This window comes from Sphaerodactylus townsendi, linkage group LG06 (genome assembly GCF_021028975.2).
Source record: "Sphaerodactylus townsendi isolate TG3544 linkage group LG06, MPM_Stown_v2.3, whole genome shotgun sequence".
Taxonomy (NCBI): Eukaryota; Metazoa; Chordata; class Lepidosauria; order Squamata; family Sphaerodactylidae; genus Sphaerodactylus; species Sphaerodactylus townsendi.
Window position 1 is genome coordinate 71,861,142 of NC_059430.1, and position 72,089 is coordinate 71,933,230.

The 72,089-nt window shown below is 42.4% G+C and overlaps 1 protein-coding gene across 1 annotated transcript; it reads left to right on the plus strand.

Annotated features, from left to right (window-relative positions):
• The first annotated feature begins 8,370 nt into the window (after positions 1-8,370).
• Positions 8,371-47,642, plus strand: TES (testin LIM domain protein). Its single transcript, XM_048500767.1, has 7 exons — positions 8,371-8,816; positions 21,443-21,528; positions 31,314-31,566; positions 32,722-33,057; positions 35,325-35,540; positions 40,211-40,369; positions 45,668-47,642. The coding sequence occupies exons 1-7, from the start codon at positions 8,790-8,792 to the stop codon at positions 45,857-45,859; spliced, it is 1,269 nt and encodes a 422-aa protein (XP_048356724.1). The 5' UTR covers positions 8,371-8,789; the 3' UTR covers positions 45,860-47,642.
• Positions 47,643-72,089: the final 24,447 nt, after the last annotated feature.

The following is a 72,089-nucleotide window of genomic DNA, read 5'->3' on the forward strand; positions in this document are numbered from 1 at the left end:
AGTCCATCGGACTTTTTTATGGCACAAGACCATTCAGAAGCAGAAAAAAGCAGGAACATTTTTAAAATAAAATTAATTATCTACAAGAATTTCAGCATATATTATTCATCCTAATATACCTCACAGTTTAAGGATTACCTAATATACCTCACAGTTTCTACATTATATTTTGTATTTTGATTGTGTAGGACAGAAACATAACCACAATACAGCAGCTCTTGGGTCATCTCCTGGCAATAAGATTTTGAGCATCTCATGGTCAGAAAACAGTTTTAAAAAATCAGCCAACGCATATGTCAATATAGCCAAGCTTGCCTGTACACAGAATCTGTAATTTGAAAAAAAAAAAGTGAATCAATGTTTCAATTAGGTTAACAGAGCAAGGACAATATCTACAATCGCATGGAATGTTTTTGTATCTTCTTGTCAGGGATGCAGATGGTAGCACATTAGCCAACATAAATGCATGACAATATCTTGGAACAGTTAATATAGACAGATCATGTGCTTATTGATGTGGGATCATTGGAGCTAAATTGAAAAGTGGGAAAGGACACACACCACAGGCTTTAGCCAATGTTTTGTAGAAATTAATATCCTTTATATGGTCATTGATCATTAAACTAGTTTTACTGCCTCATGTAAAAAGGAGAGGAAAGCACAAATGTGGTCAATTTCTCATTCAGCGGGTTAAGCTAAATTGGAATATAAGGACCAGTCATTAGGTTACAAAGAAAATTCCTCTGATCACCAATTAACAAAATTAAGATTCGAATTGGTAGCACGATTTTTACTGGAGGTGATGCACAATCAATAATTTATATTCCATCTTAAACCTTGTATTTGTGTACCTTTTATCTCAGGTTTTTTATTGTGTTATGATTATTGCTGTGCCAAATAAAGGATTATTATTATTATTATAAATTAAGATTCTGAATCTACAGACTGCTAGGCAGCCCTAATTTGTATGTGATGTAAGACCAATTTCTAATCTGAGAATCTGAACTGAATTAATTCTACAGGAGTAGAGAGACAGTCACTACATAGCTTTAAAAGGAGATTATCATTGAGATTAGGATGATCAAATGGAACTTCCACATTCAGAGGCAATACACCTCTGAATACTTTGTCAGAGAAGGAAAGACAGTTTGCCCTTGTTTGTTTGTAGGCATCTGGTAACCATTGTGGAAAACAGGCGACTGGACCAGATGACCTTCTGGTCTGATCCAGCAAGATTCTTATGTTCTTAAGTGTTACATTTCCTGTAATGCCACAATGTAAGACCTCTTCTGGACTCACCAAGGTATTTGACTGTACCCCCACTTCACATTTCCACCCACTTTTGCATGGACAAAGGGGATATTTATTATACTTTTTAATAAATAAATTCATAATTCTTTTTTTGCAGAGCATTTTAGTTAAATCCCTTAAAACTATTGTTCTTGACAGACTTCTTTAGATTAGGCAATCCATGTGTAAGCAAACTGTCTGCACTTCTGAGTAAAAGTATTTTAGAATCACATTTTCAGTCTGCTATCCAGCCTGAATGGGAAGATCAGAAGCACTACAGAATAAGCATTAGGAAATATATATATATTGCAGAAATGCATCTGGCATGCCTACCCATACTTCTCCTTGTTCATTTTGTGTCACTGGACCATGTAGAAACCAGATGTTCTCAGCTGCCCTAAACAGAAATGGTCCAGAAAAGGAAGTATCTGATCCATTGCAAACAACCATTGGCCTCCCCTGTGATCCTCTGTAGAGGGCCAAGCAGCTTTCCACTGAACCATTTCTGTTCAGGGTAACCCCAAGGGAAGAAGGCTTGAATGTCCCTGTGTACTACACCATGGCCTGATGCAGAATGGAAACAATGCCTGGGAGAACAGAGAACAATGCAGAAATCATGTGTGAGGTTGCGATAGAGTTCCCACATTCAGAGGCAGTACACCCAATGAACATATTCAGTACCAAAGGTGTTTTGGTAGCTGGTTGCTAAATACTATCTAAGAGCAAGAACATGGGAAAGTAGAATCATGCTAACAGTGGAAGACTAGCAGAAGCAGCAACAAAAAGCAGTTGTACAAATATTAGTGTTAATGTCCATCACCAAGTTGAATTTCTCACAAGATGGTGCTTTGCTCTGCCTTGTCAAGGAAAATATCTTGACATCTTATTGTGCAAATGAGTTTTCCCCAACAGACTCAAGAAATATATCTGACCTTATTTGGTATTTTTCTAACGATTCACTTGCCTTGGCACATTTGCCCAAATTATAATGCATTTAAGACCTTGATTTTTGTAGGAAATGTTACATATATCAATGTATTGATTTTGCTCCTGGGCTCAAACTGGAATCTAAAGAAGGTGATTAAAGAGCCTAGTAATGAGGTCTCATTCTGCTTTCAGGGATCTCGTTCCAATTGTGGTACTAAAACAAAATGCAACCCTTTGGGGTCTGAACTGGCTTTTCAAAGCCCTGAAAATACTTCTAATCTCCTCAGTCCAGTGAAGTAAAGCAGACTTCTGTATTTATATTGCACTTAAGATTACTCTCTTCTTTAAAAAAAATCCTAACGACAGTGTTGTGCTTTTAAACCATAACATATGAAACTATAGGTAAACAATATAACCAAGGGAACTGAGTTCTAAATTCACAGAACACTTAATGTACCCAAATTCAACATTTGGCTTAAGAATAAATATCACTTTAGCTAGAAAGAATGTTCAACTTTCCCATATCTTATGACCTCATCTTGTCTGAGTCTCTTAGCAGAATTCATATGTACCTTTATCTTAACTCCCCATCACAGCAATGCATCTTTCTGTCAGCTTATTTAATAAGATATTCATCACTGTGGCATCAGAGTTCAAATGCCATCAAAACAAAATTTAAGTATTTCATGTGCTTCGCATGGGAAAGCAGCAAAACCTGTAACATGTTAACATTCTTTCATTTGCATTCTTCAGCTTACACCAGTGCTAGGAAGGAGCACACATTTAAGTGGTAATTCAAAAATTGTGCTTACTTTACTGTACTAGGTTGTGTGAGTGGAAGGAGTGGTAGGTGTTTCTCACATCACAGAGCAAATGTGGAAAGGGTGTTTTACTTTTACTTCTATTTGCATTCAGAAGGGAATTCTCAAAGCCCTCAGCCACCTTAGGAACTTTTGTGATCAGTTCATAAGGTCTTCAAAATTAGTTGGTAAAGCTTTTCCTAGACAATTATTTCAGGTTACAGTTAGGGAGTTGAATATTTTATTTTCTCATGAATAAACCTCTTGATACATGAAAATTTATATGGAAGGAGTAAAGGTTCAAATTAGCCTGCATGCAGAGGCGTAGCTGGGTCAAACTGGGGAGGGGCCAGGGGCAGTTTTCCACCTCCAGGTGTGCACCCGGTGCACGACTCACCCTCCTATCCCCTTGTTGCTCCACAACTGCCTTCATGGCAGTTTAAAAATATGATCAAAGCACAAACAAACATGGAAATTAGGGTCACAGATATTTGGGAGGTTTAGGGATGGTACCTGAGGATGGCTGAGTATGATGATTGGCAGGAACTCAGCATAGAGTTCATTCCCTGAAGGGAACTGTAATCTAGAGATCAGTTGTAAAAAAACTCAAGGCCCCACATGAGTTTGGCAATCCTAAAAGAAGCACTCCACATTAGAACACCAGAAGGAGGAGGGGGAGGAGGATTTATAGCCCCCCTTTCTCTCCTGCAGGAGACTCAAAGGGGCTTACAAACTCCTTGCCCTCCCCCCTTCACAACAAACACCCTGTGAGGTGGGTGGGGCTGAGAGAGCTCTGAAAAGCTGTGACTAGCCCAAGGTCACCCAGCTGGTGTGTGTGGGAGTGCACAGGCTAATCTGAATTCCCCAGATAAGCCTCCATAGCTCAAGTGGCGGAACGGGGAATCAAACATGGTTCCTCCAGATTAGAATGCACCTGCTCTTAACCACTACGCCACTGCTGCTCCTGTCCACACTTTGTTGAAAACAACAAAGCAGCAACAGCTATATTCAACTCCAATAGCACATGGTTTTCAGCAACAGATTCAGCACAGAATTTAAGACCAGGCTGGAATCTGCACAGAAGGCATTACAGGATTTTCTTCAACTCACAGAGATACTGAGGAAAATATGCAGGGACTCTCCAGTGAACAAATCTATTTAACAAGGGCTCCTAGAAGACAGAAGATTTGAGAACTTCACCAACAGAGATTATTTTTTAAATAAAATTACTAAATAACCATGGGTTGGAGCCAAAGATTCCTCCTTCTCATGGCAGATTAATTTTGAATTCAACTGGAATATATTCAGGTGAACTTGGGCCCCAATAGCAGAGCACAGGACAAGAAGTACAGTCCTAAAAAGCACTTTCCTGAGAGGAAGAACTACTACACAGATTTGAGTAGGACTCTGAGTAGGATACCTCTGCAAATAGCTCATGTATTTTCAGAATTAGACTAGCAACTATATTCCCAATCATTGGATATGATTGAAGTTATGTGGTGTTTTTGCAGTGTTTTATCCTACTGTGGCCGAATTCCCACTGAAAATTTAATCTAGATACAACCACGTTTCAAAAGAATCAGCACCTTTTCATCCAGGTTCCAACATCCTCACTGCAGCATGTTTCTAGTGAAGATGTCTAGGCCTGCCCCTTGGGGGGGTGCCTTGATGTCCATGCCGATGGTGAAACCCTGACTTTTCCAGAGTACTTTGGAGGCAATAGTGTCTTACTGTTGTTTTGCTTCCGTATTGCTTGTTGTTCATGACACAGGGTCACCAGCAGAAAGTTAAAGTTATCTCTTAAAGCAATAACAAAAAACATGGAGCATGTAATTGTCAGAGAGAAGTAGTGTCCTGTGAATTGTAAAACTTTAGATGGCGGCCAGGTGTGGGGAAGGGGGTGTGCTCCCCAACTGTAGGTGTCCTCCCCAACTCCCCAGCTGTAACCCTGAGTGGTCTTCAGTGTCCACACCTATTGTCTTGGTTTCTAACAAGGAGTGACTGTTTTGAGGTTTAGGGCTGCAGAGGACAGGAATGAGCAGAGACAGAGAATGGTTTCCTTAGGAAGGACAGAGGGGAGCAATACCCTGGGCACCACTTGCATGTGTCACATGGGGAGCATGCATTCGGCTGCACACTCCCCCCTTCCTCCCAGTAGCACAGAGCTGCATTGGGCTGCCATGCCGGTGCTGCTTTCTCTTCCTATACCCCACCCACCTGTCTGTGCCTCCACTGCCCACCACCTGGTGCTTCTGCCTGCCTCCGCCACCTGCTACCACCAATCTGCCCACCCACCTCTGCTGGCCACTGCCAGCAACCTGCCTGCCTGCCTCTTCCCCATCCACCAGTCTGAGCCTCTGCTGCCCACTGCCTCATGCTTCTGCTATCCACCTCTGCTGCCCCCCCCCCGCCCGCCTCTTCCCTGAGTTCAGAGGCATCCCATGCCCTCATCCATCTGTTAAGGTCCACATCAGCAGCAGCCCAGTCCAGCTTGCTGCTGCACCCCAGCCTCACCTGTGCACTCAGCCTCTAAGCTCAGGAGAGAGGCCAGCAGATAGGCAGCAGAAGCTTGAGCAAGGCTTGCTGCTGCGTCCTGCTGCGTCCCATGTTTCCAGGCCCAGTAGGTTGAGTGGTAAGGTGGGTGGGCTTGGTTCCTCTCTAAAATGCTCTGGGCATGTGCAGGGTGACAGGAGGCAATGAGAGGAACAGTATGAGCTGGGAGAGGAGGCTGGATGGATGGCCAGCTTTCCCACCCCCTTGCACTGCCATCCACATCTTGATCTGATGGTCTGTTCAGGGTGACCAAACATAAAAAGCTTAAGGATTCATGTAGATCAGTGTTTTGGGAATATGTTTTTATACAATGGCAATGCCACCAAGTGTTCAATGTGTGATTTTTATGTTGCCAGCTTTTGCTATGGACAATGGGACAACTCTTTTTGCTATGTTGCTGTGGACAACTTTTGTTATAGACTCCCAGACAGTGGGAGAGAAACTTGCAGGCTGGTGAAAGGGGTGGGAGAGAAGCCTGCCGGCTTCTCTTCCCATCCGTCTTGCACCGATGGTGCAGGGAAGCGAGCAGGTTTCTCTCCCCCGTCCCTTGCACCCATGGCGTGAGTTTCTCTCCCGCCGCTGGTACAGGGACGGAGAGAGAAGCCTGCTGGCTTCTCTTCCCATCCCTCTTGAGCCCGTGGTACAAGGAAGCCAGCAGGCTTCTCTCCCCTGTCCCTTGCACCCATGGCGCGAGTTTCTGTCCCGCCGCTGGTAGGGACGTTGTGGGTGCAAGGGACGGAAAGAGAAGCCTGCCAGAGTGCCAGCTTCTCTTCCTGTCCCTGCATCAGCGGCATGGACGTAGGTAAGGGGGGGGGGTTCTCAGGTTTGAAACCCACCCATTCAGGTCCGAAGCTCCGCCCACCCGTTTGTGGGTTTTTAAAACCTTTTAGTGCTTTTTCGGTTATTGGCCTGCAGGGGGCGTATTGTTTGGGCTAGCAGCACCAAATTTTCAGGGATTGTTTGGGGGACTCTCCTGATGATATTACCCGGGTTTGGTGAGGTTTGATTCAGGGGGTCCAAAGTTATGGACTCCCAAAGGGGGTGGGCCATCCTCCATTGTTTCCAATGGGAGCTAATAGAAGATGGGGGCTACATCTTTGAGGGTCCATAACTTTGGACCCCCTGAACCAAACTTCACCAAACCTGGGATGTATTATCAGAAGGGTCTCTTATTGATCACCCAGGTTTTGTAAAGTTTGGTCCAGGGGGTCCAAAGCTATGGACTCCCAAAGGGGGTGCCCCATCCCCCATTGTTTCCAATGGGAGCTAATAGAAGATGGGGGCTACACCTTTGAGGGTCCATAACTTTGGACCCCCTGAACCAAACTTCACCAAATCTGGGTGGTATCATTAGGTGAGACTCCTAAAGATACCCTGAAAGTTTGGTTCTTCTAGCTTAACCATTGCACCCCTGACAGCAGGCACCCCCCAAATTCCCCCAGATTCTCCTTTTAAATCCACCCCCTTCGACATGGATTCAAAGGGAGAATCTGAGGTCTTCAGTTTAGAAGAAGAAGAGTTTAGATTTATATCCCCCCTTTCTCTCCTGTAGGAGACTCAAAGGGGCTTACAATCTCCTTGCCCTCGCTCCCTCACAACAAACACCCTGAGAGAGCGCCGAAAAGCTGTGACTAGCCCAAGGTCAACCAGCTGGCGTGTGTGGGAGTGCACAGGCTAATCTGAATTCCCCAGATAAGCCTCCACAGCTCAAGTGGCAGAGCAGGGAATCAAACCCGGTTCCTCCAGATTAGAATGCACCTGCTCTTAACCACTACGCCACATTGAAAGTGATGCTGTTTCAAGGTGGGGGATAGTCCACCCCAAAACAGCATCACTTTCAATGTTGTTTAACTAGGGACCCCAGATTCTCCCTTTGAGGTGGATTTAAAAGGAGAATTTGGGTTCTCTAATTTAAACACCATTGAAAGTGATGCTGTTTGGGGGTGGATTCCAGCATCACAGCGGCTGCCTGGGGGTGTGTGTGCAAAACTCAGATTTTGCACCAGGCTCCATTTTCCCTCTATGCCTCTGCCATCCCCGACCTCAGAGAGCTGCTTTTATAAGCACTAGGCCAGGGGCGGGGCTTGGGGAGGCGTGGTCATGCCCTAGGGGCGGGTGGGGGTGAGGCCCCACCCCCGAACCCCCCCATAAAAAATCTATACCTACATCCCTGATCAGCAGCACGAGAAAAACACGCGCCACGGGCACTGCTGGGCAGGGAAGAGGGGCTGCCCTTGGCACAGCCTTCTTCTCCCCTGCCTGGTGGCCCCAGCAGAGGGAATCCCCCGCCTGCTGGCTCAGGTAAGTTGCGTGTGTGGGGTTCTGGTGAAGGGGTGTAGGCAGGGCTCCACACCAGACGCCATACTGTGCCACACGGAGGGGGGGGGGTGTGCCTCGAGGGTTTTTTGTCCCCGGGCGCCAAATGGCCTCTGGACGCCTCTGGTGAGTATCCCAGGTTATTTTGACAGTAGGGAATCGCCCCAGGATAAACAATCTGTTCATGTACAAGGGCAGAGAATGCGAAAGCAGGGAGCTGAATTCCTTTTCCCACATGCTCAATGAATCAATAAACACGCAGGAGGACTTTGCTCAAGGTAGGAATTATCCTCAGCAAGCTCCTAATCGTAATAAATGTCTCTCCTCTTAAATAGAAAGAAATAATTTAGCCAGATGGGGAGGAATTGGCTGTGCTGCGTCAGCAAATACTTTTTCCATGACCTTATGGCCCGCCTCATTGTCTGAATGACTCAAAGCCTTGCCAAAAAGGTGGGGGGGGGAGGGAGCCACGCCTTCGGGCCGACGTCGCTTGCACCAGGAGAGGCATCTCTTGAAGGGGCCATGTCAGAGCCATTCCCTGGGCAAAAGGCTGCCTCCACCGGGAATCCGCGTTGCCTCCCCTGCCTGCAGGGCACTTACGAGAGCCGCAGGCTGAGCAAAGGTATATTCAGAGGGCGTTACGATTGGCTCCCAGACCTGCAAGTTGCTGAGCCCTGATTGGCTGCAGGGGGCTCCTTTGTTCCTTTCCAGGCTGCCGCAGAGAGAGCGGAAGTTCGATTCCGCTGTGCAGTCGCTGGACCTTGCAAAGGGCAGGTCGCCACCCAAGGCAGCGCCCCAAAACCCGTTTCCTTTGCTGATCACATCCGACAGGGGAGGAAGAGAAAAAGCCACGGCTGTCTGATTCGTCCCAGCCTATCGCTTGTGTCTCAGGTGGTCTTCAGCATGGATTTGGAGAGCAAAGTGAAGAAGGTAAGAAAAAAGGCTGCCACTAACTCCTGACCAGCTTCTCGGAAGTTACCTGGCCGGGACGGCCACCGCCTTGGTTCTGTGGGCACAGCATTGTTCTTTTCCTCCATCTGTAGGAAACTCAAACCGGCACCCCCATCAGTTGCAGACAGTTGCACATGTGCTGAGAAGATCTCTGGTGGGGAAAGGGACTCTTACGGAAGTGGCTCTGTGTTCTGCTCCTTTCCAGGTTTCATTGGATTTGCGATTGGGGTTCTTATAGCCTAAATTGGGAGGGGGCGGGTGCCTTTTTAGCCATTTGAAACTCAGCTGTAAGAGTTCTGAGTAGAGTTACTCCTATCTACACCTAATGAAATGAATGGGTTTCAGCTGGAGTGACTGTAGGATCGTACCGTGTGTTTTGCATATTCGAATTTTATTTCTTTCATTTTAAGACTTGCTCAAGGAAGTCCAAGGTATTGAGCCAGCTGTCTCCAAAGATGGGACCTGGAGTGGTGTTTGTATGCTGCTAGGAAGCTAAATCAAGTTAACCGGAAACTATATAGTTGTAGTTTTCTTCATAGTGTCTTCCTGTCCCAGAATAAGGCAGAAGGTGGTGAAATCCTGTTCCAGACCTCCCTTAATCTTAATAATACACATTAATCGATTATTTTATGGTGTGTGGGGAGAGTGGCACATTTGGAATAAGTAACATTTAATGAGTTCATTCTATGAAACAAAAACATTGGGAGAAAGGCAGGCTTTTGATCAGACTCTTTGCTAAACTCCATGTGGGAATATCAGATTATTGCCAAAGGGCTGTTTTTAAACTACATTTAAACTGCTGAGCAGCATTGCTGTTTATCTCATTCTGCATACATTTAAAGAAGTATCTAAAGAAGACTTGGATTAGGACCAAGATGAGATGTGTTCCAGCCTCCAGTCTGCCCACAAAAGGTCACTTGGTGTCTTAGGATACTTTGTCTTAGCTCAGCCTACCTTACAAGATTGTTGAGAGGATAAAATTAGAGGATACAGAACTTTTGAGTTCCTTTTGGAAGAAAGCTGGAATAAAAATTTCACTTTCAAAAATTTGCTTTCAGATAACTTTCACAAGAAAATCCATCAGTGATGAATTAGGGCTTGTGTCTTTGTAATATTCTGACTACTAATTATTAAAGTTACAGATGTATTTTTCATTCTGCATTAACTATGATGCATCTGTAACAAATTAGGAAGAAGGATTTCTCTTTACCCGTGTGACTGTGTTTTTAGAATTGCCTAGGAAATAATGAAGACTTCAATTGAGACTGTGGTAATGATCCTGCATCTGTCACTTTAGTAAATATGCTGAAAACATTAACATTCTCTCTGGTGGGTATCTTGAAGTTTGCCTACAGGATACATAGAGGAATGTATCTTGGCGTAGGGAGCAGGGGGAAGGGCTTGCCACAAATAGAAATTTATGAATGATACCTTCACTGTTTTTAATACATCAATCCAAATGGCCTTTGTATAGAAATACATGGAAATAAATATTTATAGTAGGGTTTAAAAGGTCCAGTTCTAGGAGAATATAAAATTCAATTAAGATAAACAATATGCCATCATGAGCATAAACAGTACTTGAAACAGCCTGACCCCTCCTACTAAGGGTTGCCATGAAGGCACAGGGGCCAAAGTTTGGCTTAGGAGCAAGACTTCCCATAAAACTGTTGCCTCTCAGAGAGTTTTGGGGTTTATCTTACATGCAAAGCCTGGGAAGGAAGGCAGTTGGCCACTTAATTTTCCTCCTGACCTTAAAGCAGGGGTGTTAAACATGCAGTCCAGGGGCAGATCTGGTCCCTGGAGAGGGCTTATCAGGTCCGCAAGCCAGTTGAGGTAATCCCCCCCCCCCCAATCTGGCAGTCCAGGCACCCACCCCATTCCAATCTTGCCTGGCAAAGCAGCCCATCCTCTGTGCTAATCTGAGCTGGCGAGCCTGCTGCAGGGTTACCAGCTGAGGCAGCCAATCCCCCCCCGTCCTGACTTTGACTGGTGAGCCTGCTGTGGGATCACTTGCTGGAGCAGCCACCTCCCCTAGCACCAATCTGGACTGGTGAGCCTGTTGTAGGCAGCCACCGCCCGCCCCCAGTGCCAGCCAAATCCCCCAGTGCCATTATGCAGGCTTGCCAGTGCAGATGGCCACCCCTTGTACCCAGTCTGACCAAGCAAGCCACCTTCCCCCCCTCCCCCCAGTGCCAATCTGGGTGGTGAGCCCACTGCAGGCTCACCAACTAAAACAGCCACCCCTGCCCCCACCAGTGCCAACCACCTTCCTCCATGCTAATCTGGGTTGGTCAGCCCACTGCATGTTTGCCAGCTGATACAGTCACCCCCTTAAGTACTGATCTAATTTGAGGGGGCCTGCGGCAGGCTACGCAGCTGAGGCAGCCAATCTCCCCCTCCCCCTCCAGTGCCAATCTGGGCTGGTGAGTCTGCTGCAGGTTTATAAGCCAAAGCAACCCCCAACCCAGCCTGACCAAGTCACATTTATGTCATATCTGGCCCTTGCAGCAAATCAGTTCTACGCCCCTAGTACAGGGAGACTGATAGCCTTGCTCAGTCGCAAGTGCAGGCACACCCAGATGTGACCAAGCCTTTCTTTATCTAATTAGTCATCTCAGAATGAAATATGGGAGCCATGCTCTCCCAGCAGCAGTCCAGTTCTCAGAAAGTAGTTGCATGCCCTTCCAGGAACTTAGGCACTGTGGAAGCCAAGTTCAGCCCATTTGAAAAAATCTGTGTGGTCCTCGTTCAGAGTTTCCTCACTGGGAATTTATTATTGGAGGTGCTTAGTTTATAGTCCAAACTTCCCATGCTCCCCTTAAGTACATCTTCTCAGGAAAGATTCAGAATGGGCAGTCCTCGGTGTTAGCAGGGGACTGGATGATATGTTGATGATTCATTCTTGGAACAGATGACCAAACTTGCACAAAGAAGAGAAGTAGTAATAATGGGAGATTTCAATTATCTGGATATTTCCTGGGAGACAAACTCTTCCATGACAATTAGGTCAGACAAATTTCTCACTTGCCTTGCAGACAATTCATGGTCCAGAAGGTGGAAGAAGCAACAAGGGTATTTTAGATCTGCTCCTAACCAATAATGATGACCTGATTAGTGGAGTGGAACTGGTAGGATCCTTAGGTGGGGAGTGATCATGCTTTCCTGCAGTTTGGTATTCAGTGGAAAGGGGATGCTAAAGAACTTTCAGTTGAGCTAAGATTTTAAAAGGACAGGTACAAGCAATGGAAAAGGGGGGAAATCACCAAAGAAGAATTCAAACAAATAACCAGGATGTGTAGGGAGAAGGTCAGACAAACTAAAGCTCACAGTGAGCTGAGGCTTGCTAGAGAGGTGAATGTCCATAGCAAAAGGAAGAAAAATGATAGGATAGAGTCACTGAATGGAGGAGATGGCAAAATACTAACAGGAGATGGAGAGAAGACAGAACTACTCAACCTTCTTTGCCTCAGTATTTTCCCAAAAAGGAAACGTTGCTCATCCAGGGGCCTTTCCCCACTTACGTTTTGCAGCGTGCTACACTGAGCACGAGCAATTTCCGCCCTGGGGTCATGTTCCCCACTGCCCCGCGCTCTGCACGGGGCAGTCAGAAGGTGCCGTTTCTTCAGTGTCAGAAATGACGCGCGCTGAAGGGACGTTAGAGCGCAGAGTCGGGGCGGCTGCGTTGTCGCTGCCCGGACTCGTGGGGAGCACCCCTGGACCACGCGCTATTTGGGGGCAGTAGCACGCAGCAAACGGTAGGTGGGGAAAGGGCCCAGGAGAAAATGAAACAGAAAATACAGTTGGAGAGTTTCAGCACAAAATAAATAAAGACGTAGTTCAGGTATACCTGGCTACTTTAAACGAATTCAAATCTCCAGGGCCTGATGAACCACATGCCAGGGTATTAAAAGAACTGGCAGAAGTAATCTCAGAACCACTTGCTAAAATCTTTGAGAACTCCTAGAGAACAGGAGAAGTCCCAGTGGACTGGAGGAGAGCTAATGTTATCCCCATCTACAAAAAGGGGAAAAAGGAGGACCCTAATAATTACCGTCCAGTCAGCCTGACATCAATACCAGGAAAGATTCTGGAGCAGATCATTAGACAGACAGTCTGCCAATACTCAGAAGGGAATACTGTGATCACCAAAAGTCAGCATGGGTTTCTGAAAAACAAGTTATGCCAGACCAATCTTATTTCTTTTTTTGATAGAATGACAAGCTTGGTAGATGAAAGGAATGTGGATGTAGCGTACCTTGATTTTAGTAAAACTTTGATAAGGTGCCCCATAATATTCTCGCAAGTACCATGTTTCCCCAAAAATAAGACCTACCCCAAAAATACATCCCTAAATCTAGACATTCTGCTCCTACTGATACAGTCCAAAATCACATTGGCTTTCTTGGCCGCCGTATCACACTGCTGACTCATATTTAGTTTATGGTCTACTAAGACTCCCAGATCCCTTTTGCATGTAGTGTTGTCAAGCCAGGTGTCACCCATCCTATACCTGTGCATTTCATTTTTTCTGTCTAAGTGTAGTATCTTACATTTATGTCTGTTGAAATTCATTTTGTTTGTTTTGGCCCAGTTCTCTAATCTGTCCTCTGGGGTATTAGTTACCCCTCCTAATTTGGTGTCATTTGCAAATGTGATTATCATGCCCTCTATTCCATCATCCAAGTAATTGATGCTGGCAGGGGCTGATGGGAATTGTAGTCCATGAACATCTGGAGTGCCATAGGTTCGCCACCACTCCGCCCTATCATGATTTTTCAGGATTTTTGGAGGATGCTTAAAATATAAGCCGTCCTCCAAAAATAAGCCTTTCCGGTAGTTACAGATCAGGATCCAGCAGGGTGGTCCCTGCCAATGAGGATTGCATCACACGTGTCAGGGAAGCAACGGAGCTGCCGAGAGCCCACCTTACTGAATTGTGAAGGTACCGTATTTCCCCTAAAATAAGCCCTACCCCGAAAATAAGCCCTAATGCATCTTTTGGTGCAAAAATTAATATAAGACCCTGTCTTATTTTTGGGTAAACACGGTAAACTAATAAAATGTGGACTACACAATGCTACTGCTAGATGGATTTGTAATTGGTTGACTGATCGAACTCAAAGGGTGCTAATTAATGGCTCATCTTCATCCTGGAAAGAAGTGACCAGTGGGGTGCCACAGGGTTCAGTGGGGTACCACAGTGTTCTGTCCTGGGCCCAGTGCTATTCAATATTTTTATCAATTACTTGGATGATGGAATACGGCGGCCAAGAAAGCCAATGTGATTTTGGACTGTATCAGTAGGAGCAGAATGTCTAGATTTAGGGACGTATTTATACCTCTGCATTCTGCATTGGTTAGACCTCACCTGGAATATTGTGTACAGTTCTGGGCACCGCAGTTCAAGAAGGATATTGACAAGCTGGAATGAGTCCAGAGGAGGGCAACCAAAATGGTAAAAGGTCTGGAGTCCATGCCCTATGAGGAGAGGCTTAGGGAGCTGGGGATGTTTAGTCTGGAGAAGCGCCAGTTAAGGGGGGACATGGTAGCTATGTTTAAATATTTGAAGGGATGCCATGTCGAAGAGAGAGCAAGCTTGTTTTCTGCTGCCTCAGAGACTAGAATACGGACTAATGGATTCAAGGTGCAGGAAAAGAGATTCCACCTAAACCAGGGGTAAGGAACCTTTAACACTCAAAGAGCCATTTGGACCCGTTTTCCACCGGAAAAGAAAACACTTGGAGCCGCAAATAATTTTTGACATTTAAAATAAAGATAACACAATATATATTGGTAAAGAGTTTTGGACCTTTTACTCCACTTTCATTCTGAGGAAGCGCATGAATAATGCGTCCGCCCTGCTGTGATGCAGGGCCGTAGGAGCAAGAATGAGATAGAGACAACCGGCTCGAAGCCTCACCGACGCCTATGTTGAAAGCGCCCACTCCACTCCAGCGAAGCGGAGCAAGAGGGAAAGCCTAGCGACGGCCCAGCCGACCCGCGAGGCAGTTGGTGCGCCCGCCCTGCTGCCTGCAGGAAGCGGAGTAGAGAGGACTGAGAACCAGCGGCTTGGCTCGTGGAACTTGCCCGCAGTGCACAGAGACAGAACGAAGCATGCGGCTCTCGAGCCGCAGGTTCCCTACCCCTGACCTAAACATTAAGAAGAACTTCCTGACTGTCAGGGATGTTCGATAGTGGAATTCACTGCCTTGGAAAGTTGTGGAGTCTCCTTCTTTGGAGGTTTTTAAATAGAGGCTGGATGAACATACGTTGGGAATGCTTTGATTGTGTATTCCTGCATTGCAGGGGATTGGACTTGATGGCCCTTATGTTTTCCAACTCTATGATTCTATGGATTTCAAAAATGAGCAGCAGAAGTACCTACAGATTCATAATTACAGGAGAAGGGTATGAATGCTCTCTTCCCCTAGTTCAGAGTCTAACTACCTTTACTACCAAAAGGTCTCCCCCTCCCCCACCAAGTAAAAAACTAACTGTAGCCTCAAAACATAATCTAAATTAGCCTAAAGATTACTGTTAGGTGTAATTGACCATTAATTAATATGTTTTTACCACATGTGGTTGTATATAGTGGACTATTTATGATTATTTGGTACCTTAACTTTGCATTTCCATTACAATACGACCATTTTTGTTGTGTTTATGAAAGGCCTGTGAACAATGACAGACCAGCAGTACAGTCAGAAGTGTTGGTAAATGACTTCTTTATATAGCACATAATAAATTCATCAGCGCAAGACACTGATTTTCGTCAACACATATTGCTTTAACAAGGAGTTAGACAAGATCATGGAGAGGTATGTTATTAACTGTGTCAGCTAAATAGAGCCTCCAGGTTCAGAAGGAGTATACCTTTGAGCATTAACTACCAGAGAAATGTGGGATTCTTACACATATATGAATCTTGATCCAATCCAGTTTGTAAGCCAATAAAGGCTTGTTGTTGTTGATCTGATCCAGTAAGGCTTTGCTGACATATTGCCAACACCATTTGCTTACATGTCTTGAAAAGGGCAAGGGGAAAGGTGATAAAAACTTTAGTGCTGTCCTCAAGCTTCTGCCCCTTTATACCTCAAGTCCAGCCCTTCCCCTACAGTTGCTGCCTCAATAAAATTATCAATCCATACAACTCCATGGAAGATCCCACATCTCACTGCCTATCAGATGCCTCCCCTTTCTCCTCTTTCGACAAAGCAGCTTCAGCAGCTGAGCTCTCTTTTTTCACCTGCTGACCAGTTCTTCTTCCATCTCCCTGGCCCTCTTTCCCTTGGCCCATTTGGCCCCATTTACTGTTCTGGCAAAGCTGTACACTCTCCAGGCAGCCTGGGATTACACTGGATTCGCCCAGAAGGGAGGGTCTGGTGGCTATGGGCACCAGGGGTGAAAGAGGAAACCCAATTGTGAGCATTCAAAATTTGGTAATTACTAATATTTAGTAAAATAAATTATGCAGAGTATTAATTGGCTAGGAATATCTTTAAAATTAGAAAATATTTCTTGCATACAAAGCTTTATATCCCCCAGGTCCCACAGTGTGGATAAGTAGCTAGAATTTCAATCTAGGATCTGGGAGTTGCAGGTTTGAATTCCCACTTGGTTGTTTGGAAGCTTGTAAGGTGACCTTGGGCCAGTCACTAAATCTCCGCCAAACTTACCTCACTGGATTGTTAGGATAAAATGGATTGAGCAGCGGAGAATGATATTGTTAAGTTGCTTTGGATTCCCATTGAGGAGAAAAATGGTGAATACATATATATATTTACCTTTTTTATACTTGTATTTCAGGAGTTTGTTAAAATCTGAGGCCCTGAGATAATACACGTAGCCTAACATACCATACGTTTTTGGCAGGGGCTATAATTTTTTCCCTAGTATCAATGTTTCCCATTCACTTCACCATGGAGATGAAGAGAGGCTCTACTATCTGTGCTTTATTAAACCCTATTAGTTAAGCTTTTGTTCTAAGATAGCATTAGCTTTGCCCTGCCTGTGACACTGGTGAACTCCATAAATGTGTCACTGGGTCACAGTCTTGCCTTGCTGTTGCGGGCTGTGATCTCATAAGTTGCTGGAGGCAAGGAGAGGCTGGCATTGAAGAATCTCATAGACAACTGTACAGAATTTGTGTCTGTAAAAACATTTACAGTAAAAACATTCTTCTGGTTTCTGAGAAAGGGAGGGGGAGACATAATTGGTGGGTCATGTTTTTAAAAGTAATTGTGAACATCTGTCTTAATATGACATTTAAATTCCCGTCTACAATTGTATAATGCAAGTAAGAAAAGGAAGTTCAGCAAGAGGCAGTCAGGTAAAAATTGTGCACTGTAAGTAATATTTAACATGCAGAAGCAAAGTTTCTCCTGTTCATTTCAAAATGCCGTTTGCATTTGTCTGTGCCAATGCCCTTCCTAATGCTTGGTGTTTTCTGGCTGCTGTCTTGGAAACCAGTTCAAAGAGAAAACTGTAGTCTGATCCCTGTTTTCATCAATTAATAATAGATTGAACTTCTTGGTTTTACAGGAAGGCTAAAAATGGAAAACTTCTGTTTGTAACCAGTGTCCAAATTCTTTACTACACAGGTCATTTTGTCGGAATAAGATTATAGTTAGCCTTGCTGATTAGTAATATAAACCTGCATTCCTTTGGGAAGGCAATTAAGGCTGCTCTAGGCAATTGTCATTACAATCTCAACCGGAATTCTACTTATCTAAGCCGTTTGACTTCAGTGGACTTAGAAGAGTGGTACTCTGCTAAGGATTGGTCTAGGTGTGATATTTCTGCATGGTGGTAGCTGTAGGGAGGAATAATTCCAGTAATCGGCTTAAATGGATTTTAAAAAAAAAGTGGGAACCCACAAAAACCCACAGGTGTCCTCTCACCTTCTATTCCCCCATTATTTCTTATTTCAGCCCAGAAAACCCACCACAACCAGTTGAATCCATCCGTGGAAGCCTTCGACATTCTGTCTACTTTGTAAAAAACCTAAATATTAGTTGATTTCAGTCAACAGCATATTTTGTAATAATCGTAATAACTTTTTTCAACTCTCCCAAAAGCATACATTGCAAACAGAGAAATAATCAAGCTGGACTTTTGTCAAATTCTGACTGAGTGGCAAACAATATGCTCAAAACTATAACAAATTGACCTGTGTTAAGTTTTTACAAGAGGATAGAATCAATTTCTCCATAAATGGTACTCTGGAAGAAAGCAAGATTCAGAGGTCATCTGGCATATTGCCAAAAGAGGTTTCTGTATGTCAGTTGTTAAAAATGCCTTTTTAAAAAAGACTGGTATTTCAAACATTCCTAGTTGATTTCAAGGCAGTCTGTGTACAGAGACATTACAAGTATATTGATTGAAGGCATCTGTTTCACAAAGCCTTCATGACTAAAATATTACTTCAGAGCCAAGTGTTTTCAATGGTTGGAGGCTAGTCTAACATTTGAAAAAGAAACATCATTTTCATCAACTTGGAATGCAAGCCCTCTAAGGCACTAGCAGCATGCTGCACTCCATTCTGTCCCCTCCCTCTTCAGTGTATTTGACTGAGTATCTTCGTTTTCTTTCTTCCTCTTTCGTTCGATGGCACAGCAACATCTTTGCAAGTATACACTATAGGGTGATTTTTAAAAAAATGGGCCCAAAAGCTTGTCTACTACTCTCAGATTTCAACAGCTGAAGTGGCATAGGTCATTCTCTCCAGTGAATTTGTATACAGTCTTCCCTGCAAAAAGTTGAGATCTGTGTATATGGTCCTCCATACCTAATTTTTTAACCTCACAAACAGTGATGTGCCTAGGGGAGGGATGAAGTGGGTTGCCTAGGTCACGCTGAGGGCACATTTGGCCCCCTGCCCCCTGTCTCTCCCCTCCCAACAGGCCAGGAAGGCAGTCTGAGGCATCACAGCCTGTGCCTCACTGTCTGCTGCCACCACCCGCCTGCTAAGTAGCATATCAGGCAACAAGTGCACTCCAGAACTGCTGGAGAGCAGTTGTTGCCCGATATGCTACTTAGCATGGGAGAATCTAACTAACTTCCTTAGCTCATCAGGCACTGATTTGGGCCCCTGCTCATATCATCTCTTTGCCATAAAGATGGCTTCCCAAACTTAGCAATTTGTGCCCCTGTATGCTGGAAACTATGGCTGCCTTACGCCTTGGACCTTTGCTCTGGATTGAGTGGCCTCTTTCCAACTGAAACAGCTGGAGTTTGTTCGATCTTGTTCTGAACCATTTCAGTTATTGTTTAGTGAGCCCATACTGGGAATAGGTTTCTTCGTTTTGTTCCTCACTGCTACTGTTCTCTTAGTTGTACTCTTGCACAATTTTAATAAATTTCCTTTTAATCATATTGGAAGATGTTTAGACGGCAGCTAGTTTCAGTCCAAATCTTGTTCTAGGCTTGTTTTGGCTACATACTACCAGGTTAACTATTTTATGGAAACTCACCCTGCAAATGGCCTATTTCATAGGGTTAACTTTAGAACAACTACACTGCTTGCTCAGGGATGTCCAAATATAAAAGACAATAAGAATTAATTGGCTTCTGTGATGTGATGTAGTGATGTAGTGATAAAGAGTGCTGGTCTAGGACCAAAAAGACCTGGATTCAAATCCCCACTTGAAATTTTACTGGGTGACCCTGAGCCGGTCATTCTGTAATAATGAACACTTAAATGTTTTTGAAAAATTGGTATTATACAACTGATCTCACAGTGTAGGGAGCCAGTGTGATGCCATGGTTATGAGTTGGATGAAGCCTGAGGCCACTTGGGTTAGTAGTCTTAGTCCAGCCCAGCCTACCTGCCTTGGTAGTTATATGGATTGAGTGAGGGGAGGGGGAGATAAAATATATACCATCCTGAAATCACTGGTGGATGCTGATTGCTCCCATTCCTCCCCCTCACAGTCTCCCCTGGCTGTCCATCTGAGTAAGGCAGGTAACTAGCTTTCCTGGCACAGAGGTACATTGGTAATTAAAATAATTGTATATTACCTTTTGTACCTGTTTGGGGCACTGCCCAAGGCATACAGTAGTCATGTGACTCCTTGGGTTGATGAACATTCACTGTGTGAATTTCTGCTTACGCTCATAGCTTCTCTGTTATATACTTCTGTACTCCTGCTAGACAGCTGTCACTCCTTGCTGCATCACTCCTTTTTTACTCCCTTAAAGGAAAAGAGGGCTGTATTCTTTAGTGGGGAACTTGATCTTGCTTGGTAATAGCTGTAGCTATTCAAAAGTACTCTGGTAATTTAAAGGGTTATATATATTATATATTGTTTGTGCATGATTGGGTGATGCACAGGGCATACAGTAGTCATGTGGCTCTTTGGGTTGATGGGAATTGCAACTGTGGCTCTCCATGATCTGCAGAGTGAGTATCACTGATTTAACTGAAAGCAAGGACCCTATTCCTAATAACGCAAGACAACGTTAAATCTCTTTACTGTACATACAGAAAAATGATTGCCATTTTGAAACACAACTTCTGATTAGTCTGACAGTGCTCCATGGATTTGGCTTCACCTTCCTCTTGCTCTCTCTTTTAAAACTTCAGTGCCTCTGGCCAGCTGTTAAATAATAAAACAAAGCATACTCAGTCTAATGCAAGCAGAGCCATACTGGGTATCCATCCTCATGTACCGCATCACAAAATTGGATAGAACAAAAATCAGGTTTATTCCATAAAGCAAACTTCTGGTAGAAAAGGACTGCAATTGACATGGTGAGGGGAGCTTAGTATTTTCACTATTGTCATTTTTTAAAAAAGAAGAAACTATGGCCTAGCTCCATGGATACTGGTGACTGATGGTTCCAACATGTCAAATTTGTAGGGGCTTTTAAAAAAAACTCCCTGTAAAATCCCAGGCAGTTAAATTCTTTAAGCATAATTCCACTTTAAGGAGCCAAGTAGCTTTTTAAACCAACTTGTAGCAATTTGCTCTACTGGGAATCTGAGCTGATGCTGCTCAAATGTCAAAGTGAAATTTGACTGCATTTGTTCTGATGTGACTTGAGTGTAAATTTTTGGACAGTAGCTCTTCCCTTTTCTTCCCTCTTTGCTGCTATTAGTACTGTTGTTAGATGGAAAGGCTGCCTACCACTATGGGGTTTCTCCCCTTTGCTGTGTTAAGACCTGGAATAATAATATGCTGGTCTGACACCAAACATCTTAAAAGGATAACTAAAATTCCACAGTATAGCCTAGGGGAGTGAGGGAGAAGATGAGCAAAACTTGCATTGAGCAACTTTCAAGGCTTGCCGAATCATGTGTTATAGCTTTTTATTTACTTTTAGGAGGTCTGCTGTAACAATGTATTGTCGAAGGCTTGGTTGTTGTGGGTTTTCCAGGCTGTGTGGCCGTGGTCTGGTAGATCTTGTTTCTAACGTGATATACCTCTGAAGATGCCAGCCACAGATGCAGGCAAAACATTAGGAACAAGATTTTCCAGACCATGCACACAGCCCGAAAAACCCACAACAATCTGCTGTAACACATTGCTGATGATTTGGGGGAGGGATGAGATCTGTTATAGGACTAATACTTTTTGTGGGGGTTGTTTTTGTCTTCACAGATGGGTTTAGGGCATGAAGAAGGATTTGGAGCCCCATGCTTGAAATGCAAAGATAAATGTGAAGGATTCGAGCTACATTTCTGGAGGTAAGCAGTAGTACTTTGTAGATTCTTTTGGCCATCTCTTTCAATTTTTTAAGTAGAATTTATTTTATTTTTAAAATTCATACCACACCTATATCCAAAATTTCTAAGCAGCTACAATATCAAAACATCTCCTTACATAAAATTATCTTAAAAACATTACAACATACAAAAGTTAACAGTTCTTGTGTGAGCTCTTGGTTTTTTGTAGGGGAAGTGTTTCTGCCATTTTTCATTTAGCTGCTGCTCCTCCTACTTCAGTTTTGTCAATGAACAACTCAGCAGTCGGCAGCTGCAAATACCTAATTTTTGTCATCCTGGCAAGTAACTAGTGTTTCCTGATGTCAAATCATCTTCAGATTATGTTGAACCAAGATCAGGTCCCTAGAATGTCCCAATAGAAACAACTGTTTGAACTGAAATATTTGATCAAATCAAGTGAAATTTGAATATTACATTTAAACAACCTCAAAGTTTTATGTGGAATGAAAGCTTCAAAGTTTTTACTGGAATAATTGTCAAAATTTACAGATTTTGTAATATATACTTTCCTTAGAGTATTTAAATTTTGGGGGAAAAACACTTACCGTATATACTCGAGTGTAAGCCGACCCAAATATAAACCGAGGCACCTGATTTTACCACAAAAAACTGGGAAACTTATTGACTCAATTATAAGCCTTCGAACTTGAGTCAGTAACAGCTAAAAACAGAAGATTTCGGAGCAAGATGAGATAGAGTTGCTTAACAGAGTTTTACGCGGCATTATGGATATGAGCTGCGCCACCCGCAACTTTGGTAACACAGTACCACTGTTTTCTCGGTAAATGTACCAGAATAATATCTGGCGATTCATAGCCATGATAGCCCAACCTTTGCTCCAAAGGAAGTCTTTGCCCCTTCAACAACATCAGTGTTGGCAGTAAACCTACTGTATGAAGAATCGTATTCAATTCCAAAATGCAATTCATAATAAACCTTAGGAGAGAAATGCCTCAGTTTCTTTAAACACATGCACACACACAACCGGTTGTAATTCTATACTGGCTGTCCATACAGCTTGTTTTTTCTTATGGCTCTCTGGTTTCGTATTAGAAAAAAAGCAGCATTATGCTTACCGGATCCCGGGCCAGCAGCCCCAGAATCCGATAGCCATCTTGGAATTACCATATATACTCGAGTATAAGTCGAGGGGGGCTTTTTCAGCATTAAAATGTGCTGAAAAATACTCGAGTATATACGGTAATCCCAAATATTTAATTCTAGCTTTCCCAAAGAATCGTGCTTCAGATCTGGTTGTCTAGTCATCTGTTTCAGCAGATTTTAATTCTTTTCCATGGAGGTCTGAGGCAAGAGAATTTGAGCATTGATTTTTATTTGAGCAGCATGGTGAAATCATAGATTGTTTAAAACAGTGTTGATTATTAGAAGTATCCATGGTTTTATCTTTTCATCCCTGATTTATAGATCAAGAAAATATGCATATATTCCCTGTCATAATTCCTAGGGATAATCACCTGAAATATATTAATTACAACTTTGAAATGTTGCCTAGTGGTGTATTGGCTATGACATCTATTCATTTTTATTAATTTAATGGAACAATTAATCTTTACCCTGAGGGAAAAAATCCATTTCTTAAGCTCTGGAAATCGTGGATGGGTTTCTGCTCCGTGTAACGAATACCCTTTCAATGCATTCAGTTTCCAGGGTGAGAGTCTGCCCTGAAGGGGTTAAGCCCTGGCCAGCCTTGATTGGCCAGAGAAAAATGGCAAGAATATAAATAGAGTCAGCCAGAGTGCTGAGGGTTCTTTTTGGCTTTTTGGTCGTTTGGTTCTGTGTGCCTTCGGGTATGTTTTGGCAGAGTGAGCAGATCAAGCAGAAATCTGTCACTGCTGTTGGTCTGGCAGGAGTCAGACAGTACACTCTGTAAGCTGAGGAAGCTTACCAGAGACATCAGGAAGGTGTTTTGACAGAAAACCTCTGTCTAGGCTAAAGTCTGTCCTAACAGAGTACAACACCAGTTCCGCACGCGCTGGCTACAAGCGCAAGAGGCCCAGTCCAGTGGCAGTGTGGCCAGTTTGGATGGTGGGAGAGGGAGGCTTGTGTGCCAGAATCCCACAGAGCAGAGGCTGGGGTGTGTTGTTTGGTGGTTAGGTACAATGGGGACTTCCGGTGGGGATGTGAAAGGAAGGTAAGCTACCGCGGTAGCAGCAGGAGCCCTCCAGGGAAATTTGCCCCCCACGACCCCCTAAAGTAACTCGACACACGGTTGAGAGGGTGGAGTGGTAGCCCGAAGGGTCGAGATCCTAGCACGTCCCCCGCAGCCGTGATACAAACCGTGGAGCGGGGCGGAGGCGAGCCGAAGGAACGACCGTCCGGCGATCCCATGGAACGGCCATAGCTTCAGTTTCCCCCCACCGCCGCTTCTAAATGTAAGCTAATTAAATACGACAGTAGCAAACTAAAGAACAGAAGCTACCAATCGTTAAACTTTCTAGCGGATACGAACGGCTTCTCCCGAAAAAGGGAAAAAAATCCCAAAACCTGCAGAGAGCGCAGCAGCGGCGCGACGCCACAGAAGGGCGGCTCCCGAGCAGTTAGTCTTACCGGAGAGATAAGGATTACAAAGTCCGAGTGAACTTTAGCTGCAGAATTCGGCAGGAGGTTGAGGAGCAGAAAATAAACGGGAGATTCTAACTTTGCATAAACTGGTTGTGTATTAAACTGCTAAGCAGACAGTTAAACTTTGCAGTAACAAAACGGAAACAGGAAGTAGAAAGAAAGTGCATTGTAAACGAAGGGAGAGACTGTTTCTAAGCCTGATTATTTGAAAAATCCTTCTGGTCACTTTGGAAAAGAGACAATATTAAAGAGGGTAAATGAGAAAAACCCACTTTAAGGCGGTATTAACTTGTAAAGCCCATATAACAACATATTACAACTAATTACTGGAGCTTTCGCTAAAGTCATACCAGTGAATGGCGAGTAGGAAAAATAAAAACATCATAGTAACGGAAGTTAAAACTCCAGACAAAATGATACCCGAATCGGACCTACATCAAAAGTTTGATCAAATAATCGGGATCATTACTGCTATCCAGACAGAGTCTAAAACGTTTCAGACAGAGACTAACAGCAAACTTACCAGAATGGAATCAGGAATGTCCAAAATGGAGACGGAACTATCTGAAATGAAGAAAGAAATAACACAGATAAAAAAAAATAGAACAATCCATTAAACAGATGAAAGAAATGGTGAAAGAGAACACTGACCACCTAGAGGAAATGGAGAACAAATATGACTCAGTACAAATACAACTGGATAACCAAAACAACCAAATGGCCCTATTGGAGCTAAAATTAAAAGAAAAGATGCTAAGATTCAGAGGGATTTCAGAGACTAAAGATGAATCTTTACCAGAAAAACTTGCTCCCCTACTGGCAAAAATATGGAACATTCCAGAAGGTGATACAACTAGAGAATACGATGCTATGTATAGAGTCAACTCTAGAGGAATGGAGGACGATAGAAGAACAACACGAGACATCTTAATTAATTTCATTCGTAAGGATCAACGTGATGAAGTTTTAAAATATCATTCACGTAATAAACTAGAATATGAAGGATATCCCTTGATTATATTCAAGGAAATTCCTACCTCTATAAGAAAAAGGCGACAAGACTACTACCCCCTAGTAGACATCCTCCGGAAAAACAATATTATATACAGATGGGCTCTTGTAGAGGGGGTCTCTTTTTCGTTTAAGGGGAAAAAAATATCAATCAATACAACGACAGCGGTTCAAGATTTTCTGATGAAATATAAAAAAGAACTGACAAACTAATTTAGATAGCAGGGTAAGTGTTATAACTTTGTTGTATAGGTACAAATCTCTCCTCGAATTTTTCTTTTCTGTTATATATATTTATAAGTATTTAAGTTTCCTTTCACTATGTCATGTAAAATATTTTCAAATAATGTAAATGGATTAAACAATCCTAGAAAGAGGAAAGAAATGTTCCACAAATTGAATAAGGAAAGGTAAGATCTGATCAGTTTACAAGAAACGCATGTGAGAAATGTGGATCTTGACTATATTAAGGTTAAACAATTAGGCATCCCGTTTTTCTCTGCATGCGAGAAGAAGAAAAGGGGAATTGCGATGTACGTTAAAGGTAGACTGAAACCAATCTTAATATTTGCAAATAATGATGGGAGAACTTTAGGAGTAGAAATCTCTCTTGAAGGAGCAAAAATCTTAGTAGTAAGCCTGTATGCTCCAAACGATAACAAAGGTAAATCAAGGTATTATTCAAATCTGTTGGATAAACTACTAGAACTAAATTATGAAAATATGATGCTTCTAGGCGACTTTAACGGCATTGTGTCTACGGGATTGGACAGAAAAGAGAGTGATAGTAATAACAGGAAACATAGGAAATCTTTCAACATGCTACCGAAAAGCTTTTTCGATCTGGTAGATACCTTGAAACTGAAGGATGTATGGAGGTCGAACTATGGTAAAGCTCAGGATTTTACTTTCTTTTCCCATCGCCACAAAGTAAGTACAAGAATAGATATGATTTGGACTTCGGGCACCTTGTGCCAATTTTTAGGCGATATGAGCACTTTACCCAGAACACAATCTGATCATAGCCCTCTAAAATTAATAATATCACTATCGAAAAAACCCTATATATGGAAACTCAAAGATTGGATGTTGGGGAAAAAAGAAATATTAGATCTTTGTTCAAAGGCTTTAAGGGATTTCTGGGAAATCAATAGATCACCATCGCAAAACCTAGCAATAACATGGGACGCCAGCAAGGCAGTTATGAGGGGAGTATTGATCAGCCAAGAAATAAAGTTACGTAAAAAGAGAAAAGAGGAAGAAAAGACTTTAAACGAGGAACTAAAAAACTTAGAAATTAAATTAACAAAATCTCCTCTTAATCAAAAAATACTAACAAAAATGAAACTAATAAAAGGAAAACTGGAAGAAGTAAACAGAAGAGAGTTAGCATTGAAATTAAGGTATATTCGACAAAGTAACTATATTAATGCCAACAGACCTGGTAAATGGCTGTCTGCAAAAATAAAAGAGTCATATAACGCTAGAGTTATAAATGAAATAAAGGAAAAAAAATAGAGTAATAACTCAACCAGATAAGATTAGGACAATCATTAATAGTTACTATACAGAGCTGTACTCTCAAGAAGAAATTCCAACTACAGAAATCCAAAAATATTTAAAAACCCAAAACTTAAGCAAGATCTCAGATGAGACAGCCCAAAAGTTGGATATGGCCATTTCCCCAGAGGAAGTTAGCACAGCGATTCAAAAGCTTAAAACTAATAAAGCTCCAGGGCCCGATGGCTTTTCAGCCCTATATTATAAAAAATTGGAAAAAGAACTCGTCAAGCCATTAACAGAATTATTGAATAAAATAATGCAGGGGAATAAAATTCCACAAACATGGACAGAAAATCATACGGTTCTAATACCAAAAAAAGACGATGAGGTCTTAGAACCAAAACAATTTAGACCAATAGCTTTATTGAATACAGATTACAAAATTTTGGCTATAATACTTACGGAAAGATTAAAACATTTTACAGAGCAGTGGATTCACCCAAACCAAGCAGGCTTTCTGTCAGGACGACAAATTAAACAAAACATCCGGTCTGTCATTGACATTATTGAATATCTAAATAATAAACCTAGTGAGAAAATGGCTTTAATATTCATCGACGCCGAGAAGGCCTTCGATAAGGTTAATTGGAACTTTATATCAAACACATTAGAACATCTTGGCATAGGGAATAATTATATGAATGCCATCAATGCAATTTATAAAACTCAAAAGGCCTATATTAAAATTAACGGTTCCTTATCTGACAACATTACTATTCAAAGAGGAACCAGGCAGGGATGCCCTCTCTCCCCCCAACTCTTCATAACAGTGTTAGAAATCTTGTTAAATAATATAAGAAACGATCCTTATTTAGAAGGAGTGAGATTAGGTAAACACCAGTATAAACTAAAGGCTTTTGCCGATGATATTGTAATCTTTCTAGAAGACCCCCATATAAAAATAAATCACCTATTAGAAAAGATCTCAGAATTTGGGAAACTGGCAGGATTATCAATAAATAAAGGGAAAACAAAATTACTCACCTTTAATATGAAGGAGAAAGAAAAAAAACTGCTTGAGGAAAAATCAGGCTTCAAAGTAGAAAAAGAACTTAAGTATTTGGGAGTAACACTGGGTAATAATAACAAAAATATCTTTGAAAAAAATTACACCACTCTATGGAAAAATATCCAATCAGATCTTCAAAAATGGACTAAGATCCAACTCTCCCTAATGGGTAGAATTGCGCTAATTAAGATGTCAGTTCTACCTAAATTTATGTACTACTTTCAAAATATACCCTTCATAGATACAATGAAACCTTTTAAGAAATGGAATGCCACTCTGTCAAAATTCATCTGGGGAGGTAAAAAACCGAGGGTCAAATACAAGGTTATGACAATGAATAAAGAAAGAGGGGGTTGGTCTTTACCCAACTTGTATTTATACCTGATTTCGAGTGCATGTATTTGGATTAAGGATTGGATTGAATTACAAGATACGGAATTACTTACCTTAGAGGGTTTTAATATGCAGATGGGTTGGCACGACAGATTATGGCCTGACCCAACAAAAAAATACAGTATTTTCAACAACCACTATGTAAGACGTCATTTAATTCCAATATGGGATAAACATAAAAATTTATTTTATAGAAAAGTCCCGCTGTGGGTATCCCGTATGGAAGCATTAAGAATAAGAGACAAGAACGAAGGAGCCAATTGGCAAACATATAAAACATTATTGACCCTGCACAACAACCAAATTACATTAAAAGACAGAGAGCAAATCATTATAGCGGGAAAACCATGTCAATGGTTTACTTACTTACAGTTGCACCAATACTTTAAAAAAGATGAACAACTCTGGGGTTTTACAATGAAACAAACTTCCTTTGACGAAATAATCGGAAAGGGGGGGAAGAAACAACTAAGCAAAATCTATAAATTACTCCTACTATTAGATACTGAGGAAGAGCTTATAAAATCTAGCATGGTAGAGTGGAGTAAAAGTTTAGGTAGAAACCTGGTACTTGAAGAGTGGGAACAAATATGGAAAAACGCCTATAAAAATATAGTATGTAGCGATATAAGAGAGAATATAGGTAAACTTATCCATAGATGGTATATCACTCCATCAAAAATCTCTAAAATAAACAGCAATTATTCACCTCTATGCTGGAAGTGCGGCAAGGAGATAGGCTCCTTTTTCCATACCTGGTGGACGTGCAAAAAAATACAAAAATTTTGAAGAAAGGTACATAAGAAAACTCAGCATATATTGAAGCTAAAATTTGAAATGTTGCCAGAAGTTTATTTACTGGAGCTATATAATGATAAAAATTTATCTTGTCATTCAAAACTACTGACATATATAGCTTCATCGGCCCGCATGGAAATAGCAAAATATTGGAAGTCTCCGCAAATACCCACTCTCCAGGACTGGTATGTAAAATTATGGACTTTTATGGACTTAGACTTGTTGACTGGAAAACTGCAGCTCAAAGACACTTATAAAGACTGGGCATTACTGAAGGAATTCTTCGGGTCCTCCTTTCATTTACACTAAAGAAACGAAAGAGGGTTGTATTTTCTGCACTTTTGTAAACTGTCTCCTAGTGATTTTAACTGTTCTGTTAAAGGAATGTAAACACTGTGAAAAGCTAACTTAGCATTTTTTTAAAAAAAAAAACTAAGCTAGTAACAACAGACGAAATTTTTTTTTGAGATACATAACAACGATTGGTTGAAGCCTTTATTGTTTGATGTAAGCAAAGATGTTGATAATTGACGATAATCCCCAATAGGGGATATTTATAAGTGTACATTCCAACTGCTTTTTTAAAATAACCAAAATGTGAGTATTCCTATGTTTATGTATGATGTGCAAAATTTAATAAATATTATTATTAAAAAAAAATCAGTTTGTGGGCTACAGTATATATTGGTGGCAGCGAAAAAAAACACAAATTAATTAGGGAAGTTCCTGAAACCAGCTGAAGCTAATGACCTCCCGTTATACTCCGCATCTCTAAACATCATAAATGTGTATACATTGTTTTTCACTTAAGAGCCTCCATTCTTTCCCACTAGATGGGAGTGTAACATTTTTTGCATTATAAAACTTGCAATAAATAAGAACTTTCACTCTAAGATATAATGGAAATCCTTTACATAATGCTCTGAGTTTGTATATTACTTTTGTATGAAGTATCAAAATGTTAATCTCTTATCATACATGACCTTTAAATGTCTAATGGAATAATCGAGATCAAATTGTGATGCGTTCCATGCAGCACAACGAAAGAGGCATAGACTCAAATTTTCCATGCTAGTTGTATCAGGAGCAGATGCATCAGTTGCCTTAACTACTTTAAAAATTGTACACCTTGTTTATTCTATGCTAGTCAGAAGCTTTAGGATGAGATTATTGCCCATGACAGTTGGGGTTGCCAAAAGTCACCAAAAACCCCTAGAGAAAATACAGTTCCCTTGGCTGCCCCTCATACATTTGAATGAGCAAAAAGGGGCCAGAACTCTGTAAACTTTAATGGAGCAAAAATAATATCTAGGAATCTGTATAATAGCTTGTTGGTATTTTGACTTGAATTCATTGCAAGTGCTCTTGTTGCAGGAGAGCCCTTGCTATGATTTCAAATCAAGTGAATCAATTCAAGCAGCTGTAGATTCTTAGAGAGTTCTATTTGTTGCTAGAACAACAGTAATCCCCGAAAATATCTTGCTTCGAGACCACTAAGAAAGTTGCTGCGCAGAGGTAGCCAGTGGCAAACCTGAGAATATCTCTTACCTTAAGAATCCTATAGCTGCAACTAGATGGCACAAAAACCACAAAAATATTCTATAACCTTTGCAGACATAGTCTGTTTAGAAGAAAATCCTATTTTATTCAGTATTTCTTGCTCCCAGGGAAATGTTCTTTATATTGCAGTCATAACCTATTAATAAGTATGATTCTGACTTGTCTCCTGTTCTCCAGGGTATTTTACTAATCTAGAGCCGCCTATCAGAAGAAGGAACCTGAATCCTAGTACTTTTTCTCTTCCATCAAGTCAGAGCTACCCCTAGGGTTTTCATGGCAGGTTTTCAAAACACGTTCAGAGGTGGCTTGCCATTGCCTTCCTCTGAGTTATGAACCTGGTATTCCTTGGTGGTTTCTCATCTAAATACTAACCAGGGCTGACCTTGCTTAGCTTTTGAGATCTGATGAGATTGGGCTTGCTTGGGCTAAATCCTAACACAAGAATCCTAATGCAAGGAGACAAGAATTCATGCAGAAAATTTGATAAGAGATCGGCAATGTTCATTAAGTTTGGGAGCAATACAGCCTTTCATATTTTTAGTTTTATACCTTTATACACATTTTAAATTGCCATCTTTTATGTGATTTTGTAATGGTTGTTATGTTGTAAGTTGCCTTGAGAGCCACAAGGTAAAAAGGCAACTAATAAATGTTTTAATTAAATGTCCATACAGTCTGGAATAGGCTAAATTACTTGTTTTTTTACACTTTTAGGGGGGGTGTCAGGATCCTCCTATAGCACACTTCCCCCCCCCCCCACAGGATCTTTCCACTCTGTGGGCAGTTCTGGTGTCCCCAGCTTACCTATGGCTGTCTCTTGAACCTCTAGAAAAATATGTCGAAACTGCAAGTGTGGCCAAGAGGAGCATGATGTTCCCACCAGCAACGAGGATGATCGTAAAGTGGGGAAGCTCTTTGAAGACACAAAATATACAACCCTTATTGCCAAGCTGAAGTCTGATGGCATCCCTGTGTACAAGCGCAATGTCATGATACTGACAAATCCAGTTGCAGCCAAGAAGAACGTGTCCATCAACACAGTAACATATGAGTGGGCGCCTCCTGTTCAGAATCAAACCCTGGTGAGATATTTATGTTGGCAAGGTTTGAACAAATGAGAAAGCATGTATGTCGAAAGGGTAGAATGGGTCTGAAGATCATTCAGAGTCTGGTATTGATATAAAGCAACTTTAACATTCAGTCAGACTCTTGGTAGCCATAAGCCATGATTTCCATGGTAAATGTAAACACAGAGGAATTGGGTCTGACCATCTAATCTTATAAGTCTCTGAGTGCTATGAAACTGTCAAGTGCTGAATGGGAGGGGGTGATTGGGGCACTGAGAGAGAGGCAGTGTTAATGGCTAGGATTAAACATTGGTGCTAGTGATGTTCACCGCCACTTAAGATGATTTATGAATTCCCCAATGAGCTTTTCTAAAAAGACTTTCAGAAACTGGTCATACTGTTGGAAAATGTGCATAATTTATGTCATTGTTTAAAAGCTAAGAAAAACACTCAGGCCCACCATATTTCTGTTACTGTATATGGTCAGAACAAATTCAGTGTTGTCATCCAAAACAAGAGCTCCCTTGAGATAGTTGGATAGCCTTGTTGAGGGTTGTTGTTTTTTTACCACTTCAATCTGAAGTCATGTTTATGTGCTGCTGTGCTGTATGACCTGAAACAGGAGGCTGGCAATCTGTGTGAGGCTCCTAATCGCCAGATGTTTGAAGGGCCTTTATTTTAAAAAAAGTTTCCCTGCAAATTTGTTTTTATTATTTAATGTCTTTCTCTGTTAAGTTTTTGCTCAAACCATTGAAGCAGACTGAATGACCTTAGAAACATATACACACACACACCCTCGCTCACACATATCTTTGTTAGATATTATTCCTTGGTATAAAGAAAGATTGCAATTGGTAAATCTGAAGCCTCCTGTGTAGGAAGTTTCCAAAGATATTCAGTGTTATCTAAACAGTATTGGAGACTGTTTATTCCACAAGAGTAAATACATGCTTTCATGATGTAAAACCTCTGCATTCAGTTTTGCCTGCAATTAGCTCCCATCTCACAGTGAAATTGATCTCTGGCGCATTCAGTTCCCCCATCCCCACCTTGCTGTTCATTCCGGTAATAAGTTCAGCAGAGTGCTACTGATCTGCTTTTTGTTTGGAAAGCTGGATTTACAGCGCCATCTGATAACTTTAATTCTGGCAATCCTTCCTGGCTGTTTAGGCAAGACACTATATGCAGATGCTTCCAAAGGACAAACAGCCCGTGGCTGGCTCGGAAGGTGCTCAGTACAGAAAGAAACAGTTGGCGAAGCAGCTGCCTGCTCACGATCAGGATCCTTCCAAATGCCACGAGCTGACTCCTAATGAGGTGAAGCAGATGGAGCAGTTTGTGAAGAAATACAAGAATGAGGCGCTTGGAGTGGGAGATGTCAAGCTCCCAAGTGAAGTGGAAGTAAAAGGCAGCGAGAAACATGTTCCGAGTAATGGAGAGAGGGGCACCTCGGCCACAGTAGGAGCGATGGAAAACAAGTTGGCTGGTCAGAAGGCATCCCAATATGTGAGTGTGTGTATCTGTGGCTATTTCTGTGCAACAAACTGCAAAGAGGAGCAAACCTAGAGAAGGGATGTGCAAGCATAACATTTTTTTAAAAAACTTATGAAACAAGCTAATGTTCTTTCCACATTTGGGGCATCGCTTAATTGTTAGTTTTTTAATACTGAAAGTTGCAGGATTTTTTAAAGAGCTAAAATTAATAAGGTGACTGTGAATTCATCTAGGTCTCTACACTGACAATAATTTCACATATATATTATGAAGTGTGCCATTTTAATTTACAACAGTAATTCTTGGGGGAAGGAGCATGAAATCTGTTATTTTCCCTCACTTAATTTGTCAACAAGGCAGCTGCTGTTCAGACTTCAGTAGAACAGGCCATCTTGGCAGCTGCACAGAGATCAATAGTTTTGCTTCTTTTGAGATGCTTGCGTAGGATGCTATATTTAAATGAGAGCCATTAGTTCTCCGGAGAAGGAGTACAGTGGGTTTATTTTTTGCTGTTGCTGTTTTTTCTCTCAAGGTGAAAATGGGTGAATCCTTGTAAGAAAACAAAGTTCCCTAGTCAGATAGGGTTTGCATGTTGTGAACAGAAGCAAAGGGAGAAGCTCGATCATTCTTTCACTGAGATTCCAGTACTAATTTCAGTGCAGAGAGAACTGTGCTTGAAATAAAATGGCAAATAAAAAACCCATGATCTCCTAGATTTACTTTTCAGTTGAAAGTGAAAACTGGAAAGCAAGAACTGGAATTGTTTGTCTGTTGCTGATAAATTGCAGAAAACCAGCCAGGATTTCTAGAAGAGTTGAGATACCAGTCCTTTGGACCTTGTGGAGTCTTTTTTTTAATGCCATCTTTCCTCTCTACCTCACTACTGTACAAAGTTTCAAAAATAATTTTAAAGCAAGTACTTGTGGGAGGGATCAGTGTGCAGGGGGAACCACAATTACCCACAAGCCCCTTGTTCATAGTTCTGGGTCCCAGTTATTGTCTACAGGAATATTTGAAGGAAAACATATTGTGGTTATCTATTCAGATTAAAGAGATTTTTGATCCATAATGTTGATGTGAGATCTGCGAAAAATATCCTTGCTGTAATGTTAGTACAACACTTAACTGGTTCCTGGTGAGGTGACTTGATAAAGCATGAAATGCCCTCTACCTTGAAAGGTATCCACAGCATCAAAGCTATCTAAATACTTGACCAGTCTGATGTAGTGCTAGTGATGGACTCATTTGCCCAAATGGTTTTTCTGGTCTCTGTTGGCAGTGGTGTAACCTCTGCTTGTGGGTTCTGTGGGGCAGAACTTGGAAGGAGTTTGCAACAACTGAAAAATGATTTACTTTTCCTTAACATATGACACTTATCAAACAACATTTAACATCACACTTCAAGGTACTATTCAAGTTTCATTCCAAGTCCTTCTAATTACAGTCTGATAATGCCAAGTCCATTTCTTCCTGCTGGTGGTTGGCTCATGAAGACTCCAGAGGCTTGGTGAACTGGATTTGAGATGATGAAGCTTCCCAAAAGAACTCTCACCAATTACATACACAAAAAACCCTGAAACAATAAATTCTAACATTTACAGTATAGCAAAATAAACAACTCCCTTCCCACTAGTTCCCAACAACATTGCAGTTACCTTAAACAAGGTGTTAAGAGCTTATTTAAAAAATCAATCAAGGTAGCCTTGTAGCCTGATAGCCTTGCTTCCTCCAACTTCATGAGTTTTGTAGCCTCCTGCTGCTTTCAGTCTCCACCCCTTTCTGGGTCATCCCATTCTGAACATAGGGGTTACAGTGGCACAATCTCCCATTCTTCTTCCAAGTGATAGTTATGATGGTTCTTCAGTTTCATATGGTGACAATAACATTTCCCCCCCCATCAATACATCAAAATCACTTCTCACTTCATTTAATTGAAAAGGAGCCATGGATATTATTCTTCCATAATGATTACCAGTATTACTCAAGCACATTACTAGTGTTTAACAGTGTTAAAGAGATAAAAACATGCTCCATGTATGACTTAGCTCCTCATATTTTCAGTTTGATGCTTTTATTTGATTCCCTGTGCCTTTTGAATACAACGTAACATTTCTTAGGGGAGGCCTGATTATAGTAGCTGCACATGTTTACTGCAATAGTTGCCCTCTATTGAATAGCTTAACTTGAAACCCATGGCATTGTATGTTTTAGTAAACTAATTCTTTATATACATAAGTTTTCTTCAGAAAGCCCAGCATGATACTGTGGTTTTCTTGCAGTCATGCTTCTTGTGCAAGCTGAACATGAAAGAAGGAGACCCAGCTGTCTATGCTGAGCGTGCTGGTTATGACAAGCTCTGGCACCCTGCTTGTTTTGTCTGCTGTACCTGCGGGGAACTCCTCGTAGACATGATCTACTTCTGGAAGAATGGCAAGCTGTACTGTGGCAGACACTACTGTGACAGCGAAAAACCCCGCTGTGCTGGATGTGATGAGGTATGTAGAATTTACTTTTTGTTTGCCCTCACCTCAGATCATTTTATGAAATCCTTGATTATAAGAAATGTTTTGTTGGCTTAAGCCCGGGATGCATTTAGTCCAGTTCTCTTAACAGTATCCAACCAGAGACCTCTTGGAAACTTGCGAAGTGATGGTTTGCTACAAGCAGTAGCAGTGTGTGAGAGCTCAATTCAAGTGCTGTTTACAGGAGCTCCCGCATTAGTGTAAATGTGCCACAGACCCTTACAGCCGCTACCATTTGTGACACCTAACAGGCAGGGGCGAATCTAGGCAAACTGGAGCCCGGGGACAAAATCTGAGTTTGGTGCCCCCCCCCCCCCCCAGGTATGGACGACCACCCTCCCCCACAACGACCAAACAATGATTTTTTTGTACCAGCTCACAAAACACCTCCCACCACCAGCAAAACATACATGGCTCTCCCCACCAACTCTCTTTCCTAATTTTGTCCTCACACCAACCCTATGAGGTAGGTTGTTAGCCTCAGAAACAGCTCCAAGCCAGTGCAAGTGGGAATTAACTTTTAAGCATGTAAATCTCTCACAAATCACCGCCCCCATCAGAAGTTGGAATAAGAGAGTCCTTCCCCCCAAAGGCAGTTTGAACAAAGAAAGAAAATCAGAGAGACAACGCTATTGAGTTGGCTGAAGTAGAAGAAGAAGAAGAAGAGTTTTGGATTTATATCCCCCCTTTATACTCCTGAGGGAGACTTTCGAAGGGGCTTACAATCTCCTTGCCCTTCCCCCCTCACAACAAACACCCTGTGAGGTAGATTGGAGACTGAGAGAACTCCTGAAGAACTGTGACTAACTAAAGGTCACTTAACTGGCGTGTGTGAGAGTGTTACAGGCTAATCACAATTCCCCAGATAATACTCCACAGCTCAGGCGGCAGAGCTGGGAATCAAACCCGGAACCTCCAGATTAGATACACGAGCTCTTAACCTCCTACGCCACTGCTGCTCCTACCTTCGGATAACTTGAGCTTTCCCCATTTATCTTTATTGGATCTGATATTAGGTAAATCTGCCACCTTGCAGTAGTGCCTCTACCTATACTCTACTCATTTTAAAACAAGTCCAAGATTCCAGTGTTCTTGTTATAGTGAAACCTGTAGTAGAAGGGGTAGGTGGGTATGTATTAGAAACAGTGTTTATCATTCCTGCAAACTCCCCACAACGTGCCCATGAAGCGGAAGCCTGGCGAAGATGCAGGAGCGCTTCTGAGTTAAGCATGGGGACTGAGGCGACCTGCTAAAGCCCCCAGGATGCTGGAGTGGGGAGCCATGGCTAAGTATGAGGCGCATGGATGTGCAGCTGACAGGGAAACCATAAGTGGAAGGACTTGATGGGAGTTGGAAAAACCAGGTCTTGCCCCCAGTGCTGGCTGGGCATGGGGCAGAGTTGTTGGAACGGGGTGGAAAATACGATAGTCTTGCGCAGGCATCATTTTCTGCCAGATGATAACGCCTCTGAGTTTTTCACTTGACGGTATGCTGATAATAGGGACTGCTGTGCTCACAAGGTCTGCTCAGGAGTTGGTCAGATGTATTTGGCTGGCTAATACTGGAAACTAATTGCTGGACTGGATGAATGGAGTTAAGTCCCCTCTTGAAGGCCAGAAAGATTGGGCTCCCGCCACCACATGATGCAGAAGATCAGGAATACTCATGCTTTTTTGTCCAAAGCCAAAGCGGCTGAGGAAGGGGGAAAACAAATGGATGTTTTGACCGAATTCCCCTAAATATTTTTTGCACTACAAATTGACATCTATCAGAGCTTCTGTTATTTTGCTTGATTGACCAACCTGTCCCCTCCAAATTAAGCAACCAGCCACTGTCTCTGGAGAGGACCTGCTCCCAACACCCGGTGGCAATAATCTGTCTAAAAAACAAACATTCAAAAGAATCATAAGAGATATCATAATTGATGTTATAGGTAATTTGTTGCTAAGTGTATGGCAAAGATGAATGAATGTGCCCTTTTCCTTCTGGTGGAATCTGTATGAAAAAACTGGGTTTGATTCCATACTCCTCCACATGAGTGGTGGACCTTTATCTGATGAACTGGATTTGTTTTCCCCCTCCTACATATGAAGCCTGATTGGTGATCTTGAACTGGATTCTCTTTGAACTTTCTCTCAGCCACACCTACTTTTATAAAGGTGTCTGTTGTGGAGAAAGGAAGGGAAAGGAGTTTGCAAGCTTAATGAATGCCTTCCTTTCCTCTCCCTACTTTCTTCCTCTCCCTCTTTCCTGCCCTTGTAGGGTAACGGGTGGGGCAGAGAGAAGATGGGGACATCAGAAACTCAAGCTCTGCAGATTACAAGCCCAGCCCACAGCAAAAAGATTAAGAAGCCAGGGCTCCCCCCACCCACCCCACACCGTGGAGACGAAGTGATCAACTCAGCTTTCACGGAGTACGTATACGGCAAAGTTGAAGCCGATACTTGCCAATATTAAAGGCCTATTCACAATTGCAAACAAAATTTTACGGGAATAGAAGAACAGTTTGGATTCATACATTGCCTATAAGGAGTCTCCAAACAGCTAACAAACACCCCCACTTTCCTCTCCCCACAACAAACACCTTGTGGGGGCAGAAGAGAGTGGAGACATCAAACTCACTCTTGGTGCAGATTACATCCCACCCCACAGCCAAAGTTAAAGAGAGCCAGGCGGCTACCCACCCCCCCTACCCCAATGTATTAAGGCTGATTCACAATTTGCAAACAAAGGGGAATTTTAGGAATAGAAAGAACAGTTTGGATTCATACATTGCCTATAAGGAGTCTCCAAACAGCTAACAAACACCCCACCCGCTTTCCTCTCCCCACAGCAAACGCACCTTGTGGGGGCAGCAGAGAGATGGGGAATCAAACCTTTCAGCTCTGCAGATTACAGCCCACCCCACAGCAAAGTTAAGAAGCCAGAGCTCACCCCCCCCCCCCACTATTAAGGCTATTCACAATGGCAAAACAAAATTTTACGGAATAGAAGAACAATTTGGATTCATACATTGCCTACCAACAGGAGTCTCCAGACAGCTAACAAACACCCCCACCGCTTTTCCTCTCCCCACCTTAGCAAGCACCTTGTGGGAACGCAGAGAAGTGAGACATCAGGGGCATCAAGCATCAAACTCAGCTCCTCTGCAGATTACAGCCAGCCCCAGCGAAGGATTAAAGAAGCCAGTGGCTCCACTCCACCTGCCCAATATTAGGAGGCTATTCACAATTTGCAAACAAAGGAGATTTTAGGAATAGAGAAGAACAGTTTGGATTCATACATTTGCCTATAAGGAGTCTCCAGGCAACAGCTAAACAAAACCCCTTCCTCTCCCCACAGCAAACAAATGCCTTATGGGGCAGAGAAAGTGGGGCATCAAACCTCAGCTCTGCAGATTACATCCCAGCCCACAGCAAAGAAGTTAAGAAGCCAGAGCTCTAATCAAAGGCCATTGCTTAGTAGCAAGAACAAGATTTTATGGATAGAAGTTGCAGTTTGGATTTGCACATTACAACTTTAAGGAGGTCTCTGGAAACCAATGTGTAGTTCTGGCAGCCCTTCCTTCCTCTCCCACAACAAACACCTTGTGGGGCAGAGATTGCCTCCCTAGCCAGCCTATGGACTTTCTCCTGTGCTGGCTGAGCGCCGAATCTGCTGGGAGGAGAGGCTTGAGAGCAACATCAGGACTTACTGGAGAATAGGCGGCACTGCACTCTGGGTGAGGAGGAGGGAAGGGAGGCGAGGCTCTCAGTCCTCCCTCCTGGAGGCACAATGGTATTTTCTCCCCTGCGCTCTCCTGGACACTCCAGGGGCCACAGTAGAGAGGGAAGTGGGGGCCGGGGCTATGTCAGACTTCCTTAATTTTTCAGCGGCCACGAAGCTCCTGAATGCCGAGGGCTTGCTGAGAACTTCAAAATCAGTCTGCGTGAGGGGATGTTTTGGCGCCCCCCACGTGACTGCAATGGATGCGCCCGGGGACAAAGGGTACCCCTTGTCCCTAGGCAAGTCCGCCAGTGCTAACAGGTCAATATATTTTCCTCAATATATGAAGTCGTTTGCTAATCGATTGGGTTAATCGCAATTCTGTGTTCCATTTTCTTTGATATTAGTCAATCTTCCATTACCGTTCATTGGTTTTTACAGATCCCTAGGTGGGACTAGCAAATGTCCTCAAAATGAGTTTATTTTTTTGCAAATGTAGCACTTCTTAATTAATTTATGGCATTTCTAGCCCATCTTTCTTCACAAATAGGCTCAACGTGGTTTACAATCGTTTAAAATAAAAGCCACTAAAATATGTTAGGTCCTAGGTCCTTAAAATTATCAATATCCTCAGCACAGATTTTGCTTCCAGCTAAGAATTATTTGTTTAAAAGCCCTTCTAAACAATTCTGCCATATATAATTTCCTAAAATTTAACAAATCGGATGCCTTTCCTACAGGCTTAGGAAAGCCATTCCAAAAAGTGGGAGTCTATGCAGAAAATAGTTGAGCATGGGCAAAACCTGTTTGTGCCTGTCTGCATGACACCTCAGTAAACAATTCTTGGCCAGAAGGAATATTTCCAGCTTTTAAAAATGCAGGAAGCATGAGATAATTATGCAGAGTGGTTGCCTGATCACCTTGTCTTCCTCCCACAGCTTATATTCAGCAATGAATACACCCAAGCAGAAGGTCAAAGCTGGCACTTGAAACACTTCTGCTGCTTCGACTGTGACTGTGTCTTGGCCGGTGAGATCTATGTCATGGTAAATGAAAAGCCTGTCTGCAAACCATGCTACGTAAAGAACCATGCTGTGGTAAGAGAATCATGACTATCTAGGACTTAACAACTCTAGTGTAAAGTTACTTGAACAAATGTGATTTCCTGTGTTCTTGTTAGAGTAGCAATTTCTTGAGGGACCACAGCCAAAGCAAAGAGGAAGAAGCCCTGTTCACCAATCACAATGAACACATATACAATCTGTGTACAGTGTACGCTTGATGTTTCTTTAAACATACATTGAGTAATTAAGCATATGACATGCTCTGTACAATTGAAAATGTGTTAGCTCTTATGCGTGTTAGCTCTTATGCACAAATGTGAATACGTATTAGCTCTTATGCACAAACAGGTGAACTTGTGGGTTGTATATACGTTCACTGTAAGATGTGAACAGGACTACAGTCTTAAGCCAGACACTTAGTTTAATGGCAGTGCACAGGTTCCAGGATTACCGGGGTAAACTAACTGCATTTGCAAAAGCTAAATTGCAAGATATTAGTATAAATGCATGTATTGCCTTTTTATATTGCCTGTATAGTGAGTGGAAAAGTCCAAGGGAGTATTATATCAATATTTTGCATTTCACCCCGAGATTGGAGGGTGATGTGGAAGATTTATTATAGAAACTGTTCATAAAATAATGTAAAATGTGTTGATTTGGTCACTTGACCATTATTTCACCCAATGGAGTTTGACTTTAATGTATGTTTAGATCACTTGGTCCACTACAGCGTGTACAATTGTTAAGTAGGTACAATTCATAACAGAATCACCATGCCAGATGCTAACTGCTTGTCAAAGGCAAGAGCAGCAGCATTCATCATCACCACTAGGATGCTTAAGATGTGTTAAGAGAATTCCAAAGAATGTGTCAGATGCTGACCAAAATTTTCTAAAATCTGTTTTCATTGGCTTGAATCAACAGGGAGATTTCCATTATGAATTGTAATTCTTGCACAAGCAAAAGTCTGGGGAGAACAAACTACATTACCCCCTCACACTAAATCAAAAATGACATATTCCAAACTGCTTTTCTGCTTGTGGTAGGCATTGTGCAAGCAATCTCTTTGCAATGTAAGATACAGGGAGGAGAGAACTGGGCATTGCACAAAAAATGGGACTGAGACAAGTGTGTTTACATTTCTGATTGCACATCACTGCATTCAAGCCAGTATTTTTCAGTAATAGTAGATCAGTGATTCTCATTTGCTTCTTTAGTTTTGTCCTTCAAGCCCCTTTTTATGTTGTTCAAGGTCTGCACGCAGTCCTTCTCCTTGAGGCAGTGGAGTCAGTATCATAAGGATGCTGCCATTTTTGGGTTGGTTGTGGGTTGGGAAAGTTTGTCTCTGCTCAGCCATTCCCGTTTGATACAGATGCATCAACTTACCTTTCACACAGTCTAGTGGTAATACTGGTAAGATGGGAAGATTAAAAGAGATTGTCCTTTTCTCCATCCGTTTCTGCATGCTGATGAAGTCCACATTGAATCAGGGATAGCATTAAAAACAGTATTGTACTTCACCCTTTGTCAATTTTCTTTGCACTTCAATGTATTCAAGATTGGTTTCATCAGTACATCAACTTGTTTATGTCCTAATTCTATTTGACCTCACAGTGGCCATTATCTACTTATGTCAAGGCTTGAGATTATGGAAAGTTTTATATATATGACAAACATTATTTATTAGGTAGGAATCCTGTTCTAGACCCCTCTTATACATGTGGAACTGGCAGAGAAAGCATTCTGAGATATGTCCTATCTGCATTGTGACTCTCACTGAGTCAGTCATGCACTGCAAAACTGATGTAGAAAAAGCAACATTCAGACGTAATGCAGTTTGAAGGAGCTAGAGAAAGTCCAAAAAGTCACCCACTTGCATAGCATGTAGAAGTACCAGTACCTAATCAGGAAAGTTGAGGCGCATTGTGTTCAAGTTGCATTGCCCCCCACGCTTACCCTGCATGTAGTGAGGGGGAACAGATTCAAGGTAGTGGCCTTTGGGTGCTCTAGTTATGTTGGAAATCCACTTGTACAACTTTACTGTGGTGGTCAGCTGGGCAGAGACTCCTCCCCATCCCACCCCCCAAAAAAATCCTGAGGAGGAATGCTTAACAAGTGCAAAGAAGCAGTTTATTGAAGTGGGTTTAGTGCATTTAGGTGTAAAACGTTCTTTGAATTCTCCATATCTGGTTCTCTCACTGGTACCTTGCGTGTTGGTTGGCATTTGTGTAGTTTGTGTGTGTGGCAGTTCATTGCATTCTGCAGAAGGTTGACTATTGTATACATTTTTTTTAGCACTGCTTTGGCGGTGGGGTTAGTATACTGATTAAGAGGGTTTATCTTGATGTGAGAACATTATTTTCCCTTCCCTTCACTTCTTTCCCTTCACTTTCAGAACTACTAGGACTTCGTGTTTGTTTAACATTTCAAATCAAAAGTGATTTTAAATTATTTGACTTGCATTGTGTATTGTCCCATTTTAGATCTTGCTGCAGTTTAGAATTTTTTTTAGATTGTAACGTATGCTTTTTAAATTGTGCTTTCTCACCAAATAAATAATTATTCCATGGAACAGCCTGTCACACTGTTCGTTCTGACTGTTCTCTGAAATGAATTGATTTGCGAGGTGGGGGGGAGCACCACTTCTTTATATTTCTTCATTGGGTCTTTTTAGAGGAGCTGAATGTTGCCTCAGAATGGCTTATAGAAAAAAAAGAGGGGAAGCTTTAGTCAAATGGTTTTAGCAAATCTTTACAGCTGAGAAGGGAGGAAGCATGGAATGTTTTGTGAGAAAATTTCTAACAATTTTGATTGCATTAAATTACATCCTTTAACAGCCATTAAGACTGGCCTCATTTTAATTTATACCTCACATCTTGTGGGGGAAAGATTCCAAATGCTCTATCTTCCTGTTTTATAATAAGCCATCTTTGTATTGCTACACAATAGGAACACTCAGCCTGTTCTTGTAGAGCTCTAGAAGAAAATCTTGTGGCTGAATTTTATTGGCTTTGCTCTCACAAACACTAGATAATGTGTCCAACCTGGATGTCAACTCTACCACTTCATACTTCCTATGGGAGCTCTTGTGATTAAATGAACTCCATAGGAGGGAAAATCCCTAGATGTAGAAGATTAGCATGTTGGGTTGACTGATTCTAGCTTCTTTTCTCTGACACTAGTTTTTGTGTATGCAGGAGGATGGGTTTGTACAGGGGCTAATTTAGTGGTGTAATACTGTCCCAAGTGGTGCAGAAGCAAAGGTTGATCACATTATCTATTGGTCATGAGAATGGAGCCACTGAACTGTCTCATTCGGCCCTTTAAGTGGATATACTGTTGAAACAGTCCAAATGTTGCTCAAGGACAATTCTGTCTCTGACCACACTGGATAAGAGTTAAGAAAAAAGGATGCACAACTTAAGGGAAGAAATTTTTTGCAACAATGCCCCTCTTCTGAGCTGAAACCACAACCTTAAGCATATTTATTTAGAAGTATTCCCCTTGATTTTCGATGAGGATTGATGTCAGACCAAAGCCTTAGGTTCGGTTAACTTGGAAACTTCATGTGGTATTGATAAACAGTTGCCCAGCAGATTAACACTGGAAGAAGAATGTGGACCAGTACAGAAGTGTCCCCAGTGATTTCTGGACAAGCTTCCTTCTTAGAGTTGTCATTCGGTCATACCTTTCTATTGTGGCTTCTATAGAAATGACTGTTCAGGTCACTCACTTAAACATTTCGATTTGTACACATTCATGTTTGGCCTGTGAGTGAAATCACCTCAGCCACTAAGAGGTCTGCTCAGTAAAGAACAGTGTGCTCCTCATGGGTACCTAAATGTAATGTACTGTATACAGTTACTATGAAAAATGCTTTTGGCTTTCAGAGTTTCTTGACAACCTTGTATTTTGAAGATCTGACCTGACCTTATTGACCCACTTTTTCTGTGACTTTTAGGTGTATATTTTTAGCATTGTAGGAATTTCAGGGAGTCTCAGCTGTCCTTATTTACCTGTCATAGTCTAACTGGTACTCTGCATAACTTCCCATGACTGCTTTTCAGAACTACTAGGACTTAAGCCTTCTCCAGAAATGCATGGGGGCCAGTTTACACATTATTGCCATCAAGTGGAGGTCTCCTGAAATTGCTCCCTGTAGACAAGACAGAATGTATAACTGGTAGATTGCCTATGCCACATATTTCTGCTTGCGGTGTCATATGGATAAGGATTCTTTGAGTCAGGAAAAAGTCAATTCTTCCTCCCTGTTGTTTCCTTATTGGTTATTCCCTCCTGCAGGGTGTTAGGTGGCCTCTGCCAAATCACAGATATTCTTAGTGTGACTCCCAGCTTTTCAAAATCTCTGCCAAGTAGGTGTCTTCCTAACATATTCAAGAAGCTGCAAAGGAAGAATTTTGAAATCAATGCTTCAATTTGTGCCAGGCATTGTGCAGCTGGTAACTAGGGGAGTATTGATTCTCCTTTTTTTTTTTGTCTGTCTTCTTTTGGGTGAGATGATTAGTTGTTCTAGTTCAGGGGTCTGCAACCTGCGGCCCTCCAGATGTTCGTGGACTACAAATCCCATCAGCCACTGCCAGCATAGACACTTGGCTGTGCTGGCAGGGGCTGATGGGAATTGTAGTCCATGAACATCTGGAGAGCCGTAGGTTGCAGACCTCTGTTCTAGTTGTATGCTGTTTTAATATTATGGTGAACCAGCACAAGTACTGTCATAGAAAAGTTGGTTTAAAGTGTGTCCTTTAAACAGATTGATTTCAAAGGCAAATGACAATGAACATCCCAGTGCAGCCCTGCAGGTGGCATCCAGAGCCTGGTTTTTCTCAGTAGTGATTTGCTTTGGAATGTTCTCCTGTTTGAGGCTTGCCTGAGGCCTGCATTAGGTGTCTAATGGGAACCTGGTTCTCCCTGATCATAAAATAAGTACTCTACCCACTGTACCATACTGTTTATGATGTGATTGCATTACTTCATTTTGTTAGCCATCTCAAACAGGTCTCTAAAGAGACATCATATAAATTTTCTAAATAAATGAAGAAAAAATAACATTCAAGCAAGTCCTTCAAGTTTTGCATTTTGATCAAAAGACATTTGACATTTGCAGCAGGTATAAAACTTTTTAAAATATGGAATGATAATGCTTGAGCAAAAATAGCAGTAAAAGTAGTTCTCTAAATTAGTGTTCTGGTACAGGTGACTGATGTCCATTGTGATTTTCTGATACAGACATAACTTTCTGTTGAGTGTGGAAGATCTCTGAAGGTCTTTAAATGTGGAAAATAATTCATTTGGTTTTCATCTGCTCACCAGGTCTGCCAAGGTTGCCACAATGCCATAGACCCAGAAGTTCAACGTGTGAGCTACAACAACTTTAACTGGCATGCAACCACAGAGTGTTTCCTGTGCTCTTGTTGTAGCAAGTGCCTCATTGGCCAGAAGTTTATGCCAGTTGAAGGAATGGTCTTCTGTTCTGTGGAATGTAAGAAGAAGATGATGTCCTAAATGGAAGACTATCCAGATAAAACAAAAGCTTTGCCTTACTTCAGACTCCTCAGCATTTCTACTATTCAAGTGTAATATTTTTGGACATTTTTAACAAAATCCAACATATTAAATGGCAAATGCCAAAGATCTTTCATTACTCACTTGATAGCTTTTGATTAGTACTTCAGTATTTTTGTATTCTTAATGCTTTTGATTTCTTGTTGCAAATGTAGGAAGCTTAATATTCACTATGTACTCCAAAGTCTCTTATTTACCCTACCATTGGGTACCTGAATTTGGGTATGGTAGTTGATTATGAAGTCGTATGTGGGAAGCAAGACTGACATCATGTGCCTACTGCTGGACTGTACAGCTTCAAGCTGTAGTGAAGCAATTGAGTTCAGTGGTCTTTTTCTTAAAGGAAAAAAATTGAAAACTCCCAACATGTATAAAACTAGCATAAACAACATATTATTCTGTGTATGACTAGCTGTACATTTGCAGGATGCTTTTTAAAGTGTGGAACACCATTCAAACTTCAGAAGTGGTACAGTCCATCCCGAAATAAACCCTGCCGGCTTGCTCACTGTACTATGGCAGTTTTAACATAAGGGTGAATACTTTCAGAGGCTTTCTGCTTTCCTTGAGATCTTTAAGGGAAAGTCTTGAATGCCATGGCATCATTGTATGAAATTGCTTTCATTGTTCACTAAATGTAAAACTGCATAATTTAAAAAAAATATTTCTGTGCTTAGAATGTGACCTTGCTTCCTATTAAATGGCTGAAGGTCTGTCAGAATGCAAATGTATCCTTTTTGTCCATGGCTTCTCCCAGTCACATTTCATATGGACAGTTGGTTGGTATTTCTTTCTGACTATCTTACATGCAGTAAGAGGAAACACTTCAATTTGTTCATCTTTACAACACAAGAACTTGTGAAGGGGTATTTTTGGTAGCACGATTATCTTGCTTCCACCACAACCTGAGAATAATACATTCAAAAAATAAAGTGCTAATAGTACAATCATAAACGGAGTTACACTTCTACATTCATAGAAGGTGAAGAAGGATGTAACTCTGGTTTGGATTTCATTGTCAGTCTTTTTTGGGGATAGATTGATTCCCAGTGCCTACAAAAATCAGGGGAAGGGAACAAGTAGTCTGGTGAGGTTTCACCAATAGCTATGTGTTTCATGTAGACCATAAGTCACCATACAGAATCAACTATAAATTAGATAAAAGCCAAAATGTTTGGTGACTCTATTTAAAAACAAAATATTTGGTGGATATTGTAACATCAGAAACTGAAGCTTGTGTGTCCTTGGAGATTGTAACAATTTTCAAACACTTCCAGGTTTTCAGAATCGACTCCCAAACTTGCCACCTTGAAGTAGACTGAACGCCTGGAAATTGGGATAAAAGCTGAATCCAAAATAAAACTTTCCTCCATCCCCTGTTCCTGCAGTGCATTGACCTCAACAGATACTGGCCCTGAGGGGTGGGACCCTTGCAGAACAACATGAAGGGGGTCTACAGTGGGAAGGAGTGAGTCATTGGAAAGAGCCAATTTGATCTGGTTATGATCTGAGCAATTCTTAACAGAGTTACAAAATTTATTTCAATGGGCCTAGAAAGGCATAATTCTGTTCAGGACTATACTGATAGGAAGCGTAATGGTAGCATGCTGCTATTTCTTAACAAAGAATATAAAAAGGTATGGCAAATTGTGGCAGCCATGCAGATTGTGGGCATTCTATGCCAAAATGAATGAGTGAATGAATAAACTTTTGCTTATGCAAACTTGCTTGTGTAAACTTTCAGTTCAGTTTTTGAGACAAATCTGTTATGCCCTTATTTCTTTAATTGTTCTTTAAGCAATATTTCTATCCTGTGTGCACTTAGGAAGTTTCTAAGGTGGCTTTTAGTCAGAAACAATAAAAACTATATATTGTCGAAGGCTTTCACAGCCAGATTCAACTGGTTGTGGTGGGTTTTCTGCGCTGTGTGGCTGTGGTCTGGTGGATCTTGTTCCTAACGTTTCGCCTGCATCTGTGGCTGGCATCTTCAGAGGTGTATCACAGAGGGAAGTCTGTTACATACTGTGATACACCAATAAAAACTATCATTGTATGCCCCAACATACAATGGATGAAAATATGAATGTCATCTATGGGATTGTAAGAGAGAGAGAACAGGAAGCAGGCAGGCTCTCCTCCACATACTTTAGGGGCAGTTTCAGCTGTGACTTCTTGTTTCCCTCAACGGGGCAACAAAGACAAGACAGGAAGCAGCCAGACACTGCTTCATATTTCTTGGAACCCAGCTGAGCCGATAATCCCCTCAACAAAGATTATATGTATTAAATATTAATTGAATTTGCATTTTTAAAATTCTTCTCAGCTGCTTTGGTTACCAGGTTTAGCTGAGAAGCTTTATTAATATTTAACCGTACAATAGAAATGTTCCAATAGTACTTGTTTGGGTTTTTTGCCTGTTGATCACTGTAGTTGTGATGTTATTCCAGCAGGGGGCAATAGCTTCCAAGGCAAATGAAATCTGAATACTTGCTCAAAATTTTAGCATGCGGATGGTTAAGAAACCTGGCACTTTCCCTTGCATGGTTTTTAGACAGTTTGTACTAACAGGCTCCACTATACAGGACAGGCCATTTCCCCACTGAGAAATCAAATCTAGATACAACCAGGTTTCAAGAGAATCGGCACCTTTTCATCGGGGTTTCACCCTCCCCACTATCATGCTTTCAAACAGTGCAGCAATCCCCACAATCTGCTCAGTGGTTCTTTCTTCCTCGTCCTGATTGGCTTTTGTGCTGTGTTGGGGCGGGAATTTTTTAAAAACTTTTTTTTGTGCAGCTACGTCACTAAATGCATGCGTAAATAGGATGGTAGCTGTTTTTCGCGCCAAGCTACATTTATGCATGGCTTCAGTACTCTTTATCCACGCAGCTGCGCTGGCACAAAAGTATAATTTTAGTTTACAGTTGGCACAGAAATCACATTCCACACAGCCACATTTCAACATATCCTCCACCGGCACACAAAAAAGGGCTGTGCGCACTTTGCGCACACCCCACCGCACTTTGATTGGTTGGAAGGCTCTGCGTCACTCCCTGTGGTGGGAAAAACAAATCTAGATTCAAACCCCAATCCTCCCCACCAATCTGGCTTCAGCGTATGTTTCTTTAAAAGGTGCACTTTCACGCAGGTTCTGAAAAAACACATGATAAGGAAAGAGGGAGTGCCAGAACTGGGGTGAATCCGTGTTCGGTGATCAGGCAGTGGGGAGTTCTTGCTGAAATCTGGTTATTTCACGTGAGTATCACGCGATTAATTGACCATGGAGAATTGACCACAGTCTACTAAATTTTAGTTCCTTGTGCAAACAAGGATTAAATGATCATTCTATAGTGCTGGGCCAAATCCATGGCCATATTTCAGATGTTGGGCTAGTCACTGTTCTTCAGAACTCTCTCAGCCTCACCTACCTCACAAGGTTTGTTTGTTATGGTGTAAGAAAGGGAAAGAAATTTGTAAGTCACCTTGAGTCTCCTTACATGAGAAAAGAGGGATATAAATCAAAACTGTTCTTCGGTACACACAGATAGGGTGATCCTTATTTTCATTTATGAAAAAGGATGGACACTTCACACACCCATTATGACAAGCCTGTGTTTACGGAGCAAGTTTTTCTCAAGACAAATGTGTTCTTCCATGCATGTGGAAATTTTGGGGTGTGCCCCAATCATACAGTTCTCATGGGAGCCCTGTGAAATCTAGGAGATTTGGGGGGGGGGGAGAGTTTTTTAAAAAAATAAAACAATGACTGTATTTGAGCTTTCCATTTCTCCATGGTAGAAAAAAACATGGATAAAAACAATCACTGTTGGCCCTGGTTAGTACTTGGACGTATAAATTGAATAAAATGAAGTTCATTGAACGTAAATTGAAAGGATTGTTCAGCACATGTGAAAGCCCTACAACTGGAGGTATTTTCTCATGGGTGCAGTAATTGAAGTGTTGAGAGCCAGTGGTCCTAACCGTGTTCCACAGGAATTAACTGCTAGGGATTTAAGACATTAAGCAAGTTGTTCCATCTAGGGTTTAAAAAGTTAATTTTCACTTTAAAAGACTAACTTGCAAATTCCTTTGCACTTCTCACTGGGAACAGAATAAAATATCATGGGCTTAAACTTTAGAAGGATAACTAAGTTTACCTAAGAAAAAAGCTTACTGACCATAAACACTTGTGTGCAAGAAGGAATACAGGCATTCAGTAACTAAGGCCCTTTCCGCATTGTGGAAAGGGCGCCCCTGCACCGGCAGGAATTCTGCCGGTGGAGGGGTGGAGGCCATTCGCACGGGAGCATGCGAGCGGCCCCCGCAGAGGCCGGCGCGGGAGAGGCGGCTCTGCACGGAGCCGCCTCTTCCCCATCCCTCTCCCACTCACCTCATCGCCTTTGTCGCCCTGCTGGACTCCTACGACCCGCCCACGCTGCCCTCCGACCTCCAGGGGTCGGAGGACAGCGAGGGAGGGTCTCAGCAGTCCAGTAGAGCAACGAAGGCGACGAGGTGAGTGGGAGAGGGACGGGAAAAACAGCGTGTTCCCAGCGGTGCCGTTCACACCGCGCCGGCGGGAACGCGCTGTTTTCCAAAAAAACCTCCCTCCAGGAGGGAGGTTTTTGGAGGTGCCCTGACGCCGCCCTGGGGGTGGTGGAGGGGAGCCAGGTCAGCGCTGCTGCGTTTTAGCAGCGCTGCCTGTGCGAGCGGCTCCCTGGGGACGGAGTTTTGCCGTCCCCAGGGCGCCGTATATGGCCCGTGCAGAACGGGCCTAACAATGTGCACATAAAGATGGCTTTAGCCACCTTTTTCACTCAGTCTCTGTTCCAGATCCATACTACAGTCACAATCCCAAATGACGTTTGGACCTGCAGGTCATATGATTCTCAACACAATTCTGTTTGTGGTAAAATATGATGTATGCTTTTTTCACTAGCAGAAAAGCTGGTTGGATTTAACCCATGGTTTCCCTGATCTATGCTGTGGGTGCCCCTGATCCAAATACTCTGTCATGAAAGATGTAAAGTTAAAATAATAATATTCATTATTTATAAAAGGCCTCAAAAGCTAGATGCTGTATCACAATTGAGTTCTTATTAATAATCTTTGCCTGCTAGGGTCCCCAATACTACTTCAGCAAATGTCAAGAAATTTAAGAGCAGTGCTTGAAGAGAGCAGAATTGGGGGGTGATATGGTCACTTTCTGGTGATGCTGTAGGGAGCCTCCTAAGCCTCTATCATATTTACCATAGAGAATACAAGAAATTCCCATAATGGGGAGGCATTTTTATCTGCACTCAACTCCTCAGGGGCAGGAAATTGGGGCTAATTATTCTTCAACCGGGGTTGATAAATGGCAGTCCTGTGGCCTATAGGGATATAATTTAATGTAATATTTATATATAGTATGTGTTTAAAATGTTTAAATTACAGCTTATCTCCATAGATTCAAACAAAACAACATGAAGTTGTAAGACACAAAAACAACATAACATAACATAACAGGCTAGCAACAAGATAAAAACAATGTACAATTTAAAAATACTCAGGTAAGAAATACAGCCAGATCTGTCATAACAGGCCACCCTTGTTTATTATTTGGTTGGTCGGTCTTGTATGTCGCCCTTCACTGAACAGGTTTAGGATGGCTCACAACATTTTTAAACATAAACTAATATAAACCATTTAAAACATTTAAAAATGTAAAACTTTAAAACTTCTAACTTTGGCACCAAGAATGTAATAGCAGAGGATGGGAGGGGGGAGGGGAGGGGAGGGGAGGGGAGGGGAGGCCAGACTGGTGGAAACCCATTGCTGCCTCAACCATACACCTGATGCAATAGCTCTGTTTTACGGGCCCTGAGGAACTGTATCAAGTCCCACAGATCCTGGTTTCACTAGACAGAGCATTTCACCAGATTAGGGCCAGGGCTCAGAAAGTCTTAGCCCTAACCCTTTTGGACTAGGGACCACCAGTAGGTTTTTATTTACAGAGCCCAACATTATTGAGGGGACATATTGGAAGAGATGGTTCCATCAGTACATTGGCCCCAGACTGTTTAGGGCTTTAAAGGTAAGTACCAGAACCTTGAACCTGATCTAGTACTCCATCCAAAGCCAGTGCAACTGGCTAAGCACTGATTGAGGCAAATGCCCACCACAGGATCCTTGTAAGGACCTGTGTTGCTGCATTTAGGCCCAAAGGTAGCTTTGCATACAGCAAGTTTCAATAATCTAGTCTAGAGGGGGCCATCACATGGATCACTGTGACAATGTCAGTTTGGGACAGGTAAAATGCCAGTTGTCTCACCCAGTATAGATGGTAAAATGCCAGGTGAGTTACCTGTGCAACTTGAGTCCTCATTGCCAGGGAGCCATCAAGGAGCACCCCCAAACTCCTGGATGTACAAGCACAGTTCAACTGCACTCCATCAAGGGTTGGTAGTTAGCATCCTTCACCTGAACCTCCCCAGTCCAGTCACAAGACATCCTAACTTCAACTTGCTCCTATTTAACCATCCCACCACAGCTTCCAAACATCTGGCAATACAGCTGGGGCAACATCCAGATGACCACTCATCAGCAGATATAGCTGGATACTGATGACATACTGCATACTGATGACAGCCCAAGCCAAAACTCCAATTAGCCTGGCAAGGGGACACATATAGATGTTAAAACAGTATACGTGAGAAAATCACTCCTTGTTGGATGCCTCACGCCAAAGAATGACAAGTGGAAGTTATCTCACCTATTGCTACCCTCTGTCCCTGATGCTGGAGAAATGAGCACAGTCGCTGCAAGGCTGACACAGGTTTCCCAGCATCAGCAAGATGTCATGATCGAACAAGTCGAACACTGCTGTTAGATCAAGTAGTAACAGCAGTGCTGACCCTCTTCAGTCCAGGTGTCTCTGGAGGTGATCTGTGAGGTTGGTCAAAGCCATTTCCATTCATGGCCAGTGTGGAAGCTGGATTGAAATGGGTTCAAGGCTGAAGTTTCCTCCAGAAAAACCAGGAGATGCTCCACAGCTGCTTTCTCAATTATCTTACCCAGGAAAGAAAGTTGGGACACAGATGGTACTTGGATGGATCTAAAATATTCAATCATGGTTTTTTTAAAAAGAGCAGCCTCACCACTGCCTCCTTCAATCCATCAGGGAAGGTACTTAGGGACAGATTAATAATGTTCCCCAAGGGAGCCCGCACCACATCCCCCCTGGCTTTCACCAGCCAGGATGGGAACAAGTCTAAGAGGCTTGTGGTGAGCTTCACAGCTCTCAGGATTCAGTCCACTTTGTGTTGGGAGTGTTGGTGGTTGATGTGGTCAAGTACTAAGACAGCCGAGGGACCTCTAGTTAATTTATTGTTTCTAAGTTTGGGGAGATCCTGGCATAGTGATAAGATCTGATCTGCAAAAAAGTTCGCAAAAACCTCACTGCTATGACCTGAATTTTTACCATTTTGTGTCCTTTTGAATAAGGTTTTAGTTGCCAAATTACCCTGAATAATTGCCCTACGTGTGAGCTTGGGGATGTGATGTTGGCTGTGAAGAATTCACTCTTTTTGGCCTTCACCACTACCTCATAGACTTTCATAAGCATCCTATAAGGTGTTCTTACCACCTCTTCACGAGTTCTCTGCCAAACTTGCTCTAGTCGTCTTAGCTTCCATATCTTACTCTTGTTTGGAATGGGAGCAAAAGGATGTTGGGACATGATCACATTGATGACTTCAGAGAGCCAGCCATGCCAGTCCTCTATCAATGCATCCAATGAGTCTCTGGGAGGTATCAGGTCCAGCAGAGTATTCTGGAATTCAATAGAATCCATAAGTTTCTGCAGGCAAGCATGAATCAGCTCGCTGCTAATACAAGGAAGGTTTGGAATGCCTAGAAGGGCCTTCAGGGCATAACGGTCTAACCATGGTGCTTAAATTATACTAATTCTAGCCACCTCCAGTCCCATCCCAAAAATTAAATCCAGGGTGCGGCCTATTTTATATGTGGTACCTAACACAAACTAGGAGCCGCGTGGCTTAGTGGTTAAGTGCTTGCACTGCCACTCACACGGTCAGGAGTTCGAACCCCCTGTGGGTCAGATATCCTGGCAGCTGGCTCATAGTCAACTCAGCCATCCATCCATTCTTTGGTCGGTAAATGAGTACCTAGCACACAGCTAGGGGGTAAAGAACAGCCAGGGAAAGCAATGGCAAACTACCCCTCAAAAATGGCTTGCCTATGAAATCACTGCTTGCAGTGGTACCCCAGAGTCGGACACGACTGAAGGGGAAACTTTACCTTTACCTTACCCAACACAAACTAAGGCCCTTTCCGCATGGGCCAATGAAAGTGGGGGGAAAGCAGGTTATATGACTTGCCCTCACCCCAGCCCTTCGCACAGCTGGCTCACCTGTGGACAGCCAGCGTGTTGGTTGGGCACACACCTTCGCACAAAGGTGCTTTCCCCCTCTCCCCTCCCTGCCTTTTTCCCCCTGCCTGTACTGACCCCCCCAGGCCATGATATGGCCCATTTTCCCTGCATGGCTCCACAGATGGGAGCCGGGGAAGGGGTTTTTGAGAATCACGTCATGTGTGATTCTTTTTTTTTTTAACATGGCTCACAGCTGAGGCCGAGTGCCATGTTAAAATGAAAGAATTGCACATAATGTAATTGTCGAAAAACCCAGATTGGGGGGGGGGATGCAGAGTGGATCTGTGTTAGGATCGGGATCTGTGCAAAGTTCCCCCACCACACCCCCACCCAGTTTTTTTTATCAGGTTTATCCCTGTTTAATTGGCCCTTGCGGAAAGGGCCTTAGAGAGTCCTAGTGATACCATGGATGACAGCAGGTCTGAGGCCTGTCTGGAAGTAACAGAACCCACATGGATGTTGAAGTCCCCCATGACAAAGGCCCCTTCCGCACACGCAAAATAATGCATTTTCAAACCACTTTCACAACTGTTTGCAAGTGGATTTTTCTATTCCACACAGCTTTAAAGAGCACTGAAAGCAGTTTGAAAGTGCATTATTCTGCATGTGCGGAATGAGCCAAATAGTCAGGGAAAATCCAAGGCCCAACTTGACACTGTCTCCAGTAGCCTCGACAGGGTATCTATCAGTATGTTAGGCGGATGGTACATCGACCAGTTAGCCAAATTCTCCTTGGCATTCCATGCCAGGCCAGCATGGTCAAATCCTGGAATTTCCAGAGTGGAAAGAGCCCTGAAGGCAGGAAGAGCCCTTCAACAAATGCCTACTAAAGAGAATCATCTTCTATGCCTTCCTGAGTACAGGGGACAGTGTAATGTCTTTGAAATTGTGGAGGGAAGCACTTGACCAGACAATGCTTGATGGAAGCCTAATTGCAATACCACTGGGAGTATCTCCCAGTGCAGCTCTGGGAAGTGACAAAGGTCATAAGCCATGTCTGTTGCCTTCTGCTGCTGACATAGGCCACTTCTGCACATGCAGAATAATGCACATTCAATCCACTTTCACAATTGTTTGAAAGTGGATTTTGCTACTCCACACAGTAAAATCCAGCTTCAAAGTACATTGAAAGTGAATTGAAAGTGTGCATCATTCTGCATGTGCAGAAGGGGCCATAGTACTGCCATGGTTGCTTAAATCCAAGATACCAAGCAGATTGGTCTGGTGTGCCACAGTTGGCACACAATTAAACCCTGTTTTAATTAAACCATAGGTTTGGATGATTTCTGAACAGAGCCATGAAGTAGAAGCCAAAGATCTGGGAAAAGAGATACATTTATGGGCACCATTTACAGCATCCTGCATCCATTTATAGGCTAGCAAAGATGGCATGGTGCTGAAGGGTTGCCAGATTTCGGTTAGGAAGTCCCTGAAGACTTGGGGGTGGAGCCTAGGAGGGGCAGGATTTGGGAAGGGGAGAGAGCTCAGGAGAGATATAATGCTGCAGACTCCTCTGAAGCTGCTATTTTCACCAGGGGAAATAATCTCTGTAGTCTGAAGATCAGTTGTAACTCTGGGAGAACTCTAGACCTCACCTGGAGGTTTACCACCTTATCTGACAAAGTGAGTTCCAGGACAAGGAAATCAAATGTAATTTGTATTTTACTTCTAGATACCTAGCTAAGATATGGAATTTAAAAGATCTACATGGAACTTGTTAGTTCTAACAAATATTGCAGTGATTCTCACATACAAGTTATTCCTGACCATCAAATTAAAGAGAATTCCTGACTCTCTTTAAATATTTTGTGCAATTTTAGAATGGAACAGCAAAGTTAACTCTGAAACTTATATTTATAAAGCTTTGTGATCATTCCATGAGGTTCAAGATGTTTGGCAGGACTCTGGAAATTTCGGGAGGCAATAAAAGGTTAGCAGCAAGAATGCAGAGTGGCCTTGTATGGTAATAACATCTAAGCTAGTACATATCTCAATAGTACAGTTTGCTTCTTGTATCTGGAATTGAGCCTCCTTTGTATAGTTTTTATCGTTTAAAAGGCACTACAATGTAAATATTCCTTAATAAGACAAAAATTGGTATTAAACAGTTGTGAAAGAAAACAGTGCATCCTAAAGGAGGAAAAGGGTTTTGTATACTTAATACATTCTTCGTTGTTTTAAATTGTCCAAGACAAAATAGCTGTTGAGTGTGTGGGGTGGGGGATAAGTTTTATTTAATACTTTGACAGCCATCCTTTCCAGTTATACAGCTTCCCATTTTCCTGAGACTTGATTGGCACTTTCCGTAGCTATTCCTTTTATCTTCCACAACATTATGTGTGCGCCTATTAGTTGCATGGTCGTGGCTTCGTATGCAAGAAGAAAAAAAGTGTGCTCTTGCCTGCCTTGAATCTCCCATTCTGCGCATGTCCAGGCCCCTGTGCTGTGATTGGCTGACAGCGCAAAAGGAGACTCAGGGCAGGAAAATGATTCTCCACGATACTAGGCTCAGATACTTGCCAGAAAAGATATACCTTCCTGGGGGTTTCTGAAAATCCCTGGATGAGGGGGGTATCGGAGGGCAGGGCCAGAACTGATCTGAATGTGGCACAGGAGCCATGGGGAGTTCTCTGTTGTCCTGGGACACCTACTGGGGCTATCCCAGTATGATTTCCCCTGTGAGGAATCATCCTCAGATGACCAAGCTGGGACAAGCCGTGGGGGCACGGGGGAGGTGTGGGGGTGCAAAATTATGCCATCCCCTCCTCCCCCGTGCTGTCCCAGTTCAGATGAGCTGGAGAAGCGCGGGGGTGCAAAATTGCCCCACACAACCCTCCTCCCCTATGCCAACTCAGCTCATCCGAGCTGGGTCAGCACAGGAAAGGAGGAGTGTGAGCGCAATTTTGTGTCCCCCCCATGTGACAGGATAGCATGTGCCTGGGGACATGTGGCCCCACATGTCCCCATGGCAGGTTCGCCCTTGTGGCCTAGTCACAGTTCTCTTTTTCAGACCCTCCTACCTCACAAGATGTCTATTGTGAGGAGGGGAAGGGACAGAGTTTCCAAGCCACTTAGAGACTCCATATAATTGAGAAAAGCAGAGTACAAATCCAAATTCCTCCTCCTCCTCTTCTACTTCTTCACATAACAGCTCCACAACACATTATGTAAGATGGTAGCACTAAATGACATGTTCATTGCCTTGGCATGTTTTCCATTTGTGCCATAAATTTATTCCAATAGGTCTAGGAGGTTTTCTGGACATCCAGGAGAGCATGAGATGTGTTCCAATTAAGATTGGAACATATCTCATACTCTCCTGGATGTCAGCAAAAGATGCAATCATATGCAAAACAAGTGCCTCCCATTTCTAATCATTACATTTAAATGTATTTCATCTCATGGGTTTCAAAATTACATATTCCCATATAGTGCGATGATTGGGATTGGACTGGAAACGAAAAAACACTAGTCTTAGAATATTTTTACGAACAACACATTAAATATATTTGAAACTAAACATTTAAGCTATAGATGGTAATCAGAGGGCAGGAATTAAAGTAAACAATATTTTGGATTTCTTAGTGATATTGTGCCAAGCTTTGTGTGGTCTTCGGGGTTTTCGCCGTTATTAATAAACTACATGAAACATGCAAGATTGCTGGAAAATTCTGTTGCACTTTGACTCAACTATGAGCCACAGTGATTTGTGCTCCTTTGCACATTTGCTGTATGTATGTTCAGCCCCAGCAACTTATATGGACAGTTCCAGTTTGTTAACAAAAGTAATGAATACATGAATGTGAATGGAGAAAATTTGAAATAAGTCAAGTTGTATTACTTATTAGGAATGAACCCCTGGTGAAGCAAAATATCACAGGAGATTTAAAAAAAGGAGCAACCTTTGCCTCAACTGGGCTAATAAGGATAATTTCCTGCCAAAGTGAACCAAACTCTCACAAAAAGAAGCTTAAAGAAGTTTTGGCTCATGTTTTTGCTCTTTTTCTTTGCCAGACTCTTATCTGTCCTTTGCCCTGTGCTAAAATCTTAACAAACCACCTGCTTCCTTCTGATAGGTATTTACTTCAGACACAGCCTTCCCTTCAGTGTTTATTGAGAGACCTTGAGAATGGAGATGACTCATCTTGAATAAACAATTCTGTTACAGGTCTGCTGCTCCCACTGGTCAGCAATCTCCATTTGCTCCCTGGTATTCACATCTCTTTGGTATTCATAAAAATATGACTATTATGCAATTGCATAATTCCACATAGTAAACTTCTTTAAATTGAAGGGTGCCTTCATTCCCTGTTGTTGATTTCCCTCCTGACATTCACAGAGGTGGGACTGTGAGAATGATTTATTGCATTCCTTTAGTCTAAGAGCGGGGTTTGCATGATCTTTCTCCTCTGTGTCCACTGAATGTCCCATGTACAGACAATGCTTTATTTATGGCAACGTTTTTGAATCTAGCTCTAGCAGCTCAATGAGACCTGATTTTATGAAACATTAACCAAGAATATATAATACTATATATAGGTTTGAATTCCACCGACGATTCTGCCATTGGAATTATTTCTGTTAGTGGAGTGCAACTTCCACACCTTCCCCCCCCCTTTTCCCAAAGCCCAAAGGTCCCCCAAAATGTTATCCTTGGGTGATAGAATACCCTCAAAAACATCATGTGGGGAGAAACAAAGGTCTGTAACAGGAGGGGGAGAAACTGGCAAAAATTCAACATTTGTCAGCAGAAATCCTCTGTGAAATCCAAATTTTAGACACAATTTGATTCATGAGCATTGCATGGATATCTGTGGGCAAAGTTTGATAAAAATGAGGGAAATGAAGCATTGTCAGCAAGAGTGGCTCATCCCAAATTCAGTCTGAACCACGTGAATTTAGAAAACTGGGTCAGATTTTTGAACTGTCTTACCCAGTATTCTAACAGCAATGCCTCAGTCAAGATTTTGCCCTCAGTCTTGTTATCTGAGATTTTTAGCTGGAGTGGCCACTCAAGAGTTCATAAACTTATGCATGCAAAGTTGTACTATGCTACTTGTCTTTAGCCTCACCATCTCACACTGAATGTATTCTCATCTGGAATGTTTTCCAGTATTTGAAGATGGAATTACATGTCTTGGCAAATGCAGCTTCCCCAGACTATGAATCAGACACATGTGAGGGATGAGGAGACATTTGTGATAGAAAATCTGTGGGAAGATAGCAGGTTTATGCCTTCCACATCCACTGACAGAATCACTTCCTAGAGTTCTCTCAGCTCAGCTTTGTTCCAGTTTTTGACCTTAGTTAAGGGGGGATGGGATGAAATAGCAGGATGAAATTGGGATGAAATAGCAGGATGAAATAGCAGGATGAAATTGGTGGGCAGGGGTGGGATTAAGGACCATTATCTTTCCACAAATTCTCCGATGCAAGGGCCTCCCACTCCTTCAGTAACTATGATGAAAACATCAGGCTGGGGACTTTGCAATTCCTCCTTGAACTCAAGCCAGGAAAGACAATCCTGTTAGAAGGACTATAATTTTTCCATGGAAATCTGTAGTGAAAACTTGTTTCCAGATGCTAGAAACACCATCTGCTGCTACTTGCCCTCTGGCACTTTGCTCCAAAAAGGAAGAACATGTTACCCGAAGTGGTGGGAGTCTGTCCCTTTTGGAGTGGGAGAATTAGCGAGAGCAGACTCTTGGCTTAGCAAGAAGTCAGGCAAGGTCAAGATCTTTGTTGCATGCCAAGGTCAGCTTTTGCAAGAAATGTGCAGGAAAGCAAAATAAAGTTTAATAAATTGTATTAAGGGGTAATGGGGTAAACAAGCACACAATAATCAAAGCAGTGGAACATACACACAGTTCTAGGGTATAAGCAGTGTTGAGAGGATAGGTTTGGAATAGATGAAGAGAATTTGGGAAGTGTGGGTTATAGTCACCAGCACTTCTAGGCACTCCAAGCGTTGACAGGATGGGTGAAGGCACTGTTGTATTAAAACAGACCACTCACCATGGGTCAGTCTGGTAACAAATGGGTCAGAATCACTGGCCTGGTTTGGAGGGTTTGATGCTCAAAGTTTGGGGATTTGTGTTCCCTGCCTCTTTTCCCCCAATACACTGTGAGAGCTTGGCTGGATTTGGGGGTTTATTGGTGTTCCCTGATCAAAATAAGCACAGCACAGTGTTGTCTTTGTGGAAGTTACAGGTTCCCACTCATTTCCCACATTTGGCGGAACTGTTTCTGTGGCTATTTACATAGCAATGTTTAACACAACTGACTAACTACGGGATGGAGTGGTCAATAGGATTTCAGGATAGGGACAACACTGCTCTTTTTGGAGGAGATTTGTGGAGGATTTATTTATGGAGGAGAAGTCAATCTATGGCTACCAATCTTGATCCTCATTGATCTGAGATTGCAAATGCCTTAGCAGACCAGGTACAAATCATTTGAGTAACCTGATGACCTTTCTTAGTTTTATGCCCCTTTAATGTACTACAGAGCTAAATGGACTATTGTGAAGACAAAACTGACAGAAATTCCACTTTATAGAATAACTAGCGGGCCTGGCCACGAATTGCTGTGGCTCAGTCTGGTGAAGTGGAAAAGAAAGAAAAGGGGAAGCGAACAGTTCGAACATATGTCATTGAACAATGCTTGCAAGGGAGGGGAGGGGCAAGGGGCCCCCCCTCCCCTTCCTCTCTCCCGTTCCCTTGCATGGCACCCTGCCCCGTCCCTCTCTAACATTCCCCTTCCTCTGCTAGGGTGGGTGGGCCATGACCAGGTGGCTGACCCCATCCCTTTCACTCCCTTCCCTTGCAGGCGAATTACCTAGCTGAAAACACGCTGGGAGGCATGAGCTACGTCGTGTTCAAATTTCAGAGCGTTTGGTCCAGCAAACGCCCGGACCCTCCCTCACCTTCCCCTTCCTCCGCTAGGGTGGGTGGGCCATGTCCAGATGGCGGCCCCATCCCTTTCACTCCAGATGGCAGAGGTTTTCAAGGAAGGCATGGTTGTTTCCCTTGTATCAGAGGGTGTTGCTTTGATAGCCAACAGATGGCGCTGTTGCGGAACAGAACTGTGGTTCCAACTGTCACAGGTGTGGCATGTACACAATAACTGGAACAGTTGTGACATGTACACAACAGGAGGTGTGGAAACAGTATGGAAACCTGGCCGCTCGCAAATGCGACGTTGTGTGAAAATTTCAAAGCAATCGGTCCAGTAGTTTGGGAGATTACCTGTCAGCAGAAAAACAAACTGATAGATTTATAGATAGATAGATTTAGAACACACACTGGCAATTCTATTTCTGGTTCTTTCTATATAGCAAAGGGAGCTTTGACTTTCAAAAGCTTATACCCCAAAACCCTTGTTGGTCTCTGAGGTGCTACTGGGCTTGAATCTAGCTGCTTCTGTCCAGAATTTTAGAAACTGATATTCATTAATTATTTACTGATTTACTTTATTTATACTATTATTTTCTCCTCAATGAGGGCCCAAAATGGCAACCAAAATCTCCCCTTCTCCATTTTATGTTTACAACAATCCTGTGACATAAGTTAAGCTGAGAATTAATGACTAGCTCAAGGACACCAGTAAATATCCATGGTGGAGTGGGGTACCTCGGACTCCCAGATTGTTGTGCAGCACCCTAATCACTACACCATAGCAGCTCTCAATGAAATATTAGCATGCAAACACTGTAAAACCTAGATTCCCACAACACTTTGATGAGGAAGTATCTTTCTTACCAAAACTGTCAGCAGACCTGTTACAACACAAATTGCAACATTCCGTGTTAATTTCTTAGAGTGAATTCTCCCCAGTGAAGTAATTTACAAATCTTCCATTGGCTTAAATAGAAGCAGATTCAGAGCTGTTCCCAATCCTTCAAAACATATGCATCAGCAGAAGCCTTGGTGACGTCATTAAACAGCCAGTTTGCAAAACAACGCTGAGGATTAGAGTTATTCAACTGTATCCTGAAAGCAGTAGCACCTGAATGGAAAAAAAAGCTATCTCCAGAACTGACAGAACATTGTACCAGTAATCAACACAGAGGTCAGGTTCATGCCTGCAAAAGCAGTATAGATAGTAACTTGAAACTCAGCTTCATGTATCTTGCTTCATTTAGCGACCTCTTTGACTATCTGCATATTTTTGCAATGCATCTGCATCCTGCCAAAAAGAAGGTGTGGAGAACCAATGAAGCAGCTGCCTTACACAGCTGGGTTGCCATGTGGACCAGCCTCCAAGGGCATGTGTGGCAGCTGTTTATGCTGTGAACTGAGCCTTATTTTATTACCATCTTTTAGCAGAGGATTTGGATGTGCAGGTGTATATGTACTTTGCACTGTTTCCTATTGCCTTAGTGTTCTTGCGTGATGTCTGCGGATGTATGTGTCATTGGCCCATTCCACACAGCACAAGGACGACATCTGGGGAATGTCTCAAAAAGAGGCAACTTTGTATTTTCACCCCACATAATCAAAACAAGATGTCCTGGAGCTGTCTTTTTAAAAAGCCATCTCTCATTTGTTTTCTGGACAACAGATGTCAAAGGAGGGAAGGGGCTTTTCCCCACCCAACTGTTGTGCTCTCTGGTCAGTTTCATCTTCCACTTGCACCTGTCATTTTGCATGCTGGTGAAGGGATTCTCCCTCCCTCTATTTGCTAAAGGTTGCCCCAGGACTTTTGCTCTGCAGGCTTTGATCCTGGATACCTTTTCAAACCAAAAAGTACATAGTTTTACTCAGCTCTTCCTGCTGATTCCAGCAATATATAGTTTTCTTTTTTAAAAAAATTGAGAAGAGCTGTATTTGAAGATACACAGACATGCATATGAGAATTTTAGCCACTTGGAGGATTCCCATTGAAAAGCATTGGGACCATAGAGGGCAGGTCAACTGCGCATTGAGAAGCCATCTTGCAGGCAACAGAGGGGAAAGGTGCACTTTAAAGCATCCTCAAAATAGGATGGCTTGAGCAGAAATAAGGCATTCTAAGGGACTCTTGGAGAAAAAGCTATGTGGAGTTCCTCCCGAAGACACCTTTTATTGAATCATTAGGATGTCTTATTTGTGCTGTGCAGAATGGACCAGTGTGCATTATGGTAACATGGCTAGACCTTATAAGTTGATCTGGTGTGGTGAGCGCAACCTAAATAGACTTTTTGATCTCGATCATGATGGAACTTGCTTCTGAATAACCATAGTGAGGAGAACAGCCTGTTGATTGATTGTGTGGGGTCAAAACCTGAATGCTTTTAATCTAGGCTGATGTGTTCTGTCTACTTACAGTTCATTCTGTGGGTGGATGAATCATTGGCTTTCCTGTGCAACTTTCTGCTGCCGCAAAAGCAATCTGGGCTTGTAGTAAATCACTTAATCAGACCCATCCCAGTCTCTCTCTGTCACACACACACTCATCCTCTGTGCAATTTCCCCCCAAGGGACTAAATAGTAGCAAATCAACATTGTACATCTAATAAACCACAGATGCATTTAGCTGTTTTTTTGTGTCAGGCTGTAGCTCCATGGCAGAGCATCTGTTTGGCATGCAGAAGGTCCCAAGTTAAATCCTTGGCATTTTTGGCTAAAAGAATCAGGTAGTAGTGGATATAAAAGACTGACTCCTGAGAACCTGAAGAGTTGCTGCAGTCAGAGCTGATAGTAGTGACTCTGAGAAACCAAGGGTCTGACTCAGTATAAGGCAGCATCAGGTTAAAAATGAAAACTATCCATTGGAGTCATTGGCAAGAACAGAATGGCATGGCATCCTGAAAGCAACCAAATTCCACACAGTTTCAGTGTGTACTGGGAAAGAAATCAGTGTATAATAGGGATCTATGATTGCAGACAGGAATCTATTTACCTCTCTGTAGTTATCTGAAAAGGGAGACAGGAATATGTCTTTTAATACTGGAAACATTAGACTGTTGTTTGTTTACAGAAATCGGTTCCTTTGAGTTTAGTGTCAAGGTATCCTAGAGAGAGGAGGGTGAAGGACTTTTTTTTCAATTTGATGCAATCTAACCCAGGCAAGAAAAAATATTTGGCGCCATCTCTGGCAACAAAGCCAGCCTGCATGTGCCACATTCCAGACAAGTGATTTACAGATAGCACTGTCTGAGCACTGAAAGTTCTCCAAATTGGTTTTATGTAAAACTGACTGATGCTGGGAATCCTTGGGAGCCTTTATGGAAGTGAAGTGGCTAATTTGGATATATTTCTGAAGGTTTCTATAGCATATTCTTATTCTGGGAGCTTTTCTTCCTATGGCCCTTTCCGCACGGGCCAATAACGAAGCCCTGGGGATGGCAAAAACGCCGTCCCCAGGGAGCCGTTTGCACAGGCGGCGCTGCCAAAACGCAGCAGCGCTGACCTGGCTCCCTTCCCCCTCCCACAGGGCGGCCTCAGACCTCCTGGAGGGAGGTTTTTGGAATACAGCGCATTCCCCCTCCCACTGGGGAGGCCTCAGGCCTCCCAGAGGGAGGTTTTTGGAATACAGCGCATTCCCGGCGGCGTGGTGAGAACAGCACCGCCGGGAATGCACTGTTGTCCCCGTACTTCCTGGAGGTCGGAGGGCAGCATGGGCGGGTCTACAGAGGCCAGCAGGGCGACGATGGCGACGAGGTGAGTGGGGAAGGACGGGGAAGAGGCAGGTCAGCCGGGCGACGGCACTCCGCGCCACCGTCGTCCTAGCCGGTTCTGGGACCATCCATGCAGACGGTCCCAGTGTCGTTGGGTCGGAGTTCATTACGCCAACCCAACCCCTTCCGCCTCCGTGCGGAAGGGGCCTATGTTTCAAGTGAGGTATTTGAGAAATCGGTTTAATAACTTAACTGAAGGGATATACAATCTTTGTATATTTGGGCCCCGTTTGATATTATAACCATTTATTTTCATAACAAATTAAATCACCTGATACTTTACAACAGCCAGAGACATAAGAAAAAAAGATTTTGCATTTTGGGGAACCAGCCTCCTGCTACATTGGCGTCCTGTCAAAATTAAGATGGAAAAGATGCAAAGAGCTGAGATGCACATTAAAGAGAATGTAGCTCATCTGACAATTTTCACTCATCTGGTTGAAAAGCACTGAGGAGTTAATGATTTCTAAGCAGTCTATTCTTAGCCTCTGCTAAATTCTTTTAGATCCTCTCTCATTAAGCAATCACTGTGCAATCCCTAAATGCTGGCAACCCTCTTAGCTCTGTCATTCACATTTGCTCCTTTGCTTCAGTAGATGGCTGTCCTTGAACCAATTTCAACATTTTCTTCATGTTTCTAAATTTTCTTCAGAACAATCTTCATGAGAAACATTTAGCACAATTTGTTTCTTACATTCTATGAGCTGTTGAACCAGTCTCATGGTTGGCTCTGCAATGTGGACTTTAACTGTGGATCTCGGAAGGAATGACAATGGATTTACTTCATTTTTACAAATTAAAAATCAATGCAAATAAGGACACTATCATATATGCAACAAACAATACACTAAACTCAGATTGCAAAATTGAGAACAACATACCCCTAACAGTGCAGACTATACAATGACTGAAGCAACAAGTTGCCTAACATTTCACAGACAGTTGTCTTCAGGCTGATTTCCTTAACACTTTCCCTTCACACTAACATTCTCCTCAACAATTCCATTTACACATTCTGTGGAATGGTAAAAGTGTTGGAGCCTTCCTGAGCTCTTTTAAGACAACCCAGGAGGCCTGCATCAAAGGTATCACCCTTGTTAGATTGGTTCTAAGACCAACATTGGTAGACATATAATTATGACAGGGATAACTTTGACCACACCATGGAAATAATGGGAGTTGCACCCATGTCCAATTCAGACTGCCAAATAGAACAAACTCTTGTCTACAGTTTTGCATCATTCAGTTCAGTTTTCTGATGCCAACAAGAATCCCATTGTTCCCTTTCACCAGACGAAAAGGTCACAATACAGACAGTTCCTTTCTGATTAGTCTAAATAACACTTTTTCTTTTCAAAAATCTCATTCAAAGAGAAGAAACAATATTTGCCCACTGTCAGGCTTAATAATAAAAGGTAAATCCTTTTTCAGCCAAATGGATGAATCATTACAAATGTGACTCAGACTGTTGGTTATCAAAAATGGAATGAAGAACACAGTAGTCTTTGTGCTATTGAAATAAAACAACAAAATGTTTTCTGCTACCACACCCAAATCCAGCAGATGTTGGTGTAGCAACTTAGTCCAAAGTTGCTAAGAATGAGAACCAGAGACTAAACCCTGCTTTCAAATTAAAGTGTTTTAAGTCACGAGACTAAAAGATTTTTTCATCCATAAGTAGTTTCTAAATCTTACTTCCTTCTGGACTCAGAAGATCTCTCCACATTAATTCATGATTCTGCAACCTTTAGACTAGAGTATTGTAATGTTCTATGTAGTTGCCTTTGAAGACAACTTGGAATCTTTGGTAAGTGCACCAAGACAAGTCAGTGTTACATCAACCACTGGATACCAGTAAGCTTCTGGATTTGATTAAAAGCTCTGGTTCTCATTTTCATAACCCCAAAACAAGCCAACAAGCCACACATATTTTATTAAGACCAACCAAAATTATACAAAATAGTGTACAAGCTTTCAAGGTCACCTGAATTCTTCATCACGCTGAATGTTACAAAATAAAAAAGAGGTGGATAGAAGAAAAAAGATATTTCAGGCCATGGTTTTAAGGCCTTTTCTCATAGTATTCCTGTGCTTAATAAATAAGTAGATATAATATGGTGCTTTTGGTGTCACGTTGAATACTGATTCCTTTCAGCAAAAAAACAACAACCCCAAAACGAAATAGGGATGCCAGCCTCCAGATGGCATTTGAGTATCCTCTGGAATTACAGCTCTTCTCCAGACTATAGAGATCAGTTTCCCTGGAAAAAAATGGTTTCAAGTATGACATTATACCCCACTGAGATCCCTGTTCTCCCCAAGGCTCCACACCTGGGGCTCCACTCCAGGTGTTTCCCAACCTGGAGCTGGCTACCCTACCCTCCCACCACCTTCCTGCTGGTGGCCAAGGGCCTGGCAACACTAAAAGTCAATGATCACTCTCCATTGAAAGTACAAAGGACAGGAATTCTTTTTGTATTTGTCTGACATCAAATGGGATTCATAGATTCCTTGTAGAGCAAGAGCAAAGGAGTTATTTGGTAATCATTGAATTATGATTGCCAACCTTCAAAGGGAGACTAAGAGCTGCCAGGCTTCTCACTATGGTGAGAGACCTCCTGTTGACTGCCCTTATTGCCTACTACTGCCCCATATGGTGGTGGAATAGTATTTTTGTTGTTGTTGATGTCATCTGCATGTCACTTCCAGGGGAAACCCAGAAATGATATTTGGTAGCTTTATGATTTGCTGGAAATTCTATGGTTTTTCCATACAATTTGCAGCAATTCCTAGAGCTATCCAGTCACTTCTGGAGTTTCTCTGGAAGTGATGTCATGGCACAGACAATGGCACACACCCCTCTACTTATCCATGAATCTCTTGACAGTTGCCAGGCATGTCTGGGAACTCTATAAGGCCTAGAGATCACCAGAATTACAACTGATATCCATCTTACAGTTTTCCTGGAGAAAACGACTGTTCTGTGGTGTGGGCTCCATGGCATTATACTCTGCAGAGCTCCCCACCCTAGGATGATTTTAAAAAATCTCTAGAAATTTCCCAGTCCAGAGTTGGCAATTCTACATTGTATTAACAATTTTGGAAAGAGATGTAAGATAATATATGATATGTAAAATCAGTTAAAACCACCCCTAGTTGATTCACCTTTGTTGTTGGTAAATTTCCATATGCACATACGTAAACTCCATATGTCAATTCTTATTTCTTCATAGCCAGGGTAGGGACCCACATAGCAGATGGACTTCCCTGTACATGCTGGATCCCCTCCATACACAAATTCCTGCTCACTGTACTTTGCATTTAAAACATACTCCCAACTGTGAATTCATGTTCCTTGAGGAACCTGTGCAGCCTTTACCACCAATATTTGGGAAGTCCTAGAGGGCTATATTACTTAAAAATTATGTGCAATTTGATAATTGATCTTCTATAATGTATTTAGTGATTTAATGTATATTTACTGTTCATAGTGGCAATTTTGATTATATCTGTACAATTGGTTGATTTAAATGTATTTTTTTACTGTAAGTCATCTTGAACATAAAGGAAAGGTGAGTTAGAAACATTTTAATAAATAAAAAGTATATTTGCTGTATTTTCATTCTTTTTTTAGTGTGAGAGGTGGATGACTTAATCCTTAATTCAAAAGGTAAAGTATTCCTATGCAACAGTCACTGTGCAGTTCAAAGGTGCAGGGCAGGGAGGAAGAGGTGAAGTCTCATTGGAAGTGTTTGTTAGTCTACTACTTTCTTCTTTCCTCCTGCCAGGCAGAATCTCTAGATTCTGTTCTGGGTGCAACCTTGCATTACTGTACTGCTTGTAAAGTATTGTTGTATATGCAACCAACTTGTTGTTGGTCAAGCATAATAAATGATTAGGAAAAGGAGAGTAAGACAATCTACCATTGGAGTTTCATGTAGAAGAGCTTCTTTTAAACATGGTGATGTTTATGCAATTTTTACCAAGAACCCTGAATTTCAGGGTCAAAGATTATGTACTACAGCATAAACCATACAGCATAAAGCAGTCCCCCCCCCCCCAAGTCCACAGTATTTACACGTTTCCACAGCCATGGTCTTTGCATAAAAGTTTTTGAAAAATTAGAGATAACCTAGAAATGGAAATTCCCCCCCCCCCACGCCCAAATGTTTATAATTTCTTCCATAGTTCAGTCTGATGGAACAAGATTTGACAACAAAATCTGCTGTAACAGAATTTCACAATGATTCCCACAGAGCACCCAGGTAATTCTCATCTTGGTGGCATATTTGAATGCTTTCACCAACGGTTTATTTCTGCTGAAAAAAAGTTTTCTGTATCTTCTTTTTTCTGTTGTGGAATGGGGCATCCCCAACTTACAGTAGGGGTGGGGCTGAACTGCTCAAAGTACAGCCAGCCACTCCACTAGGAGGAAGCGTGCCATGGTGGAAACCCTGTTGACCACTCAGCTGGAGTCCAGCACTTTGGTTAAAACAGACAAGGAAGGGGTTAAAATAGGGATAGCTGAGCATGGAGCGATCACCTAATTGGACCTTCAGAGGAAGGCCTCCATTCCACAAGAGGCAGAAAGATATAGAGATTGTCCTTTAAAAGCCTGATAGGGCCAATGATGACATATCATTTTTGGCACTAAGTAGCAGAGGAACCAGCCAGGCAAAAATGAGGAAGATGGGGGTGGTCCTTGAGCTCCCTCTCCTTTTTAGAGCTGAGTCCTTAAAAGAGCAGGCAAGCAACTAAATGGCAGGGAACTAAACTGGCTGGAAGGTGCTTTTATTGTGAGTATTCTTTCCACACTAGGTTAGGCTAATTTGGCCTGAATGCATGTTAAGGCATCAGAGACTCAAGCTTTAACAAATGAGTATTCTGAAGAAAATGGCAAGAAAATCAAGTAAGATGAAACCTATTAACAAGGGGCAAGAGCTGTTAAGAGGGAATGAAAGTTGGCTCGCTGAGTGGAAATAGTCAACTATTTCTCATGAAGCTCAAAAACAAGTTAAAATTTCACCCATCACTCCTGATTTTCTCATTGGGGATCCCTCACCAGCTGTGCAGAAGTATTGACTCAGCTAGTCGGTATGAGCCTATGCCCAGCACAAGGAAGGCAAAGTCTTGGCATAACAGAGGGTTGCATACTTGTAGCAGGAACATGAAGTTACCAGAGAGCACACTGGAAAAGTTCTTGGTCCAACATCATCTTCTAATTTAATCATCATCTACTTTCAATGACTTCATACAAATCTCAGCCCAGAAGCCACCAGTGCATTTCATTAAATAGGCAGAACTATTTCTGCTATTCCCAGCATATATTCTGGGCAACTGTTTCCATTCTCTTCAAGTGAGTATTGAGAATATTATGTTGATTAGGAAAAGGGGAAAGAGGGGAACAAGATACATTTGGTTAGTCTGTGCAAATAGAATCTGGTGTGGACAGGGGTTGGCTGGCTACAAAGGCTGAGCAAATTCCCAGTGGGTCACTGCTCTGGAAGACCACAGGCAAACTGCTCTGGTGCTGGCAACACTTAAAGTGGAGCAGTCATACCCTTTGCAATCACTGCTATGGCTCTGGAGTGAGAGGCCCCTGTGGCATCACAGGGCGACTTGGCTCAGCTTGCTCCTTGTCAATGTGTCCGTGCTGGAGGTGCTTGACTATGGGAGGCTGTGGCCCTTACTGCTAATAAGGACACAGGAAAGGCATAACAGAGCGGCTGGCCAAGAGTCAGAAGCCGCAGAATCACAGGGGCCATTGTGCATAGGGGCTGCCAATTGTATACTCTGTGTGTTGAAGTGGCTTTTGTCAGTTTGGGACTTTGTCAGGAGTTGTAAACACCAGGCCAGAGGAGGCTCCAGCCTCAGCTGCTGGCTAGGCTAGGGGCCATTGAGCATGAAGGAAGTCCAACAAGCAGTGGCAGTGCATGTTTTCATTGTCCTGTGCACATGATTTACTGAATGAATAAACTTGCTGGCCACTCACTGTTTTGCACGTTCATTCACTGGAGCATAAGTTCATTGTATTAAGTAGGACTTGCTCCTCAGTAAGCATGCATAGGGTTACACTGCATAAATATTATATTATCTAATTCTTTTTTTAAAATGAACCTCACCTTTACTCTGATTTTTGCTGAATTTGTCAATCCCCTCCCTCCTCTCTGTTTTCCTAAAGCACCTAGGTAAGTAAATGCTGAGCTGTGGGAGGTCACAATGAAAACAGCAATGATTTTGACGAGGTGGGGATGCCACACAGACTGAACTGTAGGCAATTTTTGATTTTCAGTGTAAAAGCAAGCTTTAGAAATTATTGCAGGGGTGGATGGGAATGATAGGAAAGCCTGCCTAATTATTTTAAATGAATATTTGCCTGGAAAATGGAATGGGAGGGGGATAGGGACTATGAATGAGGAAAACTTCAGAGGTGAATTTTTTAAAATCACGTAACTCAAGCTGACACATCTACTGAGGCATATCCAGCCCTCCTTCAAGGAGCTTTTCTCCTGCCTAAGGAGACTTCCTCCAACTTAAGAGGTTGTTACATTGGAGGAAGAGCCACTTAAGTTGGAGGAAGTTGGAACCTTGTTCAGCAGAGTAGCAGGATGATAAGGGTAGGATGTAATTTTGATGGTGATTGATAGACGAAGGGATATTTCAGTGACTGCGCCTTCATTATGTAATGTGTGTGTTTATGCAATGCACCATTTACTCACAGTCAACTCATGGCAACCTCAGCAATGGGCTTTAAAGACAAGTGATTAAGCTGAGGTGGTTTGCCATTTCCTGCATCTGCATAGTCTTCCTTGGCAGCCTCCCTTCAAAATAGGTCTGAAAAGGACCCTCCCTCTTTCCCTGCCTTTCTCCCCTCAGAAACCCAGCCTGGAATACTGCAGTTGCCTAGCAATGGCCGCTGAGGGAATCCATTGCTCAAAGCTGCAGACATTTTATCATTTTGGGCTTTTTAAAAAACACACACCATTTTTTTTAGATTTTTCTACAATAGAAGTTAGAAAGGAGAATGCTGTGTGTTGAACAAGAATGCCATATGTCATGACAATGGGGGGAACAACCCC

Coding starts and splice junctions, on each gene's coding strand:
- TES (XM_048500767.1), top strand. CDS start 8,790: ATGGATTTGGAGAGCAAAGTGAAGAAG. Junction 33,058..35,324: donor GTCAGAAGGCATCCCAATAT/GTGAGTGTGTGT, acceptor GTTTTCTTGCAG/TCATGCTTCTTGTGCAAGCT. Junction 40,370..45,667: donor ACGTAAAGAACCATGCTGTG/GTAAGAGAATCA, acceptor TCTGCTCACCAG/GTCTGCCAAGGTTGCCACAA.